We start from the raw sequence: 62,989 nt of genomic DNA, 5'->3' as shown, positions 1-62,989 counted from the left end.
AATATGATACGATATTACTCTCTAACGAGTGAAGAATCGTAACTCCATAGAAAAAATAGGTAAACATAACGGGAAATTTCAAATTAAGAATCTCTCTTCAATTTTACTAGAGTAGGCCGGCTACTCACGGCGATTTTTCGTTACGGTAATTTTTAAATCACATCTTCGAATGCTATGAAAATACAAGTCACCACAGATAGCGCACTCTCATTATATATTGCCATAGCCATGGCTATAGCTCTCGACTCTGGATCAGTCACTTTAACAAAAAAATCACAATGAGGGGCAAAATTATAACATGGAGAAAATATTATATTAGGGAACAGATTAATGAAAAACTATATTATTATAAATCGTCTTCTAACTTAGTAGTTACTAAAAAGAAATAAAACAAATTCAAATAATTTTATTAAAACAAGAAATCTGTTCAATTAAATTAGTCTTTCTGTTTTTGGAGTTTACGCCTTAAGAATCGATTTTTATATAAGGCACCCGGTATGAGAAAAATATGGAGAGTAAAACCTACTCATCAAATGGGATAGCAACGTTTTTGGTGCGCATCATTTCTCGCGCACCTTTCACTTTTCAATTGTGTGTGTGTATGTATATACTTGTGTGTAGCCAGCATACACAGTATAATCTACCTATTAGAATGTAATTTATTTATTAAAATTGGAATTTTGAATTCCGCTGACATATTTTGAGCGTTAAGGATTTATTTGATTTTTTAATTAATACGCTTTTATAATCTTCTGCTGTATGTCTGTAACCGACTCCATTGGGCTTGATTTTGTTTAGTACCTGTTCAAAGACAATCGTTGTTGAGGAGTAAACTCCAGTCGTGCGTCGGAGCTGACACACACACTTTTATTTTATTTTGTGACGGCGCCTTATTATTTCTCTTAACTCTTTTCTGCAAAGATTGTATAAAGTTCTTTCTCTTTCATTTAATTCATTTTCTCTGGATACATTAAAAGCACCCAGAATAGTACAGCGTTTTCAAGATTTAACAACAATGTTTAATGATTTATGGGTTCTCACCCAACGATATTTAAAAGTATAGATAGGTTACCTAGACAACATTCGGTGTTTGTAAATGATACACTATCACACACATGAATAATTATTTAAATTGCAATAGCACACTACATTACGAGTACGCGTCAAAGAAGGATAGTAAATGCAATTATCGCAAGCAAAAAAGAGGTGAATCTAATTTGCTAATTGCTTCGTATTTGAATACAAAAATACAGAATAATTCATCAGGTATATTTTTTTACCGTACACCATAATGAATCGTATTTTATGCTTAAAATACGATTCATTCATGAATTCATGTAGTAGTAAAACTGCATTGAAATTAGGTAAATGAAAAGTGTCATTGATTAAAAAAAAGAATTTAATATTGATTTTAATATATAGCCACATTGCTGATATCAATTGTTTGTCCATAAAATAATAATAAAACATACAGACATAACACACCAAAACCGAAATGCAGTAAGAGTCCCATTTTTACAATTTTACGAACGACAGGTCCCAAAAAGTTTTAAGTTTACAATTATTATTTTTTGTACCTTATATTATTTATGAATGTCTTTTTGTTGAGGGTTTATTACAATAAGATAATGGGAGGAGAAGTAAATGATTCATTGATTCTTCTACAGTTAGCAAGCCTACCTACCTACCTACCTAACTTTACGTACCCTAAAATTTGTTTTTGTAGTTTGATAGTTCAGCTACCTATATACGCACTTGTTTTGTAAAAATTATTACATTCACTGCACCAACGCCTTTTTTACATCATTTCCTAAAATATACTATCTCGATCAGCCCGCAACAGACAGCATAAATATTTCGTCGTTTCTGTACGTTAATCTATGTGCACACTCGAGACTCGAGTCTCGATGCCATGGCGTCATGTTTATTTTGTTAGAGAAATAATGAAATCAAAAAACCAAATTTAAATAATGGTTTCTTAACTGTGGTATGTAATTCTATGAATTTCTTTTTACGTAATTAGTGCATCTCGCAATAAATAAATAACACAATACGGCATTTTAATCTTGTACCTATATCAAATTGTAAGCAATTCTTTCAACAACAAACGTGTTACTGGTTTCGTATCGATAGAGCGACTACGACCAAAGAGACCAATTGTCTCCATTTATTGGCGATTTATTTTCGACGCGCTAGTGACATATCTACCTCTTTTAATACTATATTATCATTGGTTCTCACCAATGACGTTCTATATATATAGGCAATGCACCTCATACAAAATCAAAGCCGAAATATGGCACATGCCACAAATGACACCATGATAAGCTTCGACTGCTATGCCTACACACTTCTGCGTGTACTCCAGTTTTTTAAAATTTTATTGGTCAAGAGGCAGCAATGGCTATTTCAGTTTCAGCTGCGTATTTTGAATTTGGAACCCGATTTGGACAGTGGCATCAACAGAGTAGCAGTTAGGTATTTTTTTATACCCAGACGAAAAAGAGGGTTCGTATAAGTGTTATCTTCGTCAGTCTGTATCTATTTTCAGATCAAGATCTGTTCAGTCGGCCTTTTTACGTTTTTAATCAAAAATCACACTCATATTATAAAGGGGAAACTTGTATGTTTATTTATTGGCTTGTGTTTATATTTGTTACTCCTTTACATTCTAAGGGTATTTGAATTTAATAAGTTAAGGCAACCTTTAATGAGAGAAACTAATACTCAAATATAATATTTATATTTATTAAGTATAATATTTATATTTTTATAAAATAATTAGTTAAACTGATTATTTAAATGTTAAGTTCCTTGAATTAAATAAAATTTATCTTTTAGACTTAGATAAGCAAGCGTGCATCAACATATATTTGTATCACAGCTTTTGTCAAATTTTAAATGTGGCTAAATCCAAAAAACTTAGATCCTTTAGTGGTGAAATATAAATATGCTTATTTCGTGTGTAAATTTCTTCTCAATTCTCTCTTCAACTGATGCCATTTCTCTTTCATTATCTCGTGTACAGGAAAGCTGAAAAATATTAGCTTTTACATATTTGCGATGTAAATAAGCATCAATAATAGTCACTAGGTAACGATACTTCCATAATAACGTGTAAATAGCACTAGTATGTAATTGTTCACGTTCTTGTAAGCCGTTCACTTTACACAAAATACAATATTGCTAATCATTGTTCACTAGGTTTTAAAAATAATAAAAAAAAACAACAACAGACTTCAAAAACCCAATTCCAAAACGACAGATAGGTATAATATGCATATGCAAAAGTATAAAAATAATTGCGTATTTTATACTATCTAATTAATAAATCTAATTCTCGTAACGATTGTTGTTTTTGTTTTTTTGTTATTTTTAGTGAATCTGAACAACCAGCTAGTGCTAATAATTTGTCTAAATAAATATGTGTAGATCTACTAAATTTTGCAATGCAGCAGTTAGAAATTCTGCCACAGATCCCACCCTTACTGTAAGTAGTTAAGGAGTTCCATTGATTCCATTGACTACGACAATTACTTGACCATAACAACGTGAAGGAAATTAACTCATATATCCGGATAGCATATAAAAGATTCGGCCTAGTATCGTTAATTTACGCCTAAGAATTGAGAAGTTCCGTTGCTTTGTCATGGATCCTATAATTAAAGCATAACCAAATTCTCACCAAACTACCTGTGAAGTATACGTGGATAACACTGAAAATGTTTAGAACTGGCCATCGAATTTCAATTTAAGAACTCTTTGGTAATCTAATGTAGTATATTGCATTCATTTGTCATTTGTTTTTGTGAATTGGCGGCAAATCTAAACTGTTGTTACACGTGAAAATGAACCTAACGCGAGAAAATTTTCGGTCAATGATTTATTATGACTTTCGTTGTAGGCTTACACAACAACAAAGATATGATAGGCAGCTATTAGTATTTCTTAATGAAGCCCCATCTCGTGCCACTATTTACAATTGGTTCAACGAGTTTAAGTGTGGATGTAGCAATCTCAATGATGATCCGCGTGAGGGACGTCCTTTAACTACTGAAGATAACATCAGTGCTGTGCGACACATGATAAAGGTTGATAAGAGAGTGACCTATCAGCAGATATGGGCAAGCCAATGTCTACATTGGTATGAGTCAAGTTCAAAAAATATTACACGAACATTTAGGCGTCAGGAAGCTTTGTAGCAGATGGATTCCCCATACATTAACCGACGGCCAGAAACACCTTCACATGGACTGGTATCGCCAAATGTTAGATAAGTTAAACGGCGGTGACTCAAATGCTGTATTTGACATCGTCAAATGGTGATGAAAGCTGGATATATTGCTACTAACCCGAAACCAAAAGATAATCAGCTCAGTGGGTGTTTCAAATTCAACTTCAAATATTTTTATCCAAAATAGGATTTAAAATCACTTATTGAACGTCAAAAACTACCACCCATTCAAAAGAGACTGCCTCAGACCTGAGAAGAATGGGCGCAAGAAACTCAGCGGGCTTTTTTTTAATATAAAATATGGATTACAATGTAATATCGTACAATAACCATTTATAATTAAAGAGCCTGAGGGTGTTCGCTTTATTCCCAGTCCGTGGTGTCATTAAGAAAATCGTTTATGCTATAATAACCTTTCCCACACAAACGTTTTTTAACAATTCTTTTAAATTTCGTAACACATTTGTTTTGTACATTTTCTGGGATCATATTGTAAAAGCATATACATCGCCCAACAAAAGACTTACTAACTCGACCCAACCGAGTAGTAGGCATAACAAGTTTATTTTTGTTCCTCGTGTTAACATTATGAATGTCACAGTTTCTAGAAAATTCGTCAATGTGCTTATGAACATGCAGAACATTATCAAAAATGTATTGAGAAGCAACAGTCAAAATGTTTATTTCTTTAAATTTTTCTCTTAATGATTCTTTAGGACCTAGGTTATAAATCGCGCGAATAGCCCTCTTCTGCAGCACAAAGATAGTATTAATATCGGCCGCACTGCCCCATAACAATATACCATAGGACATAATACTATGAAAATAACTAAAGTATACTAATCTCGCTGTATCTATGTCAGTTAACCGTCTAATTTTCTTAACCGCATATGCTGCAGAACTAAGCCTATTCGCCAATCCTTCAATACGGGGGCCCCACTGCATTTTGGAATCAAGAGTAATGCCACGAAATACAGCAGATTCCACTGGTTTTACCACCTCTCCATTCAATAAAATATTCGCATCTACATTTTTGACATTTGGCGCGGTGAATTTAATATATTTGGTTTTATGACTATTTAACAATAAGTTATTGGCGCTAAGGCAGTACACGATGTCAGATAGAGCATTGTTTACTTCGTCATATAAATCTTAGCTTCGTTTCACTTTGAATATGAGTGAAGTGTCAACCGCAAACAATACCACCTTGTGTTTTTTTTCTACAAGGTTAGGTAGATCATTTATATAAATTAGGAAGAGGAAAGGTCCAAGAATAGACCCTTGTGGTACCCCCATACCGAGAGGAGTCCCAGGAGATCTCCTGCCATTCACCTCAACCCTCTGAATCCTATTATTTAAATATGAGATCAGAAGATCGAGTGCAGATCCTCTTATACCATAGTGACATAGCTTCCTGACCAGCGTTGAATGTTGAACGCAATCAAAAGCCTTAAATAAATCACAGAAGATACCAAGTGCATTCTGTGATTCCTCCCAGGCCTCAAAAATATTGCTGATGAGTTCAACACCTGCATCTGTAGTCGAGCGTCCCCTAGTAAAGCCAAATTGTTTTATATGAAGTAACTTATAAGTGTTAAAGTGAGTAAGCATTTGGCTTAAAATAATTTTTTCAAAAATTTTACTAAGGGTCGGCAACACTGAAACAGGGCGATAGTTATTTGGGTCAGAAGTGAGTCCCGATTTAAATATTGGCGTAATTTTACTATACTTCAGAAGGTCAGGAAACACGCCATGTTCAATACAGCTATTAAAAACTAGTGCTAGATATGATGCTATGACGTCAATAACAGAACTTATTATTTTTACAGATATGCCCCATATATCAGCAGTTTTTTTCATTTCTAAGGATCTGAAAGTTTTATTTATTTCTGCTGGGCTAACAACAGTGAATTTGAAATTTTGTTTACATTCCTTAACATTTTCCAAAAGAAGTGACTCGGCAATATTGGTGGTGCTTGAGATGGAAACTGGAATGTCAGAAAAAAAATTCTCAAAAGCAGAAGCTACTTCCTGCTCAGAGTGGATATTTGTATTGTTTATTATTAGATTATATTCAAACTTGCAGTCTTTCGCTCTTCCAGTTTCCTTTCGAGGATCAGCTAATTAAGGTGAAGAAATGAAGTAGTTAAGTAAAAAAGATGATTGCCTCACTCTTTGGTCGGAAAGGTCTTTTCCCGACAGTTGTGCTAGAAGATGGAAGATCAGTTACTGCAGACTGGTATGTCAATCGCTGTTTGCATGTTGTCTTGGAAAAAATTCGACAGCAGCGCCCTCGAAGCAGGATCCTCCTTCACCACGACAATGCTTCAGCGGACTCTGCAAAACGGACTGTTGAATATTTGACTAGGGCAGGTGTCGCGATAATGAGTCATCCGCCATACAGTCCTGACCTGGCGCCCTTCGACTTTTGTTTATTCCCAAGAACTAAACATAAAATTCGAGGCTTTCGCTTTACGAGCCCTGAAGATGCGGTGAAAACGCACGTAAATGCCATAGAAGAGGAAGGGCCCACTGCTTTTCTCATTGGTTCCATGGAATGCGACGATGTGTAGAGAGGAACGGAGATTACTTTGAAAAACAATAAAACTATTGGCGACTTTCAACATTAAGCCGTTTTTCATTTTCTAAAAATTTCAGTGTTTCCTTAGTATTCATTCCAATTAAAAAAAGAATTAAAATCGGTTGACGCGATATTGAGTTATTCGTAAATTTGTCGCGTACATACATATAGCAAATAAAAGACTTTAATGGTTTTCTCATGGTTGCCTTTATCAGATCTGGACCACAACGGGAAGCACCAGCTTTCAAATAAAAAAAATATCAAAATAGGTTCACCCAGTCGAAAGTTCTGAGGTAGCAAAAATAAAAGAAACAAACCGACGAATTGAGACCACCTCCTTGTTTGAAGTCGGTTAAAAAAAATTAGCAAAATCACCCAGTCGAAAGTTCTGAGGAAGCAAACATAAAAAACATACCGACGTATTGAGAACCCCCTCATTTTTTGAAGAAGGTTAAAAAGAGCGACTCTCTTGTTTTCATTCCTGACTGTGTCCTTTCATCTGTCCTATTTTGACAAGGGGGTCTTGTCTAGGGCCTTTTCAATAATTGTACCATATTTAATGAAAAAATATTCATTTTATTACATTAAGATGTTAAATTAAAATGAGGCGAGTGCTCACTGCATCATAGGCAGGTTGTATCACTTACCATCAGGTGAATATCATGCTCAACACATTATTTTATCTCATAAAAGAAAAACTTTAGTAGAAACTGTCTACAACTCAAGGTTCTGTACAATGTACAAATTCCTTAAAAGATTGGAATTAATATTAATTTGCTACAATAGTTACGTATTCAATATTTATTGGTTCAAGTGTATTTTAAAGACTTATCAAAAGATCCTCGTTAGGATACAGCAGTGCTAATTGTAAGTTTAACAGCAATGTTTTCTATTTGACTGTCTAACGTGCTGTAAAATGAGAGTTCCTGAGACTTATTCTGAACCCTGAAAACATATCAACGTACACTCACAACTGTACTTTTTTATTTGTATTTTACAATTCAAATAATAAACATGTAAAATTAGATTTAGATTTAACCAGTGGGAGGCTCCTTGGCACAGGATGTCTCAATATATTTTTCTCTGATCTTCTCAATATATTTTTGATGATATTCTGTATGTTCATAAGCACATTGAGGAATTTTCTAGAAACTCACAAATGTCACAACATTCATAATGTTCACACGAGGAACAAACATAAACTTGTTATGCCTACTACTCGGTTGGGTCGAGTTAGTAAGTCTTTTGTTGGGCGATGTATATGCTTCTACAATATGATCCCAGAAAATGTACAAAACAAATGTGTTACGAAATTTAAAATGAATGGGCGAACATACTGAGGCAATTTAAATATAAATGTTTATTGTACGACTAGCTGACCCAGCAAACGTAGTATTGCCAGTTAAGGTAATAAAAAAAAATTTGGGGTATAAAAAATAGATCACGACCGATTCTCAGACCCACCAAATACATAACATAAAACAATACAAAACATAATTACAAGTACCTAAAATTCATCGTACTACAATTATTGTATTCTATAGCCATCTCGCAACTCTTTGTACGATACAAAAATATGTGTAGATCGTAGACGGGTGAATGTTTGAAGTTGTATGTATTTTTCAAAGCTAAATCATAAAATAAAAATAAAAAAAATCATTTACGGGTATGAAAAAGATAAGATAGAAGGATGCACTCTTTGTCTAAGGTATCGATCGATATAGAGATGCATCGAAATATTCGTTGAAATTTAATTTGTGTCAAAACTTATGATTTATCAGTCTACATTTAATTGATTGTCAAATGTCAAATATTATGGTTGCGTTCAGAAATTTAATTTATGACAAAACTTAAGATTTATCAATCAAAATAAAAATAATCTGATAGATTTAGTTGACAACTGTAGTTAATCTACCAACTATAAGTTAGCTAAATACAAGTTTATTTTTTATCTCCTCAGAAAGTTAGAAAGATATAAAGATTCTAATTACTTATTAATTTTTAAACTATTTTTTTAATTTGATTTCTGAACGACGGGGGCGACATCAAAGGAAAATCAAAATCGTTGTTTTTATTTAATTCCAAGCATTTTCATATTCACCTTTAAAACCTTCCCTGGACTTCCACAATTAATTTAAGACCAAAATTTGCCAAATCGGTCCAGCCATTCTCGAGTTTTAGCGAGACTAACGAACAGCAATTAATTTTTTCTAATCCATATTTTTATATATAAAAAAAGCCCGCTGAGTTTCTTGTGCCCATTCTTCACATGTCTGAGGCAGTCTCTTTTGAATGGGTGGTAGTTTTTGACGTTCAATAAGAGATTTTGAATCCTATTTTGAATAAAAATATTTGAATTTGATGCCGGCTAGATTATGGGTACCACAACGGCACCTATTTCTGCCGTGAAGCAGTAATGTGTAAGCATTACTGTGTTTCTGTCTGAAGGGCGCCGAACCTAGTGAAATTACTGGGCAATTGAGACTTGACATCTTATGTCTCAAGGTGACGAGCGCAGTTGTAGTGCCGCTCAGAATTTTTGGGTAGTTCAAGAATCCTGAGCGGCACTGTATTGTAATTACTATCCGCTGAACGTTCTGCTCGTCTCGACCCTTATTTTCATAAAAAAAAGATTCGGTGTATCGACAGACGGAATCTTTTAATGCAGTGTGGTTTTTTAATATTTATATCGTCAGTTATGTGTGTCTAACATACTACAACACTGGTTCTCCAGTTTGACAAGTACTGACAAAAAAACATTTCGTACAATTTGTTATTGTTCAATCTATATATATATATATATATATATATATATATATATATATATTATATATATATATTTCCACGTATTTAGTCACTCACCACGATATCTCTGGAACCATAAGGCGTAGAGACTTGAAATTTGGTAGGAATATTCCTTTCGTCGAGAAGAGGTCAGCTAAGATTTTACGAAATTCCATCGGTGAGAGTTTTTTTTAACAGAACAAAGTCTGTCGGGTCCGCTTGCGTATTATAAAATACTTTACGAATCAATTGACAGACATTTAACTAATCTCTCACTAGCTTGATGCGAATCGGCATTACCATAGCATTGAACTATCATTGTACACTAAGGACTCGTCTTACTAAGAGTTCATTCCTCTAGTGGGAGAGATGGCTTTTGCGATTTATTTCTGCTGCGTTAGTTTGGCGCTGAAACTCGTATTCAAATATTTCTCTAATTTTCAATATAAGAATCCATATTTACTTTTAAAGCGAATTGAAAAAACAATTGAAACCTAACAATTTTGTGTTCAAGTATATTTTTAAATCTAGAATGTTCAAGGGTTAATGTGAAAAAAGTTGCGCTCTGAAATCTCGCACCAATGAGATTTTATTTAAGTCCCAAGTAGCCAGTACGCTCAAATGGCAATCTCGTAATAAACGCCTATTATTATACAATGAAATAGCATAGACAAATTCTTAATTCTGACTAAAATACCTCATGCCGATATTATTATGTGCTTCGATCAGACAAGACAATACACCGAGAACCACAAGATTTTAGAGGTCTAAGATTTTAGTGATTAATTTTTGATTTATTTAAAAGATTTGAAAGCAAATGTCACAAGATGACTACAACCAACTATAGAGACAACAGGCGTAGTCGCAAAGTGAGGCAAGTATTACTACGCCCACTTGGCAGTACTTGAGCCAGTCTCGAACAATGTGTGACGTTAACGTGCCACATGTTCTGTTAAACTTTACTAATAGTTGAAACTAAAAAGGTTGCGTTGTAAAACTTTGTATTTTATTAATTTTAGACATTCATACATCGTGCGGGCTCGATTTTCCCCGATTATGCTGCGAACATGTGCTCCGGAATTGGCGTCGGTCTTACCCGTTACCAGTCTTTTCCGGCTCTCCTACTCATCAGGCGTAGTCTCGAAATTATGGAAGGCGGCTTTAGTTCACCCGATCCCTAAGAAAGGTGTACACTCGGACCCGTCCAACAACCGCCTCATTGTCATTACCTCCATTTTCTCCAAAGGAATGGAGTTGATCATCAACTGCCAGCTCTAAGGATACCTAGAGGAGCACCAGCTGATCAGCGACTGCCAGTACGGTTTCCGTCAGGGTCATTGAGCAGGTGATCTATTTGCATACCTCACCCAGAAATGGGCGCAAGCAGTTGAGTCGAAGTCGGCGTTGGCAGTGAATTTGGACGAAGTGAAGGCCTTCGATCGGATGACATAAAGCGCTTAAAGCGAAACTGCCATTCTATGAGCTTCCCGAGAGGTTGAGCAAATGTATCACTAGCCAAAAAGTTAGCCGATCGGAGCATCAAGGTTGTTATCTACGGTGCATGCTCCGACTTAAAATCCATAAACGCTGGTGCAAGGCTGCGTGCTATCCACTTTACACTGTTTCTTCTGCATATCAATGATATGCTGAAAATCAGCAGTATTCATTGCTATGCAGACGGACAGCACAGGGTATGCGCCCTACACTCGCCGTGCCAACATGTCCCGCGATAGCGTCGACGAGAACCGGAACAAACTTGTATCTGAAATCGAAACTATTATTTGCAAAGTCTCGGAATGGGGCCGACAAAATTTAGTCCAACCCCAAGACACAAGTTTTTGCGTTTACCACTAAAAAAGCTCCCTTGGTGGAACAAATCTAGAGCTAATTAGGTACCTATTCATTGCATTCATCTATTTTGTGTTTTCTTACCAAAATTGATTGACCAGAGTATATAGAGCCGGATACATACACTTTAATTAATAAAGAGGGCGAGTTTAACACCAACACCAAAGTACTTTGTATCTTAATGCCATAGAGTAGCATGATATTACGTAAAAATTACCCTATCATAGCAATAAGATTTTCTTTCTCACTCCATACTATTATAATAAAACTAGTATTCCTGTCATCTGTGGTCTGGCGGAACCCAGTATCAGTTCAAACCATTGTCGGGGATCCAGTACTCTGAGAACAGCTAGATAACCTGGCGTTGCGTAGAGACGTCGCTTCATTGTGTGTCTTCTACCGTACACGGGACAATCCCGTGATATATACGATACGTCGTACAAAAAATACTCAATTTTTTAAAAAAATGTTCAAGGATGTTCAAACAATATTATTTTAGGTCACCATTTTAAAATTTAAAAGAAGGTCTCAAAATGAATTTAATATAAATTACAATTTACGTAATATAGGTGGTAATATAGCTGGTGTCTCTGGAACTTCTTGGAATAAGTTTTGACATATTAATTCTCACTGAATGTAGGATCAAGCATCATAATTCCAATCACACTTTACCTGGTTATATCTCATTGCATACTAAGATAAATCCCGTTCAAAATGATGGGGTTGTTATTTTCATTAAGGATAGTATTGCTTTTAGCTGTGCAGAACTGGTGGTTTTTGGGGCTAACTGCTTACAGCTCGACTTAAATAATGAGCTCACTTTAATTGCCCTATACAGATCGCCTTCTTGCGCTAATATTGAAATCTTTCTAGACTCCCTGGATCATACATTTAAGCAGGTAGGTCGTTCGAAAAACATCATTTTTATGGGTGATACAAATATCAACATTACTGGTAATATACATCCCCAAGCAAATGATTACTTAGCACTATTAGCCCTTCATAATATAGAAGTTGGCATAGACGCACCGACTAGGGACAATAGTTGCATTGATCATTGCATGTATAGACTAAAAAATAACAAAGCTGCTAAATTTGCTGTGTTAAAAGCTGATATTACCGACCACTATGTAACTCTTTGTAGTGTGTACGCAAAAGATAAATTCTCTTATATCGAAGAACGAAAACCTCCTTTTCAAAAACGATGTATTGACTATGAACAGCTCCTCAAAGATATAAGTAGTCAATCATGGGATGAAATCTGTAGTGAAACAGAGGTTGACAAAGCCTTTCAATTATTTCATGACATTATAGGTACACATATTAGAAATAATACTTCAGTTAAAAGCATTCCTCACTCTAGAGTTAAATTAAAACCTTGGATTACGGACGGGCTTCTCAAGTGTATACAAAAAAGAAACAAACTTTACAGATTATTTAAGAAATATTCTAATGATCCTATCACTAAATCTAATTACTTAAAATATAGAAATATATGTAACCGAATAATAAAAGAGGCTAGAGAAAAATACTATAGGATTAAAATTTCTAAATATTCAGGGGATTCTAAAAATATATGGAAAATTTTGAATGAAGCTTCTAATCGAAAGAATAAACAAAAGTGTACTATAAAAGAAATGTTAATAAATAATAAAGTTGTAAATTTTTCTTCAGAGGCAAATACAATAACAAACGCTCTTAACGGATTTTACTGCTCAATAGGACATGACCTTGCTCAAAAGCATTTAGATAAAGTAAGAACTACAGAGAAAGCCCTATGTAGCAAAATTAGTCTCCCCCGTATAGACAAAACTTTTTATTTAAAACCTACAAACCCAGCCTAACCTCGGCTAATGCATAAAAACACTTAAAAATACAGAATCTTGTGGGCACGACGGCATTACTTCTAAAATCTTAAAATTACTGTTTAATGAAATTGCTTTTCCTCTCTCAACCCTGATTAATTTAAGCTTTAAATCAGGAATATTTCCACAGACATTAAAAACTGTCATAATTATGCCATTACATAAAAAAGGGCCAGTTAACGTTATGTCAAATTACCGTCCTATTTCACTTTTGCCTATTACTTCAAAAATAGTTGAAAAAATTATGAAAATTAGAATAAACGCGTACACCTCCGATGTCTTGCATAATAATCAATACGGATTTAGAGAGGGAATAGGAACCAGTGATGCTATTGCTGATTTTACAAAACAGATAGTCTTGAATCATGAAAGCAAAAACAAAACAGTTGCCGTATTCATTGATCTAGCTAAAGCTTTTGACACCATTTCACATCAGTTATTGTTAAAAAAATTGGAGTTATACGGATTCATGGGAAATGCATTAAAATGGTTTGCTAGTTATCTTAAGAATCGAAAACAATTTGTACGGATCGGAAATCAAGTTAGCGGTGAAAATGGACCAGAAATTGTATTTGGTGTCCCTCAGGGAAGCGTGCTAGGCCCAATTTTGTTTAATATTTATCTTAACGACTTCTGTTCTTTACTGACGGACAGACAGACAGACTCTAAGTCATTATGTTTTGCCGATGATACTGTTTTGTTATTCACAGCCTCGACATGGGATAATGCCATCCAAAAAGCGGAATGTGGCCTTCGTCTGGCTAAGGACTGGTATGACAATAATTTGTTAACGCTAAACGAAGAAAAAACTGTATTTATGTGCTTCTCCCCTACTACAGCCGGTCTTCCAACTAAAACTCCAAAAATTCAAGTCCATTTCTGTCTCAACAAGTCTGACTGTATAAACTGCAAAACATTATCATGCACCCAAAGCACCACTTATCTTGGTATTATATTTGATCAACATCTTAGATGGGATATGCACGTAGATTTGCTGACAAAGAAAGTTAGAAACTTGAGCTATATATACAACAACTTAAGAAATATTTTGAGTAATGACCTATTATTGAGAGTGTACAGTTCCTTAACTCAGTCGTTAATCTTGTATGGCATCATAGCATGGGGTTCATATGGCTCAACTATATTTGACAAACTTAATAAGGCTCAAAATCTTAACCTCAAAATTATCTTAAAAAGAAGCGGAGGTTTCCAACGGAAGAGTTATTTAAACTGAGTAAAGTACTAACTCCAAGAAAATTATATGTATGGCAATTAGCAATATATATTGATGACTTTCCACTTGAGCAAGTTCAGAGTCACCTTAGGCGAAGAAAACAAAGATATTTGGTTCCACTGCGAACGTCTGGATTCGCAAAAAGACATTTTTCAGCTGCGGCGCCAAAGTTATTCAACAACCTCCCTGCGGAGGCAACTAATGTAATCCTATGTGCTGAAAACCCCTCTCGAAAAAAAAATTAAAGTTGGTTATGAAGAAATATTTGCTAGTTTGCTCTTTTGAAAACTTTAAATGTCTTTATGACAAGATTTGTTGATGCTAATGCTATTTGTATTTATCACGGACACTTTATCATATTTACTATGTACAAGTAACTATACTTCAAACTTAATACAATAACACTGTTGCACTAATATTACTTATATTTTATATATATTATTCTTTTTTTATAACTTTTCTTATTGTTTCTTATATATGTATGATAATCCAAATAAAACTAATAACAATTAAGTTTAGTTAGGTAAATAATTCATAAGATTAAAATTTTAGATTAAATTAGAAAACTTTAATATTTTATTTTTTAACAATTAGGCCGAGGACTTTTGGACAGCCCTAGCACAGGCTTAGGTCTAATTGGGCTGCCAGTTGCAATCACCAGCCTTAAGTTTTAGTCTAATGCTTTGGTCTATAAATTATGGTGTAAATGGTTTTCACTTTTTTAAGTCTCTAAAAAAATAAATAAATAAATAAAATAAATATCTATTATGTACCTACTAATACGAGTAGATTGTTTTTGTACGTTTCAAACCTACGTTGAGGCATGTTGGGCTCCTTGGAATAATAGGCAATGATTATTTTTTTATGCTAAAAGTGTAGAGACTAGCAAAGATAATATACCTACCCATTACAATAAAACTTCACTGAGGATTATAGAAACCAGAATTATAAGCGGCATTACAATAATTGTGCTCGTTCACTTTCAGAGGTAAGGATGTTGAGTCTCATAGATCAGTAATGTCACTAGCTACGGCACCCTGTTAACGGAAACACATACTAATGCTTGCACATTATTGTTTCACGGCAGAAAAAACGCACTGGCCAGCATTCTGTGAAGAGAAGACAAAATGGTAGAATAAAAAATATCAGAAATAAATACTTTATTCGTGGTGGCAAAATTATATACTTACCTATAGGTTCAAAAAGAACGGATGTGGTGCCGTTCTTACCACTATGGAGTGGAATAATGAACTTATAAGACACGAGGGCATTCACCGAAATAATGAGTCAATGGTAATTAGTATTAACATAATAGAAGCCTCTCTGAAGGAACCTGTATCTGGTTAGTGTCCGTCAAAGCGCACGCGCAGAACGCAGGCCGGCGCGGGCGGCCGCAGAGTACACGCCACAATGAGCCGCTACGGACGTATTAGAACCGCTTCAGCTTTTACTATTTTAACGCAATTTGTTATCGGTCACGCTTATATCAACACTTTCACTCCTGTTGCAATTTCGGAACGTGGTGTGCCCATAGAGATTAAGTACTGGGACTCGAAAAGAACACCCTTATCGCATATGGTCGATGTTACAAATGAGTTTGGCTTAAAAGTTTTGGCCGAACATAATTTTTTAAATGAAAATAATGTTGCGTTCTCCCCGTACGGACTTATGGGGATATTAGTGGCTCTATTTGAAGGTGTCGATGGTGAGTCCTCGTTCCAAATACAACGAGCAATGCAACTGCCGTGGAATAGAAATATTATGAGGATCGGTTTCAGAGATATACACCGTAATTTAAAGGTAAGATTACTATTAGTATTAAGTTTGCTTTCATTTAAATTATTAGCGACAAACCAATTATTAAACCAATTCAATTTATTATTTTATCTGCCGTCCTGAGCTTATGCCTTTTGTTCAATCCACTAATGAAGTTCACGTTATGGTAACTTGGTAAGTAATCACTAAAGCACATAAAGTTTAACAACATTACCAGACTTATTATAGTTCAAAAATATAGAATTTTTTGAACTATAATATTATTATTATATATCCCATACTATTATTAGTATGGGATCTAGATTTATTTCTGTGATATCTTTGATAGTTGGGTTTCGATCTAATTTTAGACATTTTTAATATTCGATCTGAGGTGCGGTCATAAAAGAGCTTTGTTCAAAGTCTTATCAACTCTTGTCAAACTTAAGAATTTTTTTGCGATCAACGCTGTTGTAATTCCTCAGGTGCAAGAGTGACTCCCGGGCACATTTAGTCGTCCTAATTCAATCAAAAAATTATTTGCAGAAAAGATGAATATTACGACTGAGTACCTACAACATAATTCCATAAAAATCCAATTGTTAAACTTATAGTTACGAGTTTAAAGTTATAGTCACCTAGCGATATAGTAAAAAAATAAAAGTATTTAATGAATCGATATACGTTTTATCATTATTGTATTTTAAAATTGACCATATTCTTTAAATTATAATATTTCAACTAGGCAATAAACGAAAAAATAAAAGTTGTTAAGTTTACATATTAATTATTAATCATACAATAGAATTGGTAAGTATATACCTACTCAATTAATGGTGTGATACTCGAGCAGTAATTGTAATATTAGGTACGCACAATCTACTCGGATAAAATCGCATGAAGAAGCTATAGTTCTCATTGCTAGCGCCGTGATGTTGCACAAAAAATACATGACAAGGGTTTTTAATAGAAATTCATACAATACCTGTTTGCTGGTGCGTGTCTAGACCACATGCACATCAAGTTTTTAGGGCTCTGCTGGTTCTATAATTAAACATTTAGACCCCAACACGTAGAATGTTCAATATCTTGTTTTTTAGTATTATGTGTCTAGATAATTATCTCATAAACCATACCAAACCATATTTATTTGCGGTGCAGAAAATTGGCGATTTTTGCTATCAACATTGTGGGTTCCGTACTCTTAAATATGCGATGCGCTTGCACATTGATTCTCTCTAGACTTCTTATCGCGAATACAGCGTAATACATGAAATAAGTTGTGTGTTTTATGAAATTACAATTTTGACAATAATCATAGCAATTATGTTTATAAACAAAGGTCGAGGAAGGTTGCTACCACTCTGCAATATTGTTGTATTTCATGTGTCATGAATTTGAATGATTTATTTAATAGGATGTATTTATTATTAAAAAGGGGAAAGAAAGAGAAATGGACAAAAACCGTTACAGAACGGTATCCAAGAGACGGGAAACGAAGGAAAGGTAGACAGATTAGAAGGTGGGAGGACGATTTTAAAAGGATAGTAGGACCGGACTCGATGAGAGTAGCAAGAGACGAATTAGGTGGAAGTCCTTAGTCCTTTGTCGAGAGACAAATTATTAGTTAAGCTAAGTTTTATTTATAAGAAAAATTAAGTCACTAGTAATAATAAAGGCTATTTTATCTATTTTATATTTATTATGTACTTGATGATTAAAAAGAGAGCCTATCATATACTTGTTGGCTTGTTCTTTTAACTAGATGAACTCTTTCCGTTGGCATTAGACGGCAGCAGTAGAAGAGAATCCTTGAGCTTCAACGAATCTATTACAAAAGATTTCATTGAGATCGGTCGAATAGTTTAGGAGTTATTAGGGAAAATACAGTCATACATTCTCTTATATATATATATATATAGATAGAGAGAGATTTCTGTCAAAAACTGTGTTAGTGTATGTACCTAGTTACATTACTTGTAATATTATAGATATACGCGACGGAATGAGCACATGTTTAGGAATCATAAGTGAAGCAGATTCATCTGCCTATAGGTAACTGTCACACGGTCTAAACCACTTTAATTAGGTACATCTTTTTGCACCAGTTACTTAGAAACCCAAGGATGAGTTATCCTTATTTCTATATCAAATATTTATTTGTCTTTTAATACCTTTTTGTTACTTCAGACTACTTATTATAAATTGTTTTGCCTCTTTACCTAAAAAGTTAATTAATTGCTATACCTACTTGATTACTGTAATTGCAATCTGTACCAAATTTTCAAATATATTTGTTTCTTTTCTAGACCTATTTCATCCCAGAAGAAGGATTTTTAGCCGGATTAGCATTAAATAACGAAAACGTCACATTTACGGATGGCTATAGAAAAATATTAAGGTTTTATGGATTTGATCTTGAAGATGAAAATGCACCAACTCCAGGTACAAACAAAACATTCAATGAAACTTCTACAATCACAACTACTCCCAAAGAAAACACTTTTTCTACAACACCAATAGTCCCAACTGAAGGCATTACTAACAGCGAGACGACGGTTTCATCTACTATGAGCAATATAATGAGTACAGAAGAAACGACTACAGAACCTCGAGAAAGTCCAACAACTTCAACTACAACAAGTAAGGAAACAACCAATGATATAACAATACAGAGTACAGAATCAGATATACAAACTACCACAGAACCGATAACAGTAACTGTGTCTTCAATAGATGCTAGTGAACCAAGCGAACAAACTACAATATCATCGACGGCGCCCAGTACTTTACCAACAATAACACCAATGAATACTGAATCTATTAATAGAGAGGTTGATATTATCTCAACACAAATAACAAATCCATCTGAATCTAATACCATGCTATTAACATCCACAACAACTGAAGACATGTCAAGTGCCTCAACAATAACGACATCTGAATCTAATACCATGCTATTAACATCCACAACAACTGAAGACATGTCAAGTGCCTCAACAATAACGACATCTGAATCTAATACCATGCTATTAACATCCACAACAACTGAAGACATGTCAAGTGCCTCAACAATAACCACTTTAGATTCATCTTCAACACAAATAACCGATTCTATCATAGAAACGCTTGAGCGGCGTAAAAAATCGATTGTAGACTTTACATTCACAAGCCCCCCGAATTTTGATGAAGCAGTATATAGATCTTTTGATATTGGTTCAGATTCAGTCCCAAGTTTTGAAGGAGATAAAGACTTTTTAGCAAATGGGCTACGCAGTATTCAGGTTTGTTTGTTTTATTCCGTTAACCCTATTTCAATACTTTAATATATATTTTATATTTCAATAAATATTATTTACAGGTTTCTTACATGCACTACGATACAGTATTGGAGTATGCCTTCTTACCTCATTTGGAGGCAGCTGCACTTCGTCTGCCGTTAGATAGTGACCGATATTATTTGCTGGTCGTTTTACCTATAAGGCCCGGCGCCGGAGAGTTGGGGAGATTACTGGGACGTATGGCGAGAGAGTCTGACCTTTCAGATGTTTATGCCGCTCTAAGACCCAGAAGAGTGAAAGCAATTGTGCCAAGTTTTACCGTCAAAGGTCACGTTATATTAACTACAGATTTACAAAAAGTGAGTAGATATTTTTTGATTGCTAGGTCAACGAATTGAAACCGTAACGCACGTATCTACCTCATTTGTTTATGTAGGTCCCAACAGTTCAAAGCTAGTAAGAAAGCAGTAAAAAGATTAACAAAAGGGGTGGTCTGAGTAATGAACAATAATTGTTAGGTATAATTTACAAATTTGATTTATAGTCTGGTATTTCACTGATTGCAAGTTGACTTACTTAGACTAGGTATCAATTATCATCATCTTTTCATTGAAATGCACCAAATGCATGACATATTTTTGACCTTGCCGTCATCAAGCAATGCCAAAGCTATGAAAGTAAATCACGGTGACCCCCCATATCTCTTACTGTATCAAATGCATTCTTGAATAGTGTAAATTCAGCTATCAAAAATTCAATTCAGCAAATGTCCACAGCTTGGAATCCGGGATGTTTTTGAGCCTCGACAAAGAGACTTTACACCGATGACTCCTCAAACAGGAGTTTATGTGCGATCCATAGAGCAAGCCGTATCTGTTGCTATAAGAAAATATCAGCCGGATGAAGTAAAACAAGGTAAGCTATAAGCATATCAATCGTAAGTTCTAGTTTATTGGAAACATCGAACCATGCCTCTTCGAATTTGAAGTACACTTACTAACAACTTGTCTAAATATGTGTAGATATACTAAATTTTTCAATGCAGCAATGAACGTAAGCGCTTTGCAATTTGATTACAGACGGTTAGGAATTCTACCACAGATCGCACCCTTACTTTAAGTCGTTAAGGAGTCCCATTGATCATCATATTTGACTACGACAATTACTTGACCATAACTATGTTATGGTAGATGACTTAAATATACCGGATAGCATAGAAAAGATTCGGCCGCGTATCGTTAATTTGCTCCTAAGAATTGAAGAGTTCCGATACTTTGTCATGGATTTCGTAATCAGAACCTAACCAAACTATCACCAAACTATCTTTGAAGTATATCCTTTCCAATAAAAAAGGAATCATCGAAATCGGTTGGCGGCTGGCGCGATATTGAGTTATTCTTAAATTTATCACCCACTTTGCTATAAGTACGTATGTATAGCATATTTAAGACTTTCATGTTTTTCTCATGGATGGCATTATCAGATCTGGACCAAATTGCAATGGGACTACACGGAAAGCACCAGCTTTTAAATAGAAAAAGAATTATCAAAATCGGTTCACCCAGTAAGTTTTAAGGTAACAAACATAAAACCTAACCTAACCTAACCTGGAAAATCTAGAGAAAAGCACGTAGCTGTTTACGGTAGTTACCTACCTACAATGGTAGATCAACAAAAAAAACCAGTAATTTTCTGAAAATATGTTTATGGCGTATAATTCACTGAACTCGCAAATACATATAAACTAAGCTCCCTGTGGTGCATCTAAGTATTCCATGTTAAGGAGCATGGTAAGCTCAAACATGGTAAGCTGTGAAATTGCCTACAAACACAATCCAATATCGTTTTGAAAATTGTACATTTACCAATTGTTTTAATAATTAAATTTAAAGTGTGTTAAAAACTTGCGTATGAAGCTCGTGAGAATCTTGCTCACTAGACACTCGACTGATTTACGCCCTCACCTACGCTCGCATCCTCGTTTATATCGCTTGTGTCAAAATAACTTATAAACTTTTTTATTATTTTTGAATTCTCGGAATTACCTATAGATATATCCAGCAGATACACAATGTAATATGGGGAGATTCTGGAGGTCGTTGGCGCAATGGCCATTTCGCAGATTCATTTTTATTGTATACTTAGAGAATAGTTTAAATTATTTTAGTTCTAGATTTTTCTATTGAAAACTGGTAATATAACATAATAAAATTGTAGCCTGTATGCATTCTGTATGTCTGTATTATTGTGGGCACGAACTGAAGGAGGTAATCTAACAGCACTCAAACATTTTTTTTATTACATCGCAACAGTTTATTGTCTATTTCTATTAAACCTTCATTATCACTAAGAGGTAAAGTACATCTTGGTTTTCCCGTCTGATTCTATGTCTAATATGATCATGAAATATGATCTTTAAAATTATTCCACAACTTCAATGGTTCCGATCAGTAACAAAATGAATGAATAATTACAAACAGCTCTTTTAGATATTTTAGACATTCTGAAAGCCAAGCTTCACTGGGCATAGTCCCAATGGTCGTAGTTTTCAAGTAAACCTAAATAACGGCAAGCTACTTGAAACGTCTCCTTGACAATGCTATTCACAGTCCTTAGATATTCAATATTCGTAGTGCGGAACTTCGTGGTGAAGCAGGGTTTTGACGAATTCACCTTCAATACACAGATCAAAAAACTTTGTTTTATTCAGATTGACATTTTCAAATTCTTTATATCTTTTGAATGGAATATCCGATTTTAAGACTTTAAAAAGTATTTTACAGGTATTGAAACGGTCTTTAATAAAATATTTAACGAGATAAGGATAATACAGAGCTATGATTTGATTATTATTGGCACTTTCATAAACTTTTTAAACGTCACAAAGGAGTTATAACAGCAGTTGGACGTATGGTATCACGGACTTTTTTTTGATATTGATACCTTCTAAAGTATTGTAGAATATTTTTTTGTTCTATCATCGATCGTTTCTGCAGCACACGCAATGACAGATTTTCACACCTTGGTTATATCACTGCATTTTTATTAGGGATCCCTATTTTTTTCGAACATGTAATATTATAGCCTATGTCACTCAATGAAGATGCAGCTTTTTAATGATGAAAGGATTTTTGTAATCCAGTAATCGGTCCAGTAGTTTTGGTGTGAAATCATTACAAACAAAAACACAAATGTTTCCTCTTTATAATATTATTTTCGATGATGTTAGATGAATTTAAATATATTAATATTTTTATTTTTAGCATTAATTTACATAAATACAAACGTAAAATGTTTAAATAGTTCAACGTGAGTTTTGCGAAAGAGTTAAAAGTGTTATGTTGCGAGCATAAATATTAAGAACACCACGATTTAGGTCACGGTATTGAACAATTTAATTACCGAGGGGCGAATTGAAAACTTGTTGCTATAAGTACCTAATAACAATTTGTATAATATATATACCTTATTTTTTTATTGAAAAGTTGAAATAGTGTTGATTCTGAGAGACAGTCTTACAGAGAGAGTCGCTATATCAGGTCCCCTTATTCGTATATAACAATGGTTATCCTTGCATTTCAATTTCAAGCAATGTCTGTGCCTCTTGAAGCACACGGTCAATGCCTTCTCAAGGTCTTCGAAGCACAGGTAGAGGTGTTTATGCTCTACATATTTCTCCTCTAATTAATTGCTTGACAACAAGAAAAGACAACAAAGACAAATAAGCTTTCCAAATTTAATTTGGACCAATATTATTAACGATGCGGGATTCAAACCCGCGCCTCTCGGGCTACATATCAGCGCTCTTCCAACTAAGCAAACCGGACATATTTTTTTTTATAAGGAAGATGAGTTATCAAGTAGTTGCAAGTGATCACTTAACTGAAACTCTCGGGTAGTGGTTAATTTGTATATTTAATCCCAGAAGTGAGTGATATCACTTAAAAATAACAAAGAAGCATGTACCTACAAGTTATTTATTCGGTATATAACTGGGAATATGCGGTTTAATTTCAGATATTTATTTTATTTTCATTATTATTAAAACAATAACTTAGTAGATATATTTTACAACAAATTAACTATAAATATGAGCGGGAAACTACATCAAACGCTCCGTGAACACTTGGCAAGGTGTTTATGAAGCCATTTGTATCTTACGTTGCTGTTGTGAGTAATAAATAATAATTTTGTTGCAAGCTTATTTTCCGGTGCAAGGACGATATAATAATTGTGAAGAGTGCCAAACAAGAACTAAATCTGAGGTGATAAGTAGCGCTCGGTGTGGGCGAACGTAAAGCATTGTCTATGGTAAGGATTTCACAACGCGGCGACACGCGAGTCTGCCTCCATTGATGCGCTTTACCTAGGCATTGTCAATTAGAAATAATTCAACAAACATTAATCTATACCTAATCGAGATTGCGAGGATTCGATAGACCCCTACTTCAATTAGGGACATAAATGAAAATTATAATGAGATGATCGCTTCCTGTCGCTAATGATAAAGTAGAAATAATTTGCCTATTTTGTTTCAATTTTAATGGTCCGCTGCATTTGCATGGCAAGGCCGCATTTTTGTATACGTCGATTGTGATCATTGTGTGTATGTAACATGTAGGTATCTTTCACCCTATCTGATCAAAAACGGTTATGTGGTAGAGTATGGAGTTCCTAGTGATGTGATCAAAACGACACACCGAAGAATACGTTATGTGTTAGGGTTGAAGGTCTCCAGGAAGGGATTAATGAAAATTCAAGAATCACTACTGTAAAATAACTATTTATTGAAGGCTCTAAATAAAAATCAGATCTGTGACATACTGACATGACATTTCTTTTTTTTTTAAATTGTGTTCCGTTTCATTGTTTATTTACAACAATATGTACACGAAATTCTACAAATGTAAAATACTCTGTTTTATCATGTTATGATTATTGATACATAAAACATATTTATTAAAATTTCCGGAACAGCAGTAGAAGAAGCGTCCTTGGAAACCTTATCATTTCAAAAGAAAGAACTATCATGTGTTTCCTACTCGTTCTTCAAACTGCCGTCGTATGTGCGCTCGATAACGCAGAGCAGTAACGTATAAGCATTACTATGTTTTGGTCTGAAGGGCGCTGCAGCTAGTGAAATAACGGGGCAAATGAGACTTAACATCTTATGTCTCAGGGTGACGAGCACAATTGTAATGCCGCTCAGATTTATTGGGTTTTTCAAGAATCCCCACCAACACTGCATTGTAATGGGCAGGGCGTATCAATTATCATCAGCTGAACGTCCTGCTTGTCTCGTCCCATACTGCCATTAAAATGTCGGGGGCTATAGTTTATAAACCTCTTATAAGCAAAAGCAACATATCGATCATACACATCCAAAGTTTAATTATACCACTTGTTAGACAAATAATCAAAGACCTATTGGGTACGTTTAGTGAGGATTACGAATTATTGCGCCTGGTGGAAGGGAAGCACCCCTCACTTTGAGTGTGCCCCGTGCTCTCCCGAGCGTACAAGTCCAGGCCCAAGGGCGTCGAATGAGGCGACTAAGGGCTTTTAGATGTTGGAGAGTCACGCTACCGTCGAATGTCGTCAGCACGAACGGGCCAGAAACGCCACTCGCACTGAAAACCGGCGTGAAGTTGCGGCCTAGTGTCGCTATGTTTCGCATAGGTTAGTTTTGAGGACCGGAGCCCATCCCCGCATAATATGTTCAACTGCCAACGGACCTCGAGGGGATTTTACCCGTGGCGTACCGGGCCTCGAGTCGTAGTCTGGGGAGAACACAAAACCGCGCATGTCCGAGAATGAACAAGTCATCAACACCACGCCACACCGCTCCAATTTGACTGCTGTCCACCACCAACTTGAGTATTATCGCTGCATCACACGGCTTTCGCTTAGAATATCTTTTGACTTTGACAGCCCACGATAGTTAGCTTTTGTTGAGATCTATTGTTTTTCCCGAACAATACCTATAATGTGAGCGACTTCAAGGCAGAGTTGGTAATTTCATGTCATTTATTGACTGGACGTGCTACACCCTCGTCCTCATTATCGCGATTTCGTACCTAGAAATAAATGTATGAGATAATCATCTCGTATGCGCAAGAAATCTAGCACCCATAATTCGCATAGCTGAACCAAGTACCTACTTCTTTTTTCCTCGCATTTAATTCCTGTCAGTGAAGCACGATATTTTATATCTGCTTTCAAATCTATATTATATATATGAGCTTTCCACCTAGGTCTCACTCATATATATCCCTGGATACGGCGTAGATGTTTGAAATTTGGATGAAAAATTCCTTTCGGGGAGTACAAGTTGACTAAGAACGGGTTTTATGGAAAGCCAACTACATCCGCTCAAGCTTAAAATATCCGTTGTAACGACTGAACAACGTCTGTCGGGTCAGCTAGTTGTGTATATAAATATCTCTGTTTAAAGTAACCATACGGGTCAAAAATAATTATGACTCTTTTTGACTTCACAGATACATTAACGTGATATCTTTCCCCAGGTAGGTACTACGTACCTCGTGTAAAAAAAGCTTTAAATTGAGTGTTCGTCTTTCAAACATAATCCCTCTGGTCGAACAAATACAAAAATGTAGTATTCAGATTAGGATACAGATTCAAAATTCGGTTACAAAAATATGACTCGCAAATAGGTAATTGTACTATTACAAATTCTTTGACATAGGCACCTACCTCCCTATTACCAGAATAACTTGTAACCATATGATACATTAATGTATACACTTTTATAATAAAGTCCCAGCCACTGTTCAGGCATTACCTATTAATAAATTTAAATGTTTTATTAAAAAGTGGCTATGTCGTAAATCCTACGACTCCACAGCTGAATATTGTGATACGACAGCCTGGGAATAGATTATGATTATTTTATAGCAATAACAATGACAATACAGTGTTGTATATTTGATTAAAAAGAGCACAAAAAAAATGCTGAGTTTCTTGCGCCGCTTCTTCTCTCTCAGAGCGCCGTTTGTTACCGAAGCGGTAGTAGTGTCTTAGTATATTAGAAATTATATCAAAAAGAATTCTAAAGGAATCCATGTTGAGAAAATAAATGTCCTTTATGCCAATATAAATCGCTACCTTAATTTTAAAGTATAACAAATCTAAAATTCAGTAAGTTTGAGGTTATGTATGAGAAATTGTTCCGTAAACGATAACCCACCATTACACAGAGTATATTATATAATATAGCACCAATTACCAAAGAGAAATAACTCGATAAGTAAATGCAGTTTATTTGTTTCTTCCAATATTTGTTCATGAATCGTAGAATATTTTACAGTATTATTATTTATTATATTAGTTAGATTATTTTCGTACAGTAACAACTCGAATTGTTTTTTGAAAACCCTTTTCTGAATTATTGTTACTCTTTGGAACTGAGGTATGTATTTGTTAGAATATTGCAGATTGTGGCTAATCAAACTTAGCCCCCCAAAAAAAAATTTTTCTATTTTTGAATTTTCAATATCGCATATCGTTAGTTCGTAGTTTGTTCTTAATTGTTCGCTCGTTCTTTTGTTGTTTATTTAAAAACAATTATTTAAAAATGGGGGGAAACGCCTACTATTTGGTTCGGGCACTCGCCGGCCGCTGCCGCGGCACGCTACGCTCGGCTTGTGCGTTGTTTTAACTGTTCTAACATAACCTAACCTAACCAATTTTAATGAATTGCAAATTTAAAAAAAAATCGAGAACAAACAAATGTTTTTAGAGAACAATCAAGAACAAATGGCGAACTAACGATGTAATAAAAAAAAATAAAAAATAAAAGAAAAAAATATCTGGGGGGCTAACTTTCTTGTGCTGCAGATTGTGCCTGCATAGCTGCCTTCTTGTTCTGCACCCACAGATAGGTGTTGTAATATCGCAAAATAAAATAAATAACGTTTTTTTACAGGATTCGTGACCAAGAGGAACCCAGTTGTGTTTTCAGCAACATACCCCTTTTTGTACTTTGTGATGGACGCGAATATTAATGTTGCATTAATGGCCGGAAAACTGATGGATCCACTGAATACAAGAATATTATAACTTTCTAGTTTTATTGCCTCAACTAATTGAAAACACATTATTATAATATAATTAGGTAATGATGATTTACCTAAGAAATGTAATGCAATCTTTTCAGTCTGTGGTGGGGCCGGCTGTTATGGAGGGTCACTGCCAAACCTGTGCTAATAAAACATATACCCCATAGCGAGTAGTCTAGTTTGAATTGTATGTTTTATACATAAAAAATATTTTTAATGATTATAAATACATAAATAGGTATTTAGTTTCTTTCTCATGGCTCGCCTGTTTATGCGTGAGATCACCAGTAGTAATTACCCAACTACACCTAACGGATAGGCCAGCAGGCTCCTGTGATTCCTCTGGTCTTTCAAGAGAACATGGGTAGCACTAAACACTTTCTATCGTAAGGTAAATGCTCTTATACAGGATGTCACAAAGTTATGGGACATGATGGGAAACTACCTTAAATATCGTAGATAGGGTATTTTACTGAAAGAAGACTTTATGTTATTTTAAAAAGTTAGTAATTCTGCATTCAAAGATTTTCTAAAAATTACTTGCCTCGTCTGGGAATCGAACCGACTTAAATGTAAAAAAAACACCCCTACTTTTATATGAGAAAGTAGTCAAGTGGGTATTTTTTTGTAAATTAATTAATTAAATGCTCAAAATGTGATCCCTCCTGTCTTACGCAAATCGCCAATATTTTAATGATTCCGCTGCCTTTTGATTTTCTTATCATTTTATGGTGAATACTCGATATGATATGGCACAATTCTGTTTAAACTAAAAAAAAATATGCTATATAAATAACTTTCTTGAAATTTGACTCAAACATTTTACGTTGCTCATTTCTTTTAAAATACTATGTTACTTAAGAAGAGTTATTACTTTTTGGCCACTTTCGATCGGCATCATAAAAGTAGGTGTTTTTTTTTACATTTAAGTCGGTTCGAGTCCCAGACAAGGCAAGTGCCTACCTTTTAGAAAATCTTTGAATGCAGAATTACTAACTTTTAAAAATAAGTCTTCTTTCAGTAAAATACCCTATCTACGATATTTAAGGTACTTTCCCTTCATGTCCCATAACTTTGGGACACCTGTTTAGTGGATGTTATTATATTGGTCATTGCTGCAAACTACTGGACCAATATATTTTTCGATATGCAGAATGACACAAAATGAGAGCAATGTCACTATTCCAACACAGCATGAGAGCTTTTCTAAATAATGTGGACCAGTGGATGGCTCCTTTGCACAGGAAGCCGGCTAGATTATGGGTATCACAACGGCGCCTATTTCTGCCATGAAGCAGTAATTGTGTAAGCTTTACTGTGTTTCAGTCTAAAGGGCACCATAGCTAGTGATATTACTGAGTAAATAAGCTTAATTAACATGTCTCAAGGTGACAAGCGCAATTGTAGTGCTACTCAGAATTTTTGGGTTTTTCAAGAATCCTGAGTGGCACTGCATTGTAATGTGTATCAATTACCATCAGCTGAATGTCCTGCTCATCTCGTCCTTATTTTTATGATGGGTGTTTGATTTGATTTATAGGGTTGATGGAAGATAAAACAACTTAAAAGTTTTTAAATTTATTTAATCACTTCTTACTTAGCTCTCTTAGATTTGATCTTTCTTAGGTAGAACTCGAGTTCTTTACCCTCCAAAACGTAACCATCTGCTCTGCCACACTGGCCAGGTCGACTCGCGACACATGCTGCAACAAACAAGATACCCAATCACAAACTGCCCAACAAGCCACTACAAAAAATTCATTCAATAACATTTATTCAGAGTAACTATGACAAATAGATCATACAACTGCTTGCCAGTTCCCAAAACGGTACCTGACAGAATTACAGCCTCAAACATATCAATATCATCACCATAAAATATATAACTTATTTTGGAGCTTAAAATTACTAAAAAAATCTTTGAAAAGAGCCCCTCAAAATGGGATAGTCCAAGAACTACTATAAATTGAAGATAAATAAAAACCAATAACTTACCTAACAAACGACCTGTGTGGAATTGCTCTTCTAGTGCACTTTCAACTTTGGAAAGACGTTGTCTTGACACATATTTCTTTGCTGTTTTCTTGCTTCTCTTTTTATTTATAATGGCTTCTTCTGCCTCAGTCTAGAACAATAAAAAAAATCATTGAAAGTAAAAATTTTAGCCTACATAATAATCACTACTCAAATATCAGTTACTTAATTGTTGAAATCATAAAATTCTCATTTGACACGCAAAGTTAAAGCATCATGACATAGTATCTCAAAACATTCTGAAAAATATGAGAGCAATAAATTCTATGCAAATTCACTGTAAAAGGTTGTGTTCATATAGTATTAACACTATTCATAAATGAAAATATATATAACAAAGCTCATATGGCTTTTAAATAAATATTTCAAAACAATATAAGAAATAATAGAATGCTCCATAATAATTTAAAAAAAACCCTATTGTTGATTAAGGTACAGGTCGACATGCTGCTCCTGATTAGACAATACTGATGACATGTATGAAAGACATAAAATCTGAGGGATATGTGCGTTTGTACACCCAAACTGGACACATTCCTTAATTCAGAGACAGAATTACTAGTGGTCTAATTTTATATGAAAAACAGACCCCAAAATAAATGCAAAGAATTATAATTATGTAACTAGAAATAGCTATGTCGTCAATTTATTGCTGCAGCATTAGGTGTAAACTGAGGTACTAACCAGCAGTCTCAAAAAGTTGTAGATTTACAAGTGTGTTTTCCTCTGTAAACTGTTCTGCAAGTTCATAATTAGAATGAAAATCTAGAGCAACTCACAGATAATTTCTTGGCAATAATAGTAACTTAAGAATTAATTAAGAGCTGATGGACATTATAAGGGGGCCCATACAACAGTCAAGGGACTCTAGCACGATGATCTAAGTGCTTGCAGTAAATTCATGGAATTCTAAATACATGGTTGTCTATGCATTTCTTCCCCCACAGAAATACTTATTAATAGAACAAACACCAGCATGTTGACTTGGTAATCTATCCTACTCACAAGGCACTTTCACAATTGTATTTGATATGGTAGAAAAGTAAAACACTACTATAATACAGACAGAATCACATGAAGTATTAATTGATAATGTAGAAAATACACTCACTTAGAAGTTAGATGCCTAAGTTGGTACATTTAGCATGTCCATAACATGGGATATTCATATGTTTAAGCACTGCTTTCTACTTCAATATATTAACTTATACATTTATTTACAGTTATAAACATAAGTTGTATAATATAATAATTACCAGTTTGGCTCCCTTTTTCCTGCCGAGTGGCAACAAGTAGTGGGACTCATACCATTGTCTGAAGGGTGTTGCATCTACCACTACAATAGCATTCTTCACAAGAGTCTTGGTACGGACTAACTCATTGTTGGATGCATTGTATACAACATCAATGATACGAGTTTTACGAGTAGCACCTGAAATAAAGACAACACACTATGTAGTCAAAATAATATGCAACTCAAAACCACCCCTTGCAACCTACAAAATATACTGCATTCATAATGTTACTATAAACAATAATATTATATTTTAAGACAAAATGGCTCATCATCATCTGTTAAGAAACTTTTTCGTAGTTAATATTGTAGAAGTGTTTCGTTTGTCGTGTGTTGAACTTACATTCAGAGCCCCAAGCGAAGTTTCCGGTATCAAGACGTAAAGCACGGTATTTCACATTTCCACCTCGGGCACGGACTAAATGAATACGTTGAGCACCGAGCTGTAAGAGAAAAATTAAGTTGAATATTAACATTGGCTAAGTAAGATAGTAGAGTATAGGTTATTACACGTTCTTACTTTGGTATTGGCAGCCGGGCGACCTAACTCATACTTCCTCTTCTTTCGGATGGGGGCACGTTTGCCTCCAGTAGCTCTTCGCTTATGCCAGTGATCGCGGCTGATACCTACATAATATCAACCATTAAATGTATGTTTGAAATGCAACTCTTTGGTTATGGTTATCACCATAATATTGTATATTGTCTGTTCACATAAAATTATAAAACAACAAAATAATAATATAAGCACATCCTTCATAAAATAACTAAAGTGGAATTATAGTATATAATGCAAAATACGCCATGACTTTAAAGATTTTTAGTGATTATTCATAATAAACATTTACTCACCCATCTTGCCTGGGTTGAAAAGAAATAAGACTTGTCAAACGTCAACTATGAAACGGCATTGTCAATGAAACAACAAAACATGTTACAGACTTATTATTTGCTTCAATGACGTTTGGTATTTGACAGCTTATAATTACACATAGACGGAGGTTATGACTGACGATCACTTGCAAGTTGCAACACCAGAGGAATTATTGTAGCTGCCTTTTTTCGGTAAACCCATATTTTTAAATGAAAGATGAGGACAAACGAGCTTACCTGTACGCTATTGATAAGTAATCACCGCCGCCCACATTCTCTTGCAAAACTAGAGGTATGGGAGGTATTTACCAGTGGGGGGCTCCTTTGCACATGCCGGCTAGATTGTAGGTGACACAACGTAAAGCTAAAAAAATACCACATAGAAGCTAATAACCAGGAACACCTAAGAAGTATATTTTAATATTACCAGTACCTGTTGTTAAGCCATAAGTATGTAATATACTATTATATATTTGTATCATACTTCAGCTACCATGCCCCTTGTAACTCATATATATCATATTATGTGTCTACTGAACCACAGCCAATCGACGAGCATTAACTTCTTGCGTGCACCCATAAGTATTCAAATACTATGAGACTAATTGAAGCTTAAGATCGCCACAGTTAGATTATGTAGACCTAATAATAATAACGCTTTTAAGATTTAATTACATTTTTTATATTCATATTAGTATAAAAAGAAAGTAGCATATTTCATTTATTTATTTTATTTTTTTAGAGGCTTAAAAAAGTGAACACCATTTACACCACAATTTATAGACCAAAGCATTAACCTAAAACTTAAGCCCGTGCTAGGGCTGTCCAAAAATTCTCGGCTAATTGTTAAAAATAAAATATAATGGTCTTCTAATTTAATCTAAAATTTTAATCTTATGAATTATTTACCTAACTAAACTTAATTATTATATGTTTTATTTGGATTATCATACATATATAAGAAACAATAAGAAAAGTTATAAAAAAAAGAATAATATATATAAAATATAATTAATATTAGTGCACCAGTGTTATTGTATTAAGTTTGAAGTATAGTTACTTGTACATAGTACATATGATAAAGTGCCCGTGATTAATACATATAGCATTAGCATCAAGAAATCTTGTCATAAAGACATTTAAAGTTTTCAAAAGAGCTGACTAGCAAACATTTCTTCATATCCAACTTTATTTTTTTTTATCGATCGTTTTGGGCACCCAGAAATACATTAGATGCCTCCGGAGGGAGGTTGTTGAATAAATTTGGCGCCACAGATGAATAATGTCTTTTTGCGAATCCAGACGTTCGCAGTGGAACCAAACATCTTTGTTTTCTTCGCCTAAGGTGACTCTGAACTTGCTCAAGTGGAAAGTCATCAATATATTGTGCCATATATATTGCTAATTGCCATACATATAATTTTCTTGGAGTTAGTACTTTACTCAGTTTAAATAACTCTTCCGTTGGAAACCTCCGCTTCTTTTTAAGATAATTTTGAGGTTAAGATTTTGAGCCTTATTAAGTTTGTCAAATATAGTTGAGCCATATGAACCCCATGCTATTGATGCCATACAAGATTAAGACTGAGTTAAGGAACTGTACACTCTCAATAATAGGTCATTACTCAAAATATTTCTTAAGTTGTTGTATATATAGCTCAAGTTTCTAACTTTCTTTGTCCGCAAATCTACGTGCATATCCCATCTAAGATGTTGGTCAACTATAATACCAAGATAAGTGGTGCTTTGGGTGCATGATAATGTTTTGCAGTTTATACAGACAGACTTATTGAGACAGAAATGGACTTGGATTTTTGGAGTTTCAGTCGGAAGACCGGCTGTAGTAGGAGAGAAGCACATAAATACAGTTTTTTCTTCGTTTAGCGTTAGCAAATTATTGTCATACCAGTCCTAAGCCAGACGAAGGCCACATTCCGCGTTTTGGATAGCATTATCCCATGTCGAGGCTGTGAATAGCAAAACAGTATCATCGGCAAAACACAATGACAAAACAAATGTCTGTCTGTCTGTCCGTCAGTAAAGAACAGAAGTCGTTAAGATAAATATTAGACAAAATTGGGCCTAGAACGCTCCCCTGAAGGACATCAAATACAATTTCTGGTCCATTTTCAGCGCTAACTTGATTTCCGATCCGTACAAATTGTTTTCGATTCTTAAGATAACTAGCAAACCAGTTTAATGCGTTTCCCATGAATCCGTATAACTCCAATTTTATTAACAATTATAACTGATGTGAAATGGTGTCAAAAGCTTTAGCTAGATCAATGAACACGGCAACTGTTTTGTTTTTACTTTCATGATTCAAGACTATCTGTTTTGTTAAATCAGCAATAGCATCACTGGTTCCTATTCCATCTCTAAGCCCGTATTGATTATTATGCAAGACATCGGAGGTGTACGCGTTTATTCTAATTTTCATAATTTTTCAACTATTTTTGAAGTATAGGCAAAAGTGAAATAGGACGGTAATTTGACATAACGTTAACTGGCTTTTTTTATGTAATGGCATAATTATGGCAGTTTTTAATGTCTGCAATTTTAAATATTCCTGATTCAAAGCTTAAATTAATCATGGTTGAGAGAGGAAAAGAAATTTCATTTATCAGTAATTTTAAGATTTTAGAAGTAATGCCATCGTGCCCACAAGATTCTGTATTTTTAAGTGTTTTTATGAATTTGCTAACCTCTGTTGGGCTTGTAGGTTTTAAATAAATAGTTTTGTTTATACTGGGGAGACTAATTTTGCTACATAGGGCTTTCTCTGTAGCTCTTACTTTATCTAGATGCTTTTGAGCAAGGTCATGTCCTATTGAGCAGTAAAATCTGTTAAGAGCGTTTGTTATTTTGTTTGCCTCTGAAGAAAAATTTACAACTTTATTATTATCCTATGAACGCTGAAAAAGATTACCTTTTACAGATTTGGGATGTAAATAAGTATCAACTATCTCTATGTAACGATACCGTGCTACACACATATTCTTGTAAGCCATTCACATTCACTGGCAATGATTTTTTGTACACAAACTACAATATTGCTAATCGTTATTCACTGGGCCTTTAAAAAAAGAGCGTCTCTATAGTTTTCATTTCTAACCGTGTGCTGGTCCCGTCTTTTCATCTATCTCATTCTGACAAGTGGGAGAGATAGGGATGTGAATACTTGCCGGGATCGGTTAACCACCACATTACCAGGCGCCAGGCTGATGAGAGAATAGCCACATGAAAGCTGAGAAGGACAAGTTCACCAAGTATTTTGACGTGAACACGACCATCATAGCCAGGATAGTCCTTACGGCGGTCTTATAGCGATGAGCCTCTATCAATATATCAAAAGGTACTCACTAAGTAATTGGGTCAAGGGTCAAATACAGATGCCTATCTACGGCCCTGCCACAGATAGCTCAGCCCTTGGGCATGACTCCACTGCCGGCGGCACTCCAAGTTCATTATATTTTTTTTGTATCTATCTAATAATATAATACATCGTTTTCATACATATTTTCAAAACTTAGATTTACTAAAGAAATTAAATACAAGTGAATAGAAATAACAAATAACACAATATATTTTCTGATCATTATTAGAGTTCTGACCGTAGTATATTTATTAGGCTTATTTATTTTATGAAATTATAATGTTAATTACATTTAATTTACATTCTCAATCGTCTGTTGAGTATATGACATTATGATATCGATTTAATTCCGTCAGGGGTAATTCCTGTCAAGTTTTGGGTCTACTGTCTGGTACATTAATCACAGAACATTTTACTCAAGATTTAACTCTAACGAGCAATGACATTCTATACATGTAGACAATTCACGTCATTAAAAATAGAAAACAATGTGTTCATATAACAAACTCTGGACAAAATTGTAATATAATGGTTTATGAATCCAAGTGGACTTATTCAAATTCAGGTGTACCACAGGGCCTAGTTCTAGGGCCCTTGCTGTTTCTTCTATATATAAATGATTTACCAAATTCTACATAACGAAAATGCATACTTTTTGCAGACGACGTTTCTCTTCTAATACAATGATATTTATATTATAGATAGGTTACCTAGACAACATTCGGTGTTTGTAAATGATACACAAACGCACACATGAATTATTTAACATTGCAATAGCACACTACATTACGATTACACGTCAAAGAAGGATAGTAAATGCAATTATCGCAAGTGAAAAAGAGATAAGTCTAATTTGCTAATTGCTTCGTATTTGCATAGCAAAAACATGGTTTTTTTACCGTACACCGTGATTAATGCCTAAAATACGATTGATCCATGAGTTCATGTAGTAAAAGTTTTAAAGTAGTTAAACTGCATTGAAATTAGGTAAATAAAGTGTCATTGATTTTATAAAAAAATTATTTAATATAGTATATAGCCACATTTATGATATCAATTATTTGTACATAAGACAATGAAAAACATACAGATATAACAAAATAAAACCGAAATTTATTTACAGTAAGGGCCCCATTTTAAGAATTTTACTAACGACGGCTCCCAAAAAGTTTTAAGTTTACAATTATTATTTCTTGTACATTATATTATTATTTATGAATGTTTTTTTTGTGTGAGGGTTTCTTACAATAAGATAATGGGAGAAACAAAAAATGATCCATTGATTGGAAAGGGCAGTGTTACTGAAAAAACTCCTACGCATGCAGATAGCACTTACTGTCTACGTCCGCTACCTACCCTAAAACTTGTTTTTGTAGTTTGATAGTTCAGCTATACGTACTTGTTTATTAAAAAATATTAAATTTCGTATTACATTCACTGCAACGCCTTTTTTACATCATTTCCTAAATTGTACTAAAATATGCTACCTCGATCATCCCGCAGCAGACAGGGTAGTTGCGGTATATTCCGAGTATTATCGTATCGTTCCAAATGTGTCGTTGTCGATTTTGCGAGTAGACTTCCTGGTACGTTACATACATTCCAAGATTAAGTACTAATAAAATATCAAATAGCCTGCTATTACTAATCTCATTCTATACCACCTTTATTATGACTTTGAAAGCCAGAACTTATTATAATCATCATAATATTTTTAAAGAAAGACGCTCACTAACTAACAAGGAAACTCAAGTTCCACAATCAAGCGGTTATGAACGCTATGTATTCTGCCTAAGATTTCACTTTTGGTTGATTAATCTATGACACATACTATTTGTCCTTGTCGTGGTGCAGTTGATATCATAATCTTTATCTTGCTCGAACCACCACGTTAATAATTCGAGATTTATTTTTAAATAAGAAATAAAGTCGTGATAAAATACAAATACGACGTTCTTTTATATACTTTCGTACGGTATGAAATGCCTTCACTCTTATATATCTTGCAAACATAGTGTTTACATTTTCTTAACAGACTGTTTGGAATTTTAGATTATTATTGGCACGCCACGAAAACGTTCCGCTTAGCTCGCTTCTATTAGCCGACTAAATGAAATTACGGCAATTGTCTGAATTTGTCTGCAACATTTTGCGCGCGCTAGTGCGATATCTACCTCTTTGTTGTATATAATATCATTGTTCTAATACCTAAACTTACCCATCAATAAATAATGACAAATTTGTACAAGATGAAATCTTAACAATTATAAATTAGATGGAAAGAAACAAACTAAGTGTAAATATTGAAAACACCAAAATAATTCAATTTAGTAACAAGAACACGAATCATAATATGTTTAAGAATATAAGTTATCAAGGTAAATCAATTGAAGAAGTCCCTACTATAAAATTCCTTGGTATCAGTATAGATAAATTTGTCTTTGCTCTTAGGCGAACCAGAAAGACTATATCAAAAGAAGCTGTAATCATTGCCTATTATGGCTATATAGCATCTATAATTACGTATGGTATCTTGCTATGGGGTAACTCCTCAAACATAAACAAAATATTACTGGCTCAAAAGAGATGTATAAGAGCTGTGGCTGGTATAGGGCTCTTCGATAGCTGCAGACCTCTATTTTTAAATTTAAACATACTGACTTTAACCGAAATTTACGTACTAGAGGCTAGCTTATTTGTTAAGAAAAATCTTCCGAGTACCTCACATAAGAACAACGTTGTACCAAAAAACTGTCATACTATGTGTGTAGAAATATTTAATAAAATACCAAAAGAAATAAGAGAGGAGAAAGTGTTACATAGTTTTAAATTTAAATTATTAACACTCCTTAAAAATATTGTTTTTACCCAATAAATGAATATTATCAAACGAAGTGGTAACTGGCACCAATACTATTTTTACCAATTATATTATATTTTGTTGTGATTATATTAACTACATTATCTCTTAGCATTTCATTTATTATTGTAAATGTGTATTGTAGGGTCTTTTAGTAGGATTTACGTTGATTAATTTAAATGTAGCTGTAATTACTGATTGTGTTAGGTTTATAATATTGTGAAGTGAAACCACAAATATATTTGCATGTCTGTCAAGACGATACATGTGCCTGCTCCTAAATTTGTAACAACTTTATTTGTGAATGTTTCTGGCAAATATAGAACTTTGTCTTTAAAAAAAACAAAGCCGAAAAATGGCACATGCCATAAATGATATTATATTTTTTGATTCGACTGCAATATCTATACATTTCTGCGTTTCCTCCAGTAGTTTAAAATATTATTTATCAACAGGCAGCAATGAAAGCACTCTTTCAGTTTAAGCTATTTTGAATTTAGAACCCGATTTGGACAGTGACATCAGTAGAGCAGCAGTTAAGTTTTTTTTAAACCCTGGTGAAAAAGAGGGTTGCTATATGTTTTATGTTTGTCAATCTGTCGTCCCTATATTCTGATCAAGATCTGTTCAGTCAGAGGTTTACAAGTTTTTTTTTACCAAATATCTCACTCATATTATATAGGCGAAAATACGTATGGTTATTTATTAGTTTGTGTGTATATTTGTTACTCCTTAACGCTCAAACTAAATGGATTTGGATCTAATAAGTTAAGGTAAACTATAATGAGGGAAACAAACACTCAAATATAATATTTTTATCCTCATCAAATGATTCAGTAACCTGGTTAAAATTTTAAATTCCCTGAAATAAATTTAATTTGTTAAAATTTGTCTTTTAGATTTAGGCATCTTTTCCAGGGTATCTTTTTGGCAGATGTAGTGAACGCGGACATCAACCTATCTTTTGTCATATTATAAATGTGGCTTATTTCACTAAATATATTGACTTTCGGAAGAGATCAATACTTCTATTGTTAAAAATGTTTTAACATAATTTTTGAGCCGTATTTTTAAACTCTTAAATCCTTTAGTGGTGATACATAAATCAGCCTCGAGGAAATGATTCGAGCAAATGACATTCGACTTTTCCGTTAGTTAACTGGCGCCAATTGTCCTTCATTATCCTTTGTTCGCTGAAAAAGATTAACTTTTACAGATTTGGGGTGTAAATAAGTATCAACTATCACTATGTAACGATACCGTGTTAAGCACATATACTGAATGACTCTTTTTACACAAACTACAATATTGCTAATCGTTGTTCAGTGGGCCTTTAAAAACAGAGCGTCTCTATAGTTTCCATTTCTAACTGTGCCTGGTCTCGTCTTTTCATCTATCTCATTATGACAAGTGGGAGAGAAAGGGATGTGAATACTTGAAAAAAAATTGGAACATATTTAATGAAAAATATTTGTTGTACTAAATTATTAAAGCGTCTTGCCAGCCTTATATCATATGGCGGCGTCGCCGGTTTGCCGCGCAAAAGTTGGGTAGCAACACTACCAAAGAAAAGCCGCCTCAGTGACAGTGTCCTTACACGTGTATTTTATAGCCTAAATACATGGTCGGATTAGGTCCGTCCAAAGAATCGGACCATAATCATTGGTATTTCGCATTGTCCATCGCACAAAATTATTATTATTCCTGTCCAGACCGGTACTGAATACGACGGCGGACCAAATGGTGCGGGACGTCCGCCCACGCCCACCAGACTATCATATGATTCGATCGTACCAAATCCAACCATGCATTTAGGCTGTAATACACCAGCCGGCGGTGTCTCTTTGACGACAAGCGATGCTATTCAAAGGCAAGGTCGAACTTCGTACGGCGTAGGGTAAGGACATCTTCTATCGATAATTATCTTCCTTTAAAGGGAGTTGTAATCGATACACAAAAAGCTGTTTAAGTTAAATTTGAAATTGTTCTGAAATAATTTTTGTAAAAATACTACACCCTAAGTATTTAAAACTAAACAGTTTTATAAGTTTGTTTTAATAAATTATGAAGTAGTTTAGAGATAATGATTGTGAATGAGGATGAACTACACAATAACAATTTATTATTAATTGTTTGTAATTTAAAGCAACTTATTAAAAATCGTACCAACTTACTTGCTATCTGCTTAGGAAATCACTCAGGAAACAGTGATTTCGTAAGTATTGAACTATAGTAAACTCTTTTATACAAAGCCTATCCATTCATTAATTTATTAATTGTTAAAAATATTAAAACATTCGAATAACAAAAATACTAGTTTTTAATGCCGTGTTTAGGTTGTTGGTAAGTAATCTAAATAAAGTATCTATAAACTAGAATTGTTGGGTATGCCCTATTTACGCCTTTATTTTTTTCACAATTTTTGTGTTTGATAATTCAGTAATCAGTTTTCAGCTAGCTTCCGGGATGTGTGTCCGATCTGTCGGAGTGTCCGTGATCCCAAGTGGGTGCTTTACGCGCGCTATTGTTTTAAGTTATTGACTGTATTTATTAATTTAACTTTCTAAAAGTTAAATGTTTAAATCAATTTTCATTTCTTCACTATTTTTAACCTTTTGTGTAACGGGCTCTCTAATTGTTGAAAGTAGCTCATTTACCGCGCTAATTAAACGCGCGCAGTGCGTATATATGCGTATTGTGTTACGACGATTTCCATGAACTTAATTGAAAGCTAGTAAAACAATCTATTATAATAAATGCAAATTATTTGATTTGTAGTTTTATTTTATTTTTCACAAACCTTTCTTTCGACAAAGGTTGAAAAACAGTTATATTTTGAAATAAACGAGGATTTCCACGGAAAACAATTAGTTTTGTTTATAAGTGTTTATGGTTTTATAAGCAACTTTATTTGTTCTTTTTTTTCACCAAACTGAAATTTACGTGCTTCATAGTAATAATTTGAGATATTCCTGCAGAACGACAACAAAATTGACGACGAACAGTTATATTTTGAAATAAACGAGGATTTCCACGGAAAACAATTAGTTTTGTTTATAAGTGTTTATGGTTTTATAAGCAACTTAATAGGTATAGTGACCGTACCTTCATGGCCCTTTTGTGAATAGATGTTCAGTATCTAGACTTTATATTTGGATACTGAACAATAGTAAATTTAATCTCCTTTTTATTTAATAATAATACTTTGGTTAATTTATCAAACCAAATACCAAATATTGAGTAAAGTAGAAATTTCACAACATAAATTCGAAGATTTTTATTTTTTATATTATGTCAAGATTATCTGAGTTTTCATTTCAAAAAATCTTCAATAAACTATTTTATTGATGTACATGTGTTATAACATTCATGTACATCATAGAACAAAGAAATATATAAAAAATTGTTAAAACAACTTGCGCCAACATAAACCGTGACAGTGTAGAAGTGCGGGATTGCTTGTGTATGATATAAAACATAATTTGGAAAAATAACTACAGAACTACATTGGAGAACCAAGTAAAGTAAACATGTTTCAACATAATCCAAACTAAATAAACAGAAAAAACAGACAAAGGAAACGACGCTTCAAATTCGTTATTCGATTTGATTGGACCCTATTTCAAATCTAATTTATATCGACAAATACTAAATATCAATACTCTTTTAATTATATGTTATGATGTCTTATGTACTAAAATTGTGTTATAACAATAGCAACTTACCGATTATTGGGAATAAATAAAAAAACAATCAAAAAATCAGCGCACGCGTGGAGTTACCGTATTATCAGAGCACTTTTATATAGCTCACTTAGACTAGGTGACAGTCTCACAGTTACATACAAGTCACAACTAATAAAAAGGTGTGCTAACATTGTCTTTAAGCACACTTTTGCCGTTCCGCTATCAGACTGCGAATGATATGTTCATATGTATACAGAGGGCCTACCATCAACTTTTAATAAGCGATGCGATTCCGATGCAGTTCAGTTTAGGTACCTAAACTGAATCGATAAAATTCGTACCATGAAGTGCCTTTTACTGAATGGCGTTTGGATCGCTTAAGAAGAATGAACGAAATAGTATTTGTCTGTGGTCCGCGGTGTGAGAAAGAGATGTTGCTCTACAGTCGTTGCATAAGTTTGTCTCTCTTACTAGAACCATATTCGTTGCATTTCGAAACCTAAAATTATATCATTTTAGCAGTTTTTTTGCGAAGAAAATACTAAAAATACATTTTAAAACTGCTCTTTAAAGCGTCAAATTATAAACCATTAAGCCTTTTTTGTTCTTATTAAGTAATAGTAATATTAATATATATAGTTCCTTGAAATACAAATTAAATGTTTGCTTAGGTGTTTTCGTAAAAATAGAGTTATGAACGATTTGACAGGAGCACAGAGTACATTCTTTTTAATTCGTTATTGCAAACGGGCTATAGCCCGGGCCCTTACTGCCTCGTCTTTCGTATTTTCACTCTCAGTATTTATTTTCAGTATTTTGTTTTACAAAAAAGTCCAATAAAGTATTCTCATCTCATCTTTCATCAATTAAATTTTCCTTTTCTGTACATTTTCACCTTGTTTAAAAGTTATTAACTACACGATTCACTTTTCTCTGAGGTAGTGGTAGTAGTAGCAACTTTTTTCGAATCGCTCACTTTGACACATACGTTATCCAGTTTAGGTTGAAATATTACCTCATGGTACGAATGAATGAACGTACTAAATCAGTTTGCGACTCAATTGACATAATTTTTGACATTCAATTGACACCATTGCGATTTAATCAGTTGATTTAACTTTAACCTAAATTAAATAGCTCTTATCACGTCGTGGTACGAAATAGCAAGGCAGTTCATTTTAGGTTGTCAATTGAAACGCAATAAGAGTTCGTGGTAGGCCCCCAGAACGTTATTGCTAACAAGACATTGATACCCTGATACATTCAAGACTAATTGTTCAAGACTCAACATTGTTCAGTATTCCTATATAGTGTTATGTAGTCTGTGCTGTGACATTATTGTTTATGGTGAGTGCTTAAATCCTCTTGGCTCTTTGGTTTATGGTTTATTTATAGTGCCACTGTCGTTTACTGAATGCCGCTAAAAAGTTTAATAAATAATACTGTGTTATTATAAATAAATATTGTAAATTGCTATAGAAGCTAAAAGATAACTGGCGCAAATCTGCACACCTTGCTTCATTTTCTTAAAGTACATGTCAAAGTAAAAATTTTCATTATTAACCTAACGCTGTTTTAAAAATGTCTTCAGATTTCTATATTAGGTATTATGTTGGTCACAAAGGTAAATTTGGACACGAATTCTTGGAATTTGAATTTCGACCTGATGGTAAATTACGTTATGCTAACAATTCCAACTATAAAAATGATACCATGATACGTAAAGAAGCATACGTCCACCCATGCGTCATGGAAGAACTAAAGCGGGTCATTGTAGACTCTGAAATAATGCATGAAGATGACCGCTTATGGCCACAACCAGATCGTGTTGGAAGACAGGTATCCCTAAATAAACTATTACATTATTGATACTACTGTTTTACAAAACATTATTTACAACATGTTATTTTATTTACTGAATATTACACAGTTTATATACTTATAATCTATTTATCACTGCTGTACATAAGAGGTGTCAGCTGAGATTAAAAAACCTCCATTTCATATGGTCATAATTGCATACAAGCTGCTGCTATAGCTTGGCCCCATTTTAGCATATCCATCAGAGAAGCCAAGTAGCTCTCAAGGCATTGATATCCTACACTATAACTTCACCGTTGGTGTGGGAATACAGAAGAAAACTGGATATCCTTAGCCAGAGCAACAAAGATAACCTGGCCTGGATACCGGGGCACAAAGGCATAATAGGTAACGAGATAGCTGACGGGCTAGCTACTGATGGCGCCTTATTTCCCTTCATAGGCCCAAACACCTTTTGTGGAGGTGGTGAATATCTTATCCACAATGCCGTAAGGAATCAAGAAATGCTGAAAGCAGCCAGTCACTGGCCCATGCTACCAGGCCATCGGCAGACTAAGCTGCTCCTATGCAACTATCAACATAAGTGTGTCAAACAATGCATAGGCTTGGACAGGACGTCTGAGACTCACGGGGTTCCTCTCAGCCTGAATCAAACCTGTGCAGATTCTGCTGCAAAGCCACTAAAGACCCCATACACATCCTTCTGGAATGCAAGGCCATTGCCAAAATCAGGCTGGGGTCTATTAAAACACCTTTACTCAAAGCAGGAGGACATGCCCTGACTGGACCCTTTGAGGAATAGGTCTTGAGAATACAATTTAAATCCAAAATTAACCATAGATATAAAATCAAACACTAAATCTAAATGTGTGTAAAATTATTTTTAAAATTTAATTTTCTGTATAATAAGCATATTTTAACTTTCAGGAGCTAGAAATAGTGATTGGAGAAGAACACATTTCATTTACAACATCTAAAACTGGATCCTTAGTTGATGTGAACCAATCTCGGGACCCAGAAGGATTACGATGTTTCTACTATTTAGTTCAAGACCTTAAGTGTCTCGTGTTTTCTCTTATAGGGCTTCATTTTAAGATAAAACCAATATAATGTTCAGCATTCATGTAATTTTCTAATAAATGTCATTCTTTGTAATAATATAAATTATTTTATTTAAATTGCTACATACATTTTAGTTGTGTTTATGTAAACTCATGTGAAAAGTTGTAATTTATCTAGACTTTTTTAATATGAAAACATACTATTGTAATAATCCTATCAAGTAAGGTCTTATTAGAATGTAGTAGTTTAATTTCAGCAAGTTTTTCCCTAATATTTGTATGTTTGGGTTTTGTAATTAGATGGGTTATGAAAATATTTTTTGTGAGCAATTTGAACTGTGCCTGAGACTTGGGTGTATTTTAATAGGCCCCTTTTTTACAGTACAGATCAGCACTCATCTGGGTTGATAGTCCTGTTTAGCCAAATTTCTTATAAACCTGTTAATGCTTATAATGGTCAGTCTTACACACTGCCCATTTCAATGCAGTGCTGCTCAGGATTCTTGGAATTCTCAAAAATTTTGAGGGGCACTACAATTGCTCTCGTAAACCTTGAGACTAGATGTTAAGTCTCACTTGCTCATTAATTTCACTAGCTACGGCACACTTCAGACGGAAACACAATAACACTAACACATTACTGCTTCACGGCAGAAAAAGGAAGCCGTTTTCGTACCCATAATCTAGCTGGCATAATGTGCAAAGGAACCTCCCACTGCAGGTGAAAGCTCCAGCAGCTATTTTAGATTTCAAATGAAAATAATCCTGCAGTAGAGGTGACAAAAGATTGACTCACACACCAAGGGTGTCTACTGTAGTAATTATAAAAATAAACAGACAACAGTTGAAACTATACTTTGCCACAATAATACTGATAACTGTTGCCTGAAATTTGAATAATGTTCAACTGTATCCTGGTGCACCTTTTTATCTTAGATCATTTATTTATCTAGATAGTCTGTGAAATCGTCAAAACCAATTGAGGTTAACAGTTAACCTCTATTTTGAGCAATGCACACACACACACTAACTGCATAAAGTGGCACACAAATCGCAAGTGTAAGATGTAGCTTGTCATACACATGAAAGTATAAACCTGGCCTGTTTTCTTCGGTTGTCTATCAGCAAGAAGCTCTATGTAAATTATGTAAACTTTTTTATGAAAGAGGATCTGAAACTTGTGGTTGATCACCTGATGGGAAGTAATCACCACCACCCAACTCTAGCTCCTTCAAAACAATCTTCTTATAGAGTCGACAGTCACCTCAAATACGGGCAGCCCAAAAAGCTGCAACCGTGATAGCTCGGTCGGTAGCCTCGTGTAGCTCCTCGTTCGTGCATGTTGTCGGGCACGCAGGGCACCCAGTCATGTGTGCAACGGTCTGTCTCGGATGACCGCAGATGCACTCCGTATCCGATCCTGGAAAAAAATCTCAGGTGTCAGATGTCTAGTTTACTGGTATTAATATGTGCACTGTAAGAAATTTTAGCTAATATTCCAACTTATTAACAAACCATTAGTTACTAGACTTTGAAGAGTATCAGCACGTTTCTGCTTTAGTTTGTGAAACCATCCAGTAGACCGTAGCTTTAGTTAAAACAATATATTTTATAGTGGCGGAGCCACAATCGCGCGTCCCTACTTATTTCCTGAGACAGGCTCACGTTGAAAGGAACACCCGCGCTCTCTCGAGGTCTTTTCCGAAATCAATTACCATCACCTGAACGTCCTGCTCGTCTCGTCCCTTATTCTCATATAAAAAAAAATCAAACTCAAAGATCTTAATCCTTTTTCCATGGATTGCCTTTTCGGATATTCCCGGCAATTCATGTTTTGACATTGGCATCCAAGCACACAGGTGCAACGGTGAATACTAATTACTGTCCGAGTCACGAGTCACGCCGCACCTGTCAGTAATAACGGACAACGGACGCGCATCTGCTTCTGCTTCGGTGGACCAATACCCCGCAATAACTACGAACATCTTATCATTTTACGGTAATATCTTTGTTTGAAGGTGTTTAGCTTATTAATAAACAAATGCTATATTTTTCGGCTAACATCATAATCGTAAATTTAGTAGATGCATCTGTATATACCTTAGCCTACATAGATTTTCATAATCCAGATGCCTAGTTAAATAATACAGCATTTTTTGTATACCAATTAAAGGCAGATTTTGAACGTTTATTTGTTTATACTTAATGATACATCAACAGTACACACATATAACAATAATTAAATAACACTATCTATGATAAAATTACTGTTGTGATAACCAATAATAGATGTACACAATATAGTTGTTGCTGTACAATTAACAACTACATATAAACCCTTAGGTTATGGATTTATCTCCGCTGCGCTCCAACTAAATACCGCAGGCCTAATCGCAAAGTGCGGCCACTAATACTGCGCCCAAGAGGGCGTACTCGAGCAAAGTGCGACGTTGACTTGCCCAATATTCTGTTAATAATTGAAACTTTGAAACAAAAATGTTGGCTTGAGTAGTACAACTTTGTAAAAATAATACTATAAGAAAGACACTAGGATCACATATCATGATTCATGAGTAAGTATTTTATTAATTTCAATGTAAAATAACACGAAGCGTATATAAGTTACAAATTTCAAAGATGCCATTGAGTGTCAAGATGCCATGCACACAAGCTTCTAATAGTTTCCGTAATAAAAAAGCTATTATTCTTAGGTAATCCCTAACCTTAGTAACTAAGTATAAAACGTTGAAACAATAATATTATGTTTCTTTATTTGAAATTTAAAAAACTTAGTACCTACAGTGTTTGCTTTGAAGTCGGAAAATCCTAGTGAATCGGACTTTTAAACAAGCAAACAGTTTTATATTACAAGCTTTTACAGCGCTTCAAGATAATATATGGATTTTCATAAATAACTGTATTCCACCTAAAAGTGAAAGATCAAATAATCTTCTTTCCTACCCACGGAACCCACTGTCGATATTTATTGCATGCTTTTAAGCGGGAATCGCGTAAGTATGTTCTACTAGAGCATAAAAATCAATTATCAACGTATAAGCATAAAACCGTATAGGCACTGTGAACTGCTGGATCACTTGGCGTTGCGTAGAAAGTTCGCTTCAGTGTCAGTCTTCTACCGCATTTAGCACGGGTCGATACGATATGGGCAGCCGTGGATTTACACTATGGGCAGTTGGGGCAAGTGCCCAGGGCGGCGAATTTCTTAGAGCGGCAAAATGTTTGAAAGCGAAAAAATTTTTTTTAAGTCTTATCATGATTGCTCAACGTCTAAACGTTCTAAAAATTGCGAAGATTTAAATAACCAATTCACAATTTAAAAAGTCAGGCGTGTTGCCTGTGAAAGAATTGATGTAATATAATTATGAGTCACCCTAAGTGCAAAATTTTACAAAAAGTTAGAAAATAACAAATATTTATTTATGTTTTAGAATATATAACATATAATAAAGTTTCTACAATAAATTAGTTATTTTAGTTTTGAAAAATAATATATATAAACTATAAGTTAAAGTAAAATTCCAGTATTGGGGCTGATTTTTTTCCGGTGCCCAGGGGCGCCATTAAGTATAATCCGGCCCTGGATATGGGTACCTACAATACCTTCACAAAAAGCGCGTACACTTTCCTTAAAAGCTGGCAATGCTCCTGTGATACGTCTAGGTATTACAACAGAATGTGGGCGGCGGTGATCACTTAACACCACGGTGACCCGTACACTTATTTGTTGTTGTTCTACCTCGTTGTTTCCTCCTTTTCTATAAATTTTTTTTACGCTCGCAATATTTTATAATAAGTACTTCTGTACCTTATACCTTACCTGCCGAAAGCGTTCTTAGTGATATTTATTAGTTTTTTTTTATGGAATAGGAGGACAAACCAGCGTACGGGTCACCTGGTGTTAAGTCATCACCTTGTGATTAATTAATTTTATTAGATTATTAAAGTTTCATTTTTTATTTAACAGTGTTATTAATTACTTAAGTCATATGTAAATAATTTGAAATAAAAAAAGAAAAGTTCTGTTGATTGAGAATTTATTTTTAATTATTTCACGATCATATAAGTCGTGCAGTTTTGGAATTTCAAAACTTTTTGTTGTATTGACAGAAAATTAGAAGTAAAGTAATAAGGTTATTGATTACAAAAAAAAAATATATATTTTAGCTACTTACTTTAAAAAATTACGTACCTAAACATGAGAACTTAAGGCATGCACATTTGGATTTATCAAACTTTTTTATAATGATGCAAAAAAGTTAGTTTTGGTAATAAGGCCTGTCGGTTAATGAGGCCTAATCAATAAACTCATTTTTTTAATCGCTCAAAGCCACAAACGTAGATAGCTAACACTCAACGATTGTGCCCAAAGAATAATTGAAATCTAACAACAATAATCTCTATATTGCCATTCTAAACAACTTTAAATTGCAAATGTTCATTGATAACACCAACCCAATATAATCTCTTTCAATGCAATCAAGCTCGTAATTATAATGATCAACTATTGGATCTAATTTTTACAAATATTCACCCTTTGCTCCCGAGGATGTGCCCCATCATAGGTAATCATATATGGAAGCCTGTAATGTTTTTGTCGAATCATTAGAGGTAAAAAAGAGGCTCAAATACTTTTATAAATCCGGTTATTTTGGATCCATAAGTGCATCATTAAATGCTATTGATTGGCAAAAATTGCTCAACGATGGCTTGTTAGAAGATATAATACCATGTATAACCTCCGTAAACGTAGGTAACAAATCTCACTTAACCGTTTCCCGCCTTGAAATTCTAAAAGAAAAAAGATTTTTTTTTAAGAAATATAAACTTCATGGCAACCAGGACGATTTACTCATTTTTTCACTCCTAAGAAGAAGAGCAAAAATTTATAACATATGTGCTATGACCCATACTTACAAAAAAGCAAGTATTCTGATCCAAAATTGTTTTGGACTTTCGTTACTAAATTTATTAAGACGTTTGCATAATGATTCAACGTTAGCTTTTCAATTACAATTATTATGCCTTAGGCACGGACTATTAAAAAAAGAAGGACTCCGCGCCGTGATATTAGCAAGTGAGGCACCTTTAAGCTAGTGTGTGTGTGTTTACGAGGGATACCAGTAACACTTAAAGTTAAGGGAGAAAAAATTCTGTTACTAGTATGACTAACATATATGGCCACAATTATTTTCAACACCGATTTCTTAAATTCTGATAGATTGTTTCCAAAAATAAAAATCTCGGAGGTGTATATGAGTAAATAGATAAATTACATAATAAAAATGTAACAAAGTATGTACTCACTCTTATTATTTTTAAAAATAAGAAAAGCTAGTACCTACAAAAAAATCATCCAGGAACTGTAGTTCGTTTGTTTACCATTGACGGTTTAAAATAAGCAGATTTTTTAGAAAAACAACTATGTGCATTATAGTTATTTATTTGATAAGTACACATATAATCGGGACGGAATGGGGGATTATGGTCTTTCTTGTTGAAGCTTTCTTGCCTACCATAAGGAGCATGTCTGCGTTGGTCTCCTACCAAAGTGTGATTTTTAAAAGTACGTTCTTGTGGAACAGACTCCGATTCAACTATTTTCAGAAATAGAATTATGAAAACAAAATAGTATAACGAAGAACTTTGTAGGTACGTGATCCACTGTTCAACGGTCCACTTTTTCAATTTCTTCAAAAACAATTCGGTTTCATGAGTACATATTCCAAGAATTCTATCTAATTTCCTTTGTCAACTTGATTTATTTATTTGGTTTAAAGGACTTGTGCCCAAAGCCGTTAATACATTAAAATTATTATTTGTCAACTTTTGAAGTTTCCCGAGTTTACTGCAATAAAAACGTTCCGGTAACCATATTTATTGCCTTAAAGAATACATATTTGGAATTGTATTATTTGATTCCATTAGCATATACTACAAATATATAGTCGAATAATGAAATTACAAAATATTTTTATGATATACTTTTATACGCTTATTATTAAAATATAGCTATAAAATATTACGGCACTTGTTCGAACGGAACGTTACTCCTAGTATTTATTTATGTTATTGTATATCTTTGCGCGTTGCGCGCGCATCGCATCTGCCTGATTATGGCGGATAGGCTGTGAACAATGGTGGAAGTCTAATTGTAAATCGGAAAATATCGACGGAAGCAAATGGCATAAACGAAGTTTTTGTAAAAATTGTACATTGTAAATAGTCCCGTGTACATATAGTAATTATATTTGTGGTCGTTTTCTTTTATAATTGTGTGAATAGTGTATTATTTTGAGTGTTATTGAATTCAGTTGTGAATGCCGACAAAATTAAAGCCCAATTGAATAGAGGATTGATTGTTGAATTTATGAATAAAATAAAGTGTTCAAGTAGATTCTGTGCAACAATATTAAAAAATTGTTAGGTTTTTCTTTGTTCTGAGTTAACGGTTCGTCGATATCCTGCATTATTTTGGTTTCTTAGCGGCTGTCATTAATGTAGCTTCATACTGGCTGTCATTGCAAAGGCCAAAAAATATTCTAGTAACGCTAGCTGCTTGTAGGATGATTATTATAATAAATTGTTTACTAATATAGAAGCTAGTAAGTGTAGCTAATCAAACTAGACTTACTTATTTATTGCACTTTACGTGTATAGTGATTGTTTACGCTTGTTTGGTATTAAGCATCGTGAAACTGAATGCACGAACCTCACGATAGCCCAATGAAGTGGCCAGGAACGGGTGGTGAAGAAGAAGCTGGTGAAGGAGGAATTCAGACGACTCGAGTGTCACAGAGCCGCTCTCAGGATGCTGATTCTGCCGTGCACTATGCATTCCAGCGAGAACCTCAAGATGAGATACAGTCTTTAGCATCTAAACAGCGCTGGGCAGTTGGCGACGATAATACTGTTGAGGTTTGTAGTTTTTTTTTATAGTTAATGTCAGACACTAGTGTTTATTGTTTTGATATTATGAATATAGTAATAATATTTATCATTTTTTTTAAACCCATATTCTACTATAATAACGATTTTTGATTTAATATTCATTGAATAGTACTTTCCTCAGACATTAAATCTTCTGCCAGATCAATAATTTCAAGTGATATTATCTAATATATTATAATATATATATTATAATATATATATTATTATTAATATATATATTATAATATGATATTATATGATATATTATATTGAAATTATTGAATGTATAATATGTATTGCTCATAGTAGATATGTATGTCTGTCAAGGTTCATCTGAAAGGTTGTTATTGACTAACTCATTTGTTATTCTCTTAAACATCCTTATAATTCTTAAAATTTAGAAGTTATTTTATTTTTACATCAGTTGTACATATTAGGTTGATGTTTAGGCCTCATTGAAGCAAATAAATGTAAAATAAAATTAAAAACAATATAATAATACATGGTTTATGTTAAGTCTTACATCATTATAAAAACACTTTTATTTTTTAATATGAACTAAACAAAACTAAAAAAAGCAAATCTAGTGAGGGGATCTCTACCAATTATAAAAGCTATTAAAACTTTTCATAAAATTTTGTAATTTAAAGCTATTTTTGTTATTTTTTCTAAAGTTTAGTTTCCATTCTACGTAATTCATTCTAAATATGTATATATTTGATAATAATAACAATATAGTGTATGTAAAAATTTTTTTATAACGAGAGAATGTTCAGCTGATGGTAATTAATACACCCTGCCCATTACAACACAGTGCCAATCAGGATTCTTGAAAAATACAAAAGTTTGGGTTGGTACCAGAATTGTGCATGTCTCCTCTCGCGGGGTGAAACACAAATATGCTTACACATTACTGCTTCACAGCAGAAATAGTTTTTGTTGTGGTACACATAATCTAGACAGCTATCCTGTGCAAATGAGGATGGTTGTTGCATTTATTTTGTTGACCTTTTTGTGTTGTTCTAGTGTTAAATTTAGTGAATGTTTGTTTCTCATGTTACAAAACTGTCCTTGCTTATTTTATAAATACAAATATTATACATTATATACAAAATGTGTTGGTTTTATATTTTTATTTTATTGCAGAACCAAGATAAATGGAAAAACCAAAATCATATGACAATGAATAATATACAACAGCAAGGTGCTGCTATTCAACTGAAGAACTCTCAGGTCACTCCTGCACAATACATGAATCAAAACATAGCCTCATCTGTTGGAACTTTGGCTATGAATCCCTCTGTGATTGGAAGCCACCCCCCTCATATGACTACCAATATGGTGCATACCCAGATGGCTCCACTACAAAATCACTTGGGAAATAATCTGATGCAAAATAGCGCCATGATGCTTCCTCCCCTACAGGGTATGCAAAATGCTCCTCAGATGGGACAGCAAGGATTATATGAGATGCACCAACACCCAGGTACTCCAATGCAAGCTATGAATGGGATTGGTAAGAGTGCTGAACACATGATGTACCTTAGCCAAGCTGGAATGCTTGCTCCAGGAACTAACCAGTTTATGCAACAAGGACAAAACCAGTTGGGATTGACAGCTGTTCCTGCTATGAGAAATCAGGTAGGTTTATGATGTTTTTTTTTTCACTTAATAGCCAGACTATTTGTTTTGTTTGTTGTGCCAATATCTCGTCAGTGTTATAAAAATCTGTTGAAATATTCTTAAATGTCTATTTATGGTTTACATGGAAAGGTTACTTATTATTAGTAAAATTAACCAATATTAAGGTTTCATTCCTTGGTTTGATGTAAAGGAAAGTGTTTCTATTGGTCATATTTAATACATACAGTATATACTTAAGTATAATGTAATTATTAAAAGACTGGTCAAAACCATAAACTCACTACGCTCACCCTGATGAAGGACCCCAAATGGTCCAAAACTAGTTGGTACCAACACCTTAAAAACATGTATAAAGATGTTTAAGACAAGTAACTATATTTGTGAATCATTCTATTCATTTAATAAATATAGAAATCTTAATAGTATTCCACATTTCAATTAGGCCATATAAAGTAAAATTTATAACAATTATTATCTTAATAAGTCCTACAGCACAAATTATTCATTTTCTTTTTGATGAGTGAATAGTAACTTATTAAAAGGCAATTGTAAATAATTAAATTCTTCCAAAATATAAAAACTTTATTCAGCTAGTTAATGTCATCCGCTTTATTTCAATTCCTTTCTCAATTACATGTAAAAAAACATTACAGTGACACTTCAGTGTTTCAGGCTCATAGTATCATACCTGTAAAGAATAAGAAATCTGTTTATCAAATGGCTACCAAAATTATGAAAATAAGTGATTCTAGCCATGTTAGAGAACACACACACATAATTAATTATTGGATTAAATATTTTGCTTTTGTATTTAAAAAAATGTTAATCACATTTTATTGCTACAAATATGTCACAGTGAGGGTATCAAGTAAAGGCATTATTTTCTTTGCAGAATTTTAAGCTCCTATGTTGTTTATAAACTTTACTTATGAGGTATCCATTGTGGTGATTGTGAGAGTAAAGTATGAAAAGTTGTGAGAGACCATGTCTAACAGCCATAAGTAATGCAAAACAATATTTTTACTCTAATTTTATCCGCAACAGACTTATAAGTACAGTCATACTATCAGATTCTTTCTGAAAAGAAAATATCTATCCTCGTGAGAATATTAAAAAAAAGTAAAAAAAAAACTAAAAGGTCTGTAAAAAGACACTTTTGCTGGTTTATCCAATTCATGCATCTTGGTCTAACAAAGCCAGTATGGAACTGTCAAAATCATTATTGTCTGCTAAATGAAAAGCAAGTATTGTCTATTTCTTGAGCCCAGCTGTTACCTCTTTCTTCATTTCTTGACTTATATCATTGATCTTCCTAAATTTCCAGAGAAAATACCTGGTCACTATTATTATTAAGTTGCCAAATTAGTAGCACCATTCATGTAGCATTTCCCTCAATTAAGAAGCTACCTTATCAACTTATATTCAGCTTAGACATAGTGTTACTTCTGATTCACAGTATAAATTTTCCAGTGTGAATGGTGTTTCTTCCAGTAATATTATCAGTTTAAAACACCTACTCACCCACTTCTGCATTGTAATTGTGCTGCTCTTCTATTATATTTGTAACCCTTTGTGTGTACACCACTCTTTAATCTCTCTCTTGACTGTTTTCTCGCATTTGTAATATGTGGCTTTGAGTTTTAGTTGCTTTTAATTTATAAAATTTGCATGTACTGACAATTGATATTGTTTCCTTAAATGAGAATAATTTATTTATTTATTAAAAAGGCTTATCAACTAAATACAGTTTATTAACTTACTCTGAGAATAAAACTAATATAATAAAATATTTTAAATGTACTTATATATTATATCACATTTCATCTATATTACAAATACTATTATATAATTGTAACATTAGTTATAGGGGAGAGTTTAAGCCATAATTACTGTGGTGCAATTTAATGTGTATGTGGGAAAAAATACTAAGCTGAAAGCAGGCACATGCATACCAATGATGAAAGCAAAGGACAGTCTAAAGTTAAAAGTTTATGGAAACACAGCAATTGTGAAATTTTTTCTACATATTTACTCTCATTTGAAATGTATCTCAATCTATCTCATAGCTAATCTATTTTCATAGCTACCAATAGGGCTATATTTATTAACAAAAAAAAAAAAACAAAGAATCTTGTTTGTACTGATTCTATTTGTTTGATATATTGTTTGTGATATGGGCGACTGAATTATATTATAGATTAGATCTGACAACAGAGTTGTAAAGAACCTTAGTGTCAAAATACTTCTAAAATCTTTCGTATTACTGAAAATAAAACTGAGCATTTCAATAAAGCAGATTCAATGAATGTGTGAAGTGCTCTGAGGAGCTGTTTACATAATTGCTCTCGCAGAATTCTAACAGCACACCACACTCCGCAAACTTAAATATCCTTCTCCTCTGTGTGTCGGGTTCCTCCACAAAGTGCGTTTCAAGAACTTTTCTTCCATCAACAACCAAACTGTGGAAAACACTTCCTTGCCATGTATTTCAGTTCATGTTTAAAAAAACTCCACCTAAAAGGCCGGCAACGCTCTTGTGACACCTCCGGTGTTGCAAGAAAGTGTGCGGCGGTGATCATGATATTATGATGTTATATCATCAGCTGACCCGTAGGTATGCTCGTTTGTCCTCATTCAGAAACTTCATTTACGTCTAGATAGAGTCTCCTTCTGTTAGACATTCAATAAAAACAGGCCAAGTTTAATACTTTAGTATGCGTGACAAGCTACGTCTCACACTCGCGAAGATTAATTATTATAAAAATAATTAATCTTTCAAATTGGTTAAAGTTTAGTGATGTCTGAAAAAGAGCATAATAATAATAATAATTCTTTATTTGCATAATGTGTGTATACAAGTTAACAAAATAATTCTATACGAATCAACACATTAGCCAAAAAGGGCATGTAAATTACATTACCTCCATGTCATTATATAATAATAAAATTCTAAGATTACAGAACATAATATTTCATTGTTACATTATATTAGCATCTACACAAAATATACACGTCATATACATATTATGTAGTCAAAGTTAAACACAAGATTATAAAAAAAAGAAAATCACAAATTTAAAAAGTCGGATACAGCATAAAAATTGTAACTAATTAGCCATTGATATAATTGAGTTTTAAAAGGACCGATATTCAACATTTTAATAGTATCGGGAAGTTTATTAAATGTTTGAATACACTTTGCATAACAATATTTAGTAAACAAAGTAGTCCTGGGTGCTTTTTTGTAAACAAGTCTATTTGGATATTGTTGATCGCGGTCATACATTTCCTTGGCAGTGGTGAAAAGATATTTATGCCTCTTTACAAAAATGCTTATTTCGTAAATGTATAGGCACGGCAAGGTTAACAATTTCAGTTTAATAAACAGCGGTCTACACGATTCGTATGGACCTACCCCACAAATCGCACGGATACATTGTTTTTGTGCAATAAATGCTTTTTGGATGTTTACGCCATTACCCCAAATTATAAGACCGTATCTCAAGATAGATGCAATATGAGCATGGTAAGCTGACAGTGTGGTACCTAAATCTGTAATTTTTCGTAGGCGCCTCAGGGCATAAACAAATTTATTTACTCTACCGCAGACCTCATTTATGTGTGATGTCCATTTAAGTTCATTGTCTAAAATAATTCCTAAAAATGAAGTATCCTTTTTTTCATCCATAATGACGTCATTATATTCTATTTTTAAATTATTACGTAGAACATTTGAAAATGTCATGTAGTTCGATTTAGTTAGAATTATTTTAAGATTATTCATACCAAGCCATTTAATCATTTTGTCCATATTATTTATAATGTCATTGTTAAATTTCATAATATCAAAGTTTTTAATGTCAGATTCAAAAATTATCGAAATATCATCCGCGTATAGAAATATTTTATTATTTGTAACGTCTATAATGTCATTTATGTAAAACAAAAATAGAATTGGCCCCAGGACACTTCCTTGAGGTACACCACACTGGTTAAATGTATATTCAGATTTGTATGTTTCTTTCTCACTAATTTTATTAGTCCGAGTAATAATTACACTTTGTTTCCTATTTTTTAAATATGATCGGAACCAATCTAACACAAGCCCCCGTATTCCATATGCCTCTAATTTTTTTAATAATAAGTCATGGGACACTCTATCAAAAGCTTTTGACATGTCAAAGTACAATACTGTAGTCAATGTTTTTGTGTCAATATTTTGAGCAATTGAGTGTGATAAAGAATAGATTGCATCATTAGATCTATTTTTCTGAAAGGCAAATTGTTCATCTTTAATTAAATGAATGATGAATGAATTTAATATGTACACAGAATGGAGATACAACGAGGTATCCACAGCTGTCATAGTCTATCTAGACGTACGTATGAATGTTCTAAGATTTACGTATCTAACTTTTTCCGCCGGAATAGTATGAATTAATTTTTTAATGAAAATTAAGGGCTGTAAGGCATAGATTGCAGCCCGAGATATTTAGGCGCACGAGCGCATCGAGGGTGCAATTGATGCTTACACGCGAGCTAACTACTCTGCTTTACATCTCGATTGTGAGGTAAGTAGAAAATAACTGGCATTACAATAAAATATTGTTAATTGCTGCTTCAGCTTCCATTTTCATTGAATCGGGAGTGCAGCATATAATATCTTCATCGCTTGCAGAATTCATGTTTTTTTTTTCTAATTAGCACGTAATTATAAAAAAATCCCAAAAACAAACAATATTTAAAGTAAAGTTTTCTATTCCCGCCTTTTTTCATCTTTTTTTTTAAATTATTTTTTTCAAGAACGAAATTGAGCTTCACCGTTCGTTATTTAAAATTGATGACTATTATACTTCATTCTTCATACGTCATTGGGCTGATTGCATGATGTCTATTGCCAGTATGATGGTTGATACGCGAACTTTTTGAAAGAGTGAAGAGTTTTTTTTTATTATTTACCGCCCTAGGACTTTTTTTAGCTACATTATTACCCTAGGGTAGTTGTAGCGCTAGTTGGTCACCTACAAACCCCCATTTGGGGGTAATAAGGACCTAATACCCTTATGTTACATAAATTAGTAACCACCCGTGACAAACATTCTATAAAGCGATATACACCGACAGATATAATAGGCAACTTAGCTCGTTAGTAGCAATCGCGCAGTCTACGGAGGCTGTTATTCGATTATGTTTTTCTTTAGATATGTAAAATGTGTTTACAGTGTCACCAACTTATCTGTGAACTGATGGGTGTCGCCATCGTTTCAGTGTTGCTAATTAATTCCAATGTGCACAAAAGCTTTCGGCGTATTTAACGCTTAAAATTCAGAAGTATCGCAATAAAACACGGAACACTCGAAAGTAGTAGACACTGACAGTTGAATGACATTTCAACACGGCGACCGTAGTTCCTATTTTTGCCACTTCACAGATAAGTTGGTATTACTTTATTGTACATCTTCGGCCTAAAAATAAACTTGGTATAAAGTTATAACTGATGATATACAAAGAAAATGCAAAATGTTTACAATATCGTTGACATAACTGTCAATACAATGATAATTCTGAAGTTTTCCGAATGACAAGCCTTGCAAATAAACGCGGGAAACGTTATACGTCCGAACAAACCATTCGTAAGCAAAATGTCTATTTGGTAACATTTACTTAGTTATAACTTTATGCCAATTTTATTTGTAAGGCCGCTTGTATTTTACGTGCATGATGTATATTTAATGCAAAAGTAGGAATAAAGTATGACAAATTGTTACTTATATGTAATCAATGTAAGATCCGTGTGTCATGAGTTTAATAGCCATTACTAATGTAAAAAATTACTTTTGTTTGTAGTGTGTATTTATTGAATTCTTGCATCATACTTTTATCGTAGTATATGCTATGTCAAGAATTATCACTCATTTTAAATACAAAATAAACAAAAGTCTTTTCGAACTCACTCAAACCAAACAAATAGGTCTTTTCTTTTCAATTTTCGTAATTATTAATAATATAAATAAACAAAAGCGTCAAATTCATAAATTATTTTATATACATACTTTTCCTTTACTTTCAAATTTTTACAGGGAACTCCATTTCCGTATCACTATTACATCTAACAAGCCAGATAAAAGTTGGAATAAGGTTACTCATTTCATTAATGCAAATAATTTAAATTTGGGATACACTCAGATTTTTATCTTCAGATGATTATTAAAAAATATATATAATTTGTTTAAAAGTCGTATCTCTTAGTCTTCTGACTCATTTACACAATTCAGTAATAGAACAGAACAGAAGCGTAACTTAGCGGTCTCCTTGAAATTTATACCTACGTCTGGGAACAACCCTAGGGTTGGCCCGAATATGAGAGATGTAAACTATATTAATTGTATTTGATCAATCAAGTAATGTAATGTTGTAGCTAATTCATGTTCAGTATTTATTTTCATTATAGGTACCTATAGTGACATATTATATTATCACAAGAAAACTTGTGTGTTATAAACTGAAGCAGTGAGTAAAATTATTAGGTAGTAGGGTCATACTTAACAAAATAGACTTGTTTTCTCGCAATTTAATTAAATTTTAACCTTTTCAAACACATAATAATATACAGTACATACTTTTGTTTTACATAAATAATACTTAAACGAGGTTAGTGTTTTTCATAAATATTCATTTGGGGAGAGGGTGTGGAGTGCGCCTTAGTCAAATAAACTTTATTTAATTAGGCTTAAACTAAGCGCTTTTCAATTATCACTATAAATATTTCTTATAAATGACTTAATCTACTATGTTCAAAAAAAAGTAGAGCTCGTGAGAAGAACATACAAGAAACTCAACGGCCACTCTTTTTAATCAAATTGAGTATATTACAATGGCTGTACATACATATCAAATTAGTTTGTAAGGTGCTCCATCAGATATATGAATCGTGTTTAAATAATATTAATTATTTCATAAAAGTAATAAAGAATAAACTGTATAACCTTTTAGAGTTAATTAAGTTAATTCATTGTTTGTGTAAGGATGCTTCGTGAACATGATGGTCGTGATTATTGTACATACAATTAGTTATCGCATCCAACAAATACAATGATTTATTAACTATAACAGGTCGACCTGGCACCACAAGCAAGACCCGTTCACGAGTTGACGCATTGACAAAATTGTGGACATCGTTAATCTACTAAAAGTTTTTTTTTTCGAAATATCGATTAATATTATTTGATTACTCATAACAAGGAACGGAATTTTAAATGGACATTTATTTATATTCGATAATGATAGCCAGCGTGTATTATGAAATATTATAGAAATTTGCGACATTAATTTATTGATTTGGTTTTTTCTTATCACACATTTGTTGCTGTTATTAATAAATGATTTGATTTGTATATTTCATATTATAAAGGTCGATAAAACTATTGATGAATTAAGAAAAATCCCCCAAATTAAAGTAAAAAGAAGAAAAAAATAGTATTTTTGTATGCAACATTATATTCTTCTTTTCCATATAGCTTATAAAATATTATGGGGTTTAAGTCGGCAAGCGTGCTGGCCACTTGATAACATTGATATCCACATCTCGATGGTATTTAACATCTTCGGGCACAGTATGTGGGCGTGCGTAGTACGGCAACGGTACGTCTTTAAAACGGGCCTAATGGTCCAACAATTTCTTCTACAATGTCACGTATCGTGCCTCGTTAGCGTCTCATTCCCAATGACGCAGAGTTCCGAACGTCCCTTATACATACAAATACCTCACAGGGGCGTGCATTATATATATATATAACTAGATTGTAAAAAAATACGCAATTATTTTTATACTTATTAGTACTTATTAGTGCATATTATATCTATTGTTTTGGAATAGTGTTTTTGAAGTCGGTTGTTTTTTGTTAATATTTTTTTTTTTTACTTTTTGATTTTTAGTGAATTTGAAGTACACTAACTAACAACTTGTCTAAATATGTGTAGATATACTAAATTTTTCATTGCAGCAATGAACGTAAGCGCTTAATTGAAGAGTTACGTTACTTCGCCATGGATTCCGTAATCTTACCAAACTCCCACCAAACTATCTTTGAAGTATATCCTTTCCAATAAAAAAAGAATCATCGAAATCGGTTGGCGCGATATTGAGTTATTCGTAAATTTTTCATCCAATTTGCTATACGTATGTATACAAATTATTTAAGTTTTCTTTAGTGTTAATTCCGCCAATATTTGTCTTTAAAACAATTCGACACGTGTTTCGCCTCTACACGAGGCATCCTCCACGAGTCTCGTGCCAGATTTTGGCGAGACAACACGTCCTGAGGATGCCTCGTGTAGAGGCGAAACACGTGTCGAATTGTTTTAAAGACAAATATTGGCGGAATTAACACTAAAGAAAACTTAAATAATTTGTATAATTATGGATTTCCGCAAAGTAACGCCTTATTCAATAAAATACGTATGTATAGCAAATTTAAGTTATTATGATTTTTCTCATGGATGCCACTGTCAGATCTGGACCAATTACTATGGGACCACACGGAAGCACCAGCTTTCAAATAAAGAAAGAATTATCAAAATCGGTTCACCCAGTCAAAAGTTTTGAGGTAACAAACATAAAAAAAATGAATTGAGAACCTCCTCCCTTTTTGAAGTCGGTTAAAAATACTACACACGCAATAATTACACAAATATTAAATTAAACTCGAAAAAACACACTAAAACTTTTTTTTGGATTTATTTGTCTAGTAGTCATAGTATAGTCACATCACCGGCTTGTGTTAAAACAGGTACAATTGTTAATAGCTAGTTAATCTTAAGCTGAGGTTACAGAAAAGTATCCTATTTGATTTTATTGCGTTTAAAACAATTTACTCAATCGTATTTCCCGTAATCTTATTAAGTTATATTTGCAACTTCTAGTGTCTTTTTACGGAATTCGGCATATTATGTATTTTTGTTTACTAGCTTGTGGCGTAACAAACACGTGCCTGTCTATATAAGCGATATTTTATTTAGTCAAGTAGAATATCGGCTTATATAGACAGGCACGGCAGGCAAAAGTTTATAAATAATAAAAATATATCATACCTTATTTAATAAAGACTCAAACTAATTTCGGTAAATTCAAATATGTAATTATTTGAATATACATATTCAAATGTGAAATAATGTCATCCCTACCATAGATCGAAATGTTAAAAAGTTTAGGCTGAATATTTATTTATTTCTTATCAAGTGCTTTTGATACAATGTTTTATGGTTGTCATCTTTGATGATGACGAACTTTCATACAAACTTCCATCCCCTATTTTAACTCCTCCATATATTATTTCGCAATAAAAGAAGCCTTGTCCTTTTCCAAGCTCTATTCTTTATCTGTACTAAATTTCATTAAAATCGGTTCAGTGGTTTAGGCGTGAAAGCGTGACAAACAAACTTACATTCACATTTATAATATTAGTAGGGAAATTCATGATTAGTCCGTTCGGAAGTACTGTAGATTTTAATGGATTAAGCGAACAGTTGCTTAATACCAAGTGGATTTTAGTTATCTCCGTTTCTTACAAGATTATAGTTGTCATCTGTCATCCTATCAATGACTGCACGTTTCATACAATAATCAATCGAGTGAATTGCATTTTTCTTAGAGCTGCTTTCAACTAACCTGTCAATACCAATCCTGTTAGCGATGAAGGAGGACGCGCTGAACGAGACTGCGGCCTCCTA

The 62,989-nt window shown here is 33.7% G+C and overlaps 3 protein-coding genes across 3 annotated transcripts; 2 read left to right on the top strand and 1 right to left on the bottom strand.

Moving 5' to 3' along the window:
* Positions 1-15,906: 15,906 nt before the first annotated feature.
* On the top strand, positions 15,907-27,665 carry LOC126965846 (uncharacterized). Its single transcript, XM_050809608.1, has 5 exons — positions 15,907-16,346; positions 18,611-19,585; positions 19,663-19,941; positions 20,359-20,497; positions 27,531-27,665. The coding sequence occupies exons 1-5, from the start codon at positions 15,957-15,959 to the stop codon at positions 27,662-27,664; spliced, it is 1,917 nt and encodes a 638-aa protein (XP_050665565.1). The 5' UTR covers positions 15,907-15,956; the 3' UTR covers position 27,665.
* Positions 27,666-29,229: 1,564 nt separating this feature from the next.
* On the bottom strand, positions 29,230-31,894 carry LOC126965881 (40S ribosomal protein S8). The gene is made up of 6 exons (XM_050809655.1): positions 31,844-31,894; positions 31,512-31,618; positions 31,335-31,434; positions 30,954-31,129; positions 29,659-29,788; positions 29,230-29,366 (listed from the first exon to the last, which is right to left on the bottom strand). The coding sequence occupies exons 1-6, from the start codon at positions 31,845-31,847 to the stop codon at positions 29,257-29,259; spliced, it is 627 nt and encodes a 208-aa protein (XP_050665612.1). The 5' UTR covers positions 31,848-31,894; the 3' UTR covers positions 29,230-29,256.
* An 11,267-nt stretch (positions 31,895-43,161) lies between these two features.
* Positions 43,162-44,771, top strand: LOC126965884 (protein mago nashi homolog). Its single transcript, XM_050809658.1, has 2 exons — positions 43,162-43,625; positions 44,535-44,771. The coding sequence occupies exons 1-2, from the start codon at positions 43,368-43,370 to the stop codon at positions 44,715-44,717; spliced, it is 441 nt and encodes a 146-aa protein (XP_050665615.1). The 5' UTR covers positions 43,162-43,367; the 3' UTR covers positions 44,718-44,771.
* The last annotated feature ends 18,218 nt before the right edge of the window (positions 44,772-62,989 follow it).

The sequence above is a fragment of the Leptidea sinapis genome, chromosome 9, assembly GCF_905404315.1.
Source record: "Leptidea sinapis chromosome 9, ilLepSina1.1, whole genome shotgun sequence".
Lineage (NCBI taxonomy): Eukaryota > Metazoa > Arthropoda > Insecta > Lepidoptera > Pieridae > Leptidea > Leptidea sinapis.
This window is presented reverse-complemented; position numbering and strand designations above follow the sequence as displayed.

What these genes read in the sequence shown, in the direction of transcription:
- LOC126965846 (XM_050809608.1), top strand. Translation starts at nt 15,957, where the DNA reads ATGAGCCGCTACGGACGTATTAGAACCGCTTCAGCTTTTACTATTTTA. An exon ending in ATATACACCGTAATTTAAAG is followed by an intron (nt 16,347 to 18,610) that starts GTAAGATTACTA and finishes TTTCTTTTCTAG; the next exon opens with ACCTATTTCATCCCAGAAGA. An exon ending in TAACTACAGATTTACAAAAA is followed by an intron (nt 19,942 to 20,358) that starts GTGAGTAGATAT and finishes AAATGTCCACAG; the next exon opens with CTTGGAATCCGGGATGTTTT.
- LOC126965884 (XM_050809658.1), top strand. Translation starts at nt 43,368, where the DNA reads ATGTCTTCAGATTTCTATATTAGGTATTATGTTGGTCACAAAGGTAAA. An exon ending in CAGATCGTGTTGGAAGACAG is followed by an intron (nt 43,626 to 44,534) that starts GTATCCCTAAAT and finishes TTTAACTTTCAG; the next exon opens with GAGCTAGAAATAGTGATTGG.
- LOC126965881 (XM_050809655.1), bottom strand. An exon ending in GCCCGGCTGCCAATACCAAA is followed by an intron (nt 31,435 to 31,511) that starts GTAAGAACGTGT and finishes TTTCTCTTACAG; the next exon opens with CTCGGTGCTCAACGTATTCA. An exon ending in CCACACAGGTCGTTTGTTAG is followed by an intron (nt 29,367 to 29,658) that starts GTAAGTTATTGG and finishes TGTTTGTTGCAG; the next exon opens with CATGTGTCGCGAGTCGACCT.